Source organism: Notolepis coatsorum, assembly GCF_963971535.1.
Source record: "Notolepis coatsorum genome assembly, chromosome: 3".
Lineage (NCBI taxonomy): Eukaryota > Metazoa > Chordata > Actinopteri > Aulopiformes > Paralepididae > Notolepis > Notolepis coatsorum.
In genome coordinates, this window is record NC_140167.1 from 107366872 (window position 1) to 107438960 (window position 72089).

At 45.5% G+C, this 72089-nt stretch overlaps 2 protein-coding genes across 2 annotated transcripts; both read left to right on the top strand.

The window, feature by feature from the left end:
* Positions 1-8817: 8817 nt before the first annotated feature.
* LOC311225944 (E3 ubiquitin-protein ligase arih1-like) lies at positions 8818-46795 on the top strand (the record flags this gene model as incomplete). The annotated part of the gene is made up of 3 exons (XM_084311332.1): positions 8818-8834; positions 17034-17073; positions 45386-46795. The coding sequence occupies 3 exons, from the start codon at positions 8818-8820 to the stop codon at positions 46793-46795; spliced, it is 1467 nt and encodes a 488-aa protein (XP_084167458.1).
* A 6415-nt stretch (positions 46796-53210) lies between these two features.
* LOC311225945 (E3 ubiquitin-protein ligase arih1-like) lies at positions 53211-55039 on the top strand (the record flags this gene model as incomplete). The annotated part of the gene is given in 3 exon segments (XM_084311333.1): positions 53211-54425; positions 54428-54499; positions 54875-55039. Coding segments are annotated over 3 exon segments (1452 nt in total).
* Positions 55040-72089: the final 17050 nt, after the last annotated feature.

The following is a 72089-nucleotide window of genomic DNA, read 5'->3' on the forward strand; positions in this document are numbered from 1 at the left end:
AGAATCTAATCTAATCATCTAAACTAATCTAATCATGACATTTAAGACATACATGACATACAGTACATATATACCGTGATTCCTCTAATAGTAACCGGTATTCAATTAAAAACCGGGTCTCTATTAATTACCGGGTGCGCTGTTGAGCTAAGCAATTATAAGCCGGCCTCATAATACAAGCCGGGTTTCATGTATATTAGAGGAATTACGGTATTTCCCTCAACGGATTTACCATAGGCAATATATTTTGTTATTGTTTATATGCTGGCCTGGCTGTGCAGTAAATACCATAATGGTATGGTGTTAATGTTTACCAAGAGAGTAAGCCTACCTCAGAATTGTATAAAACGAAGTTATTATTATTATTATACCAGTATTGTGATTGCACTATTTTACTTTATTTTACTTTTTTTGACCACCTGTAATTGCACTGTTTACTACCGTATTTCATACAGTACTTTGTTTCAATAAATGAACCCAGTACATTTTACTGGGTTCAAACTGACACAAAATGTTGATTTATTCATTATGATCGGTTTGAAAATTAGAAATATAGGCCTCTCTCTTATACATGCCTCCTCCTAATACAAGCCTGGTATCCGCTACAGTTGAAACAAATACAAGCCGGGGTTACTATTAGAGGAATTACGGTATATATATATCTGAGCACCTGAAGACTGCTATTAAACCAGGAAGTGCAGCACTGTTGATAAGACTCCACTACTGTAGTGCCCTGCGCTGCAACACAACTAACACAAGAGTGAACAAAAAACGCTCATGGACGCGCAGTCTGTCGTTGACTGCTTGCTTGTGTTGTTTGTTGGATTAGTTTTGGATTATTTGGGCTCGCCAAACAAACTATCAAAACGTACACGGAACCGCGGTCTGTCGTTGACTGAGTCGCTTGTGTTGTCGCTGTGTGTCAGACTCTGGATTATTTCGAACACCCGTCCACCTCTACCTCTGATTGGCTTACCATGACATTTTACTCAACCTCAGCCAATCGCGCACTACCCACCAACCAAGGAAATAAAGTATTGATTCTCGGTGCAGAGATCTGTCTGATGAAAAAAACAGCTTCAATCATAGTAACGCGCCGCATTTTTTGGCCGTAACGGTAACGTTGTTATTAAGATTGGAGATTACTTGTTACTGAAAAAACTAACGCCGTTAGTAACGCTGTTATTTAAAACTCCGTTATTCCATCACTGGATGTTGCAGTATGATGTCATAATCAAACATTCTAGAACATTTGTGACGTCACAATAGCACATTCTAGAACATTTGTGATGTCACAGTATGATGTCATAATAGAATATTCTAGAACATTTGTGTACAGTATATTCAACAATTCTCTCAGAATATCTCAGATCTCAGAAGACAAGTCAAGATCTCACTTGTAGTTTCCGGCTATTTGTCTGTAAGCTTGAATATATTCTGTAGATACAATTTAAAATCCCTACATGGAAAAGAAAACAATGTCCTGTACAATCCTTAATGAGCTGCGTCTGGAGGGAAGGTTCTGTGATGTGGTTATTAAAGTCAACAGCACTGAGTTGAATGCCCACAAGGCCCTCCTGTGTGACTGCAGTGACTATTTCAGGTAAGTTTAGCTTGGTTCAGGTTAGCTTGGTTCAGGTTAGCTTGGTTCAGCTTAGCTTGGTTCAGGTTAGTTTGGTTCAGGTTAGCTTGGTTAGTAAACAGATACCATACTGTACTTTTACTGTAAACAGATACTATACTGTACTTCTACTGTAAACAGATACTATACTGTACTTCTACTGTAAAAAGATACTATACTGTACTTCTACTGTAAAAATATACTATACTGCACTTCTACTGTAAACAGATACTATACTTCTACTGTGCTAAGACCCTATACTTCTACAGTGAAAATATATTACTACACAGGACAGAATGTTGCTTACTGTTTACTCATCAGATATCTCTATACTCTGCATCCCACAGAGCCCTCTTCACTCGCTGGAGCGACTCAGAGAAGGCAGTCTACAGTATCCCTGGGGTGTCCCCGGGTATGATGCAGCTCATCATAGAGTACGCCTACACACGCTTTGTGCTGGTGACAGCAGAGAACGTGGAAGAGCTTCTGGTGGCGGCAGGCCAGTTTCTCGTCACTGGCATAGTAGAAGCGTGCTCTGATTTCCTAGAAGGCCAGCTGTCTCTGGAAAACTGTGTCGGCATCTGGAGGTTGGCGGACATCTACTGCTGCCCTGACCTGAGGCGCAAGGCCCATCTCTTCATCGTGTGCCACTTTGAGGAGATGTTGCACATCTCACAGGAGTTTGTGGAGCTGTCCCTGCAGCAACTGGTGGACATCATTGAGAGGGATGATCTGAACGTGAAGAGCGAGGAGACGGTGTTCGAGGCCGTCCTCCGTTGGATCGACCACTCCCGTGAGGAGCGTAAAACACACATCCCTTTGCTGCTGCCCAAGGTAACTAATTGTATTACTGTGCATTACATTAAAACAACACTAGGTTCCCTAGTACAGTGGCTCTCAAACATTTGGGTCCAAACTGTTCCCTAGCAACAGAAACCGTCTACAACCGATGTCTAAGTTGTACCCGCTGTCTGCTTGTCTCTTCCCAGGTTCGCATGGGCTTGATGAGGCCTGACTACTTGCTGAACAACGTCCAGAACAACCCTGTGGTGAGGGACAGCCACGACTGCAGGCCCCTCATCCTCAGCGTCCTGAACCCCCCTGGCTCCGACAGGCTCCCAAACCCCCTGATGCGTCCACGCCTGCCCCAGGAGGTCCTATTGGCCATCGGAGGCTGGGGTGCCGGAATCCTGTCCATGGAGGCTTACGATATCCGAGCCGGTGGATGGATGGACGTGAGCGTTGAGGCGGAGAGTCCCCGGGCCTGCCCCCACGGCACCGCTTATCTCCACGGTCTGGTCTACTGTGTCGGTGGCTGGGAAGGCAGAAAGACTCTCAACAGTGTGTGGAGGTTCAACCCCGTCACTCGCAGCTGGCTGCAGGCGGCTCCCATGCACTCACGCCGCAGTAAACTCAGCGTGGTCGCGTTGGGCGGCTGTATCTACGCCATGGGAGGGAGCGATGTACACGTGGTACTGAACACCGCCGAGCGCTACGAGCCTGAAACCAACCAGTGGACAGTGATCTCACCCATGCTGGAGCACAGGGGCCTAGCAGGGGCAGCAGCCCTCCAGGGCAAGGTGGGTGGAACTGAGGGACACAGGGTGGTAGATGAACCCAAGGAACGTTAGATCAGAAATCATAAATGTCTTTATTGCCAAGTAAGCTTGCACATACAAAAGATGTGTCTGGATCCTTTGGTGCATCAACATTAACAGACAATTAAACTAGAATGAAATCAAATGGAATATATAAACTAAATTAGAATATTCTTTCTTATTACAGGTTTACATCTGTGGTGGCTGGAACAGGAGGACGGAGTGTCTGCTCACAGCTGAGTGCTACAGCCCAGACACCAACCAGTGGACTCTGATCGCCCCCATGAGCAGCAGGCGTTGTGCAGTGGGAGTCGCTGCGTACGGAGGACAAGTCTATGCGGTAGGTGCACACAGAGACAAATGCTTTATACTAGATATTTCTATAGATATGTATTGTAATGTTTTGGTTATGGATTATTATTGTTATTATTATTATTATTATTATTATTATTATTATTATTATTATTATTATTATTATTATTATTATTATTATTATTATTATTATTATTATTATTATTATTATTATATCAAATAGAAGGATATGATTTATGTGAATGTTATTTATCTGTGTAGCCAAAAGGGGAATGCTTGCCCAGTGCTGACCTATTCTAGGGAAAATGTAATGAACTCAGTTGAACTGTGGGTGGTTCACCTGTCAGGCGGACCAGCCACGGCGCAGCTGAGGGCATAAATTAGTGATGGGAATCAGCTGGGGGGTGTAGAACGGGGAACGGCACACAGTTTTCTGACCGCTTATAGGAACGCTTCTGATAGTTTTGGATCGCTTTGAACCACGATTAGGATCGCTTTGGTCCCATCTTCCATGTAAAATACTTTTCTAAATAAATCGGATATCCACTTGATATCTGACAACGGAACTGAAAGTGTGGAGACTATTATTGATGAGAACGCGCGTATGGAATACCTCCCCGACTGCCACTGGAAGCGAATGAATGAATGAATGAATGAATGAATGAATGAATGAATGAATGAATGAATGAATGAAAACTTTATTTAACAGATTGCAGAATGGGTACAATACAGTACGGCTCAATACATACAATTGTTAAGGGGATGCAGACCTGAGAAAGACATTAGTCTTGTTTCCATCAGGGTCCCCCATTTTCAATTCATATAGTTATTCATATAGCGGACCCAGGAAGAGGCCGCTACATGTATCATTTGACTTGCAATGCTGCTGTGATGCCCTCATTTCCCTAAATGGATTAATACAGTGTCTGCCTGCCTTAACCAGACACTAAAACATTCCTCTCATGTGTCCTGTCCTCAGGTGGGAGGGTGGGAGGGTGTAAACGACCTGCGTAGCGCGGAGGCCTACAGCCCCTTGACTGACTCCTGGAGCGCCCGGCCCGCCATGCTCACCCCCCGCAGCTACTTTGGCATCGCGGTGCTGGACGACCTGCTCTTCGTGGTCGGAGGCACCAGTGACTCATACACCATCTCCAACGTGGAGCGCTACGACCAGAGCAGTGACAAGTGGACTGTAGCAGAGGACATGAAGACCTGGCGCAGTGGCCTAAGCTGCTGCATAATGCATGGCCTGCCTAACATGAGCCAGTACGCTGCTCCCCGTGGAGGAGGAGCAGACGGAGGAGGAGGAGCAGGAGGAGGAGGAGGAGGAGGAGCAGGAGGAGGAGGAGGAGGAGCAGGAGGAGGAGGAGGAGGAGCAGGAGGAGGAAGTGGAGGAGGAGGAGCAGGAGGAGGAAGAGGAGGAGGAGGAGGCAGCAGGGGATCCATCTAAGAACCTTAAACATTTATTAGACCAAAAGAAATCCTAAGACATTTATAAATTACTATCAGCCAAATGTGGTGCATTTCTTTCTTCTAGTAATTCAGACAATATCGGTTTTTAGTTTGTGTAATGTAATGTAATATCTGTTTTTAGTTTGTGTAATGTAATGTAATATCTGTTTTTAGTTTGTGTAATGTAATGTAATATCTGTTTTTAGTTTGTGTAATGCACATAATATGGGAACTTTTATCTATATGCTAGCCCGGCATAGTTCTGACAGCTGTCACTTGTGCTACTGCAAAATAAATGACACACGGCTTTGTGATGTCAACTGATAGAAATTGTGCGTTTCTCTATTCCGATGATTACTACAATATAATATATATATATATAAATAACTGTCTTTTACTAGTACCTTACTACTATGTACTATGTTACTATCCGTATACTACTACCTACCATGCTAATATGTCTATTATACTATGCAGGGACGTGCACAGGACTTTAGAGGGGCAGGTGCTCAAAGGCTGAAAAGGGCACTACACTTGTGTGTATATATTAACCGAGCGTGCATAGCGCGATTTTTAAGGGCCCTTTTTGGGCGGGGGGCCCCCTTTTTATGCTTTTTGGGGGGTTTTGTTGATAAAATATTGAATATTGAACTATAATAAGCAGTGCAGGAGCTCACTTATCCTTGAAAGACACTTTTATCACTGACTTAAAAGGCCCATACATCTCCATAAATGTTCAGGGGGGAGGGAATAAGTGCTTACCCTACAGACCCCAAGAAGTGCTGTATATTCTGTATTGTTTAATATAAATGCATTTTTTATTCCAATCCCGATTTGTATTTGAGATTCCCAAATCCCATCGGACTTGACTTCTTCGTGTCCCTCAATGAGTGTAATACCAGCATTCAACTCTATGCGCCACAGCGGTTTCTATCATCATCATCATCACCACCCACGCTATGCATAAAATATATAGGTCCGCGGAGAGGCACGGTGAGGAGGCCGTGCAAACTGCAATGGAATATGGGGCATCTCTCTCTCTTTACCTAATATTTTGATTCTATCCTGACATTTTTCAGTTGGAAGGGCAGTCTATATGCGTAACGATACAAAAATATATATATATATATTTTTTTTGTTTTTTAATTTTTTTCAAAAAGGGCACTTTTTTGATGAGGCTCAAAAAGGCAGGTGCTCAAGCACCCCTTGGCCTCTATGTGTGCACATGCCTGCCTTCAGGTAACTAGAAGCAGCATTTCGCCAGTCCAAGTTAAAATCACCCAGCACTAGCATCTCTGAATTAGAATATAATGACAGTATATCCATAATTTTATCAGTAGCACTAGCCTCAGCTTTGGGAGGCCTATAGACACCAATCAAAACTAAAGAGTTACAAGGCCCCAAATCAACCTTCAGCACAAGTAATTCGAAACACTTTGGAACTGTGATGGTATTCAATACTGAAACAGACAAACAGGATTTTACATACATTGCAACACCACCCCCTCTGCCAGCTCTGTCGCTTCTATATAAATTATAGTGCTGTAAAGCTGCAGATGAGTCATTGTCAGATTTTTTTAACCAGGTTTCCGATAAAACCAGAACATCAGGATCAGCCTGAGATACTAAAATGTTCAGGTGGTCTAACTTATGTTGTTGAAGGAGGCTTCGTATGTTTAAATGGATTAGGCCAAGCCCTTTCCTATCCTTGAAGGCAGATGGGCTGTTCAGACTAACTGTGGCAGAGACTGTATCATTAGGTACAGAGGTTATGGGAACAGAAACCTGAGACAAGGGGTGTACATATCTCTCATTTTTAAGATCCACCAGGTTACTCCTGACCACACCCCTCTCTTCTACATAACTGCGCCTACCACGCGACAAACCATCACATACAACATAGATATTTTTAGGAGTAGGTCCATCAATAGGGCTTTGATCCGCCTGATCCCTGGGAGTGGCTTTAAAAACATGGACACAAGGAACTATGAGATGGATCGGACTCACCCCATTTCAGGCCACATCCACTGTTCTATGTTTTCGGACCAGTTCCCTACTCCCACTCACTGCGGATCTCAGAGCCATGTCCATACCCATGGAGAGCAGCCGGGCTCCATTCCAGTTGGGATGAAGGCCATCCCTAGCAAAGAGCTCCGGACGTCTCCAGAAAACATAGAAATTATCTATATAGGGAATCATCATTAGGCAACAGTAACCCTTCAGCCAGATATGAAGTTCACGGATCCTGCTGTACTTGCCATCCCCATACCTAGGGGAGGGAAAGGGACCAGAGATAATGCAGGATTTATTAGATGACTGGACTGTGGAGATCAGGGCCCTAAAGTCCTCCCTCAATAACTCAGACTGTTGATACCTAATGTCATTAGACCCGGAGTGGATGATGATGGAAGATGCCTGAGGATGGTCCTTAATGAATGAAGGGAGTGCTGCCTTGATGTCCGAGACCCTGGTTCCTGGGAGGCAGTAGGTTCTGGCCCTCGGGACAGCCACATGACGCACCATTGAAGTCCCAATGACAAGCACAGAGGGAGGGGGGGGGGGGGGAGCGGTGCAGGGCTCACCATGCCTTGTGGGTCTCTGTAGAGGTTTACCATTCCGAGTGGGAGGGGGGCGCGGCTGGCGAGGGGGATCCTTCAGAGAGTGAGGCAGGGGACCCATCCACGCCTCCTGCGTGTCGGCTACAGGCGTGGTACCAGGAGCAGCAGTGAAGGACATTCCTGCATGATCAGTCTGCTGCAACACCTGCTCCCACGCCCCGGGAGAGGAGGTCGGTTTCGGTCTGGGGGTGAAGACCGGGAAACCAGGGCGCCTAGAAATGCTAGGAGTAGCTGGCAGATCCTCCTCCCGCTCCTGTGGTGGGGGGCCCAGACAGCTCCTAGCCGTAGGAGTGGGTGAGCCTGACCCCGGACGTTGCCTCTTGGCCCCTGGTGTCCGGTGGTCAAGCTCCACACTCTCCAGGATGTTGAATCTGTTGGAGAGTGAGAGAGACTCATGGGTTGGAGGGCTAAGACGAGAGTCCCAGGTTCGCCTCTTACGCCTCGACCGCACTTTAGACCAGGCCTGGGGAGGGGGGTGAGTAGGAGGGGAGCTGTAGAGCTTGGGCTTGGCTCCCTGCTTCCTGTATAGGCTCTCCCTAGAAGATCTAGCCGAACGGGGGGCGCGCGGGGGGGGGGGTGCTTCTCTCAGGTCAGCCGACAGGATGGTCTCCCGATGTCTCTGCTCATCCAGATGGATGGTGGTGAGGAGGGAGACCCGCTCCAGCAAATCCTCCAACTGCTTGGCGATCTGGCAACAGCCAGTAGTGGAACACTCCAGTGGGGGACCGGCGCCCGATGTCATCCTGGAGCTGTAGGCTCAGGCAGAGCAGGCTGGAGGCCTAGTGGAGCTGGAGGTCCTCAGGTGGAGATGGAGGCCCAGTAGAGCTGGAGGCTAAGTGGAGCTGGAGGCCCGGTAGAGCTGGAGGCCCGGTAGAGCTGGAGGTCCAGGTAGAGCAGGCTGGAGGCCCAGTAGAGCAGGCTGGAGGCCCAGTAGAGCTGGAGGCCCAGTAGAGCTGGAGGCCCGGTAGAGCTGGAGGCCCAGTAGAGCTGGAGGCCCAGGTAGAGCAGGCTGGAGGCCCAGTAGAGATGGAGGCCCAGTATAGCTGGAGGCCCAGTATAGCTGGAGGCCCAGGTGCAGCTAGTGGCCCAGTAGAGCTGGAGGCCCAGGTGTAGCAGGCTGGAGGCCCAAGTCAGGCCAAAGTAAAAAATATATCTCTGAGGCAATAAGCCTCTGCTGCAGATCTAGGCTATAGACGAGCCACACTGCAGCAGTAAGATGGTTGTGATGGGCAGGTAAACAGGAGATTATTCTTCCAACTCTGGACTGGATTGATAGCAGGACTAGCAGAGCCAGCTAAGCTACTGCAGGTCTTCCAGCTCTTGGCTAATTGCTAACAGAGCCAGCTAGGCTAGGCTACTGCTAACAAGCAAGAGCACAATTTTTGAAAAATTCCCAAAAACAGTATAAGTAGTCCACTGTTTTTTTAAAGCAGATTAAATAAAACAGACCTTTTCAACTGGCAGTACAATTCCATGTTAAAAATCCATTAAAATTCAATAAAATCCAACAAACTTTTCAGGAGCTGTCATTTCACACAGCTATCACGGCAGCCATTTATCAAACAATAATCTTAATGAATCTTTTCAATCTGGCTTTAGAGCCTTACACTCCACCGAAACGGCGGTTACCAAAGTCACAAATTCCTTACTGCTCTCTCTTGACTCAAACCTCACTTCTGTGCTCTTATTGCTTGATCTCAGTGCAGCCTTTGACACTATCGATCACTCGATTCTTCTAGGTCGGCTTGAGAATCATGTTGGCATTTGGGGTCTCACACTAGCTTGGTTTAAATCCTATTTAACTGATAGAACACACTGTGTGGTCTATAATGATTTAACATCTGAGACCCTCCCAGTGCAATGTGGTGTCCCACAAGGCTCTGTCCTGGGCCCTTTGCTATTTTCGATTTACATGCTACCCCTCGGCAATATCATACGCAAATTTGGCATAAACTTTCATTTTTACGCTGATGACACCCAATTATATATACCTATTAAGCCAAATGATTCCTCCCAATTACAAAACCTTGAGGCCTGCTTGCTTGCCGTCAAAAAGTGGATGTCGCAAAACTTTCTACTCCTTAATGCAGATAAAACTGAGATGTTAATTGTTGGCCCCCCAAACCACAGAGGCCTGTTTCAGGACATCTCCCTCAACTTTGATACTTGTCATGTATCCCAGAGCTCCACCATAAAAAAACCTCTGAGTCATTTTTGATTCCTCCCTCTCATGTAATGCACATATAAAAAATGTCACCAAAATTGCATTCTTCCATCTTCGTAATATCGCAAAAATTCGCCCCATTTTAACTCTGGCTGATGCTGAAACCCTGATTCATGCTTTTGTCTCATCACGTTTGGACTACTGTAATGCACTTTTTTCAGGCCTACCTAATTCAAGCATCAAAAATGTTCAACTCGTGCAAAATGCGGCTGCACGGATACTAACTAGAACTAGAAAATTTGATCACATCACACCAGTTTTGTCCGCCCTACACTGGCTTCCTATTCAAGCCCGATCTGACTTTAAAGTGCTACTCCTCACCTAAAATTTTTTGAATGGGCTTGCACCGCTCTATCTATCCGATCTCATCTCCCGATACTCGCCTGCTCGTGCTCTACGCTCACAAAATGCGGGGCTTCTATCGATTCCTAGGGTTAAAAAGAAATCCGCCGGCCACAGAGCCTTTGTCTACCGCGCTCCCTACCTGTGGAACAAATTACCTGCCGTCATCAGGGGCGCCTGCTCTGTCGAAGCTTTTAAATCCCTGCTTAAGACTCATCTTTTCTCTCTCTCCTTCAACCTACCCTGATCTCACCTGGTCGGGGACTGACCTTTAGATTAATCTGTCTAGTTTAGTTAGGATGTCTATTTTCCCCCATGTCTGCTTTTTTGCAGCACTACAAACATGGGAACTCTCTAAACCCCGCCCCCCCCCCCCCCCCCCCCCTCCCTCCCCCATCTCTCTGAGTGCCTGTCTCCTAGTGCTGACTAAGGTGATGGATGCCTCGGGGTCTTGGCCAAGATTGCAGTGACTGCTCTACATGCACCACCGAGGCCATGGATCAGCTACTTACCGTCGTCTGTCCGTGGTCTGTCAACTGGTCTGTCAACGCGGTTTCATTGCTGGGTTAAAGGGGAACTCCAACATTTTGGGAAATTAGCTTATTTAACATCTTCCCTGGAGTTAGACAAGAAGATACATACCTTTTTTGTCTCTGTGCGTGCATTTTAGCTTTGGGAATAGATGCTCCGTTAGCATAGCTTAGCTTCATCACTGGAAGTGGGGGAGGGTTAGAGCCTTACAGTGCCTTACAGTGTATTGCAAGGTCTGACATTGACCAAACTTGATATGCATGACCTTGGTGGGCTCTAGGTCAACTCCTGAAAAGGGGGTCAATGTCAGACTTTGCAATCAAAAGTTAGGGGGCTAATAACCCTTGCCATAATTTCAGTGCGCCCCTAACTTTTGATTGCAAGGTCTGACATTGACCCCCTTTTCAGGAGTTGACCTAGAGCCCACCAAGGTCATGCATATCAAGTTTGGTCAATGTCAGACCTTGCAATACACTGTAAGGCACTGTAAGGCTCTAACCCTCCCCCACTTCCAGTGATGAAGCTAAGCTATTACATTTACATTTTACATTTAGTCATTTAGCTGACGCTTTTATCCAAAGCGACTTACAAGTTCTGTACGACAAGACAGCAAGAAGGGTACAACTCTATCAGCTGAGTAACAATGTTCATCAAGTGTTGCATGTTACAGTGTAGGTTAGTTTATTAGGACAAGTGCATGACAGTAAGGTTAGTCAGGGTTAGATTATTTTATTTATTTTTTTTGCTAACGGAGCGTCTATTCCCAAAGCTAAAATGCACGCACAGAGACAAAAAAGGTATGTATCTTCTTGTCTAACTCCAGGGAAGATGTTAAATAAGCTAATTTCCCAAAATGTTGGAGTTCCCCTTTAAGTACTTCTATTCTATTCACATAATATGCTTACTTCATATATCTACTATATTCACATATATGCTTACCACTTGTATCTATTGCTATGTCCGCCCACTACAATCACACGAGCTGTCTAACGCCTGTCCCGTCTCCCTGTCTCCCTGTGAGTTGCTGTCCTGGAGTGCTGACCGGAGTGTCGGACGTCCTGTGATGAAGGCCGGGAGGATGCGACCCTCTCTGCATGCCCTCCTGTCTCCCTGTCTCCGGCGGTCTCGTAGTGGTGACCGGAGTGCTGGACGTCCCGAGATGCTGTCGGGGAGGTTGCGACCCTCTCTGCGCCGCCCCCTATCTCCCTGTCTCTGACTGTCTCGGAGCAATGACCGGAGTGTTGAATGTCCCGTGATTAAGACGGGGAGGACGCGACCCTCTTTGCGCCGCCCCTGTGCCTCAAATAGATTCGCTATCAGCTCTATCTTTAATCTTTCAAAATGTTCAGTTGCTATCGCTATCAGCTCTATCTTTAATCTTTCAAAATGTTCAGTTGCTATTGCATGCACTCATCTGTGTTTCACTACACACATGAGTGCATGCTTACCAACTGTTAGTCTGCAACACTACTATCACTGACATCTAAGAAGGGAGATCCCCCCTTGAATGGCCCTTCTAAGGTTTTTCCCCTCCACACTGCCTGTGGAGCATTTTTCCCTATTGTTAGGTTTTAGTGAGTTTTTCCTTACCTTCGTTTCAAGTTTCTTTAATAGTTGTCATACAGAAGTACAGAATACTTTCATACAAAATGCTTCTTACTGTTACGCTCCAGAGACTGTGCTAGACAAGATAGTATCAAATAACATAGTATAGCATGTAATTTAGAAGAAGAAAATGAGGTCACAGTGTTCGGTATAGACATATGTACAATGTTCTGAGTTACCATATAATATACAATACTATGCAGTGTACTAATGTACAGTACTATATAGTGCAAAGCAGAAATGGGATGAGGTACAATTTAGGTACAATTTACAGTAAGGTGTACGAGTTGTAGTGCAATCCTTCATCAATAAATATAAAGTGTGGGGAGTGGGTGCTACAGTGTGTTTGTTTAAAGTGGGTGTGTGCTATAAAGTGTGTGGAGTGGGTGCTACAGTGTGTTTGTTTAAAGTGAGTGTGTGCGTGTGGATGTGTGTGCTATGTGCGTTTGGTGGTTGTTGTTGTGTAGTGTTCATTGTTCGTTTAGCAGCCTGATGGCCTGGGGATAGAAGCTTCTTCTGAGTCTTTCTGTGCTCGCCTTGAGACTCCGGTATCACTTGCCTGACCGCAGCAGTTCAAAGAGGCAGTTGTTCGGGTGACTGGAGTCTTTAATGATTCTCTTAGCCTTGCCCTTGCAACGCTTGTTGTACATGTTCTGGAGGGTGGGGAGCCCCCCTCCAATTGTGCGTTCGGCTGAACGTGTCACTCTTTGTAGTCTGCTTCGGTCTTGTGCAGTGCTATTCCCAAACCAGGAGGTGATGTTGCCGGTCAAGATGCTCTCTATTGTACATGAGTAGAAGTTCTTAAGGATCTACTGACTGACTTGGAACTTCCTTAGGCGCCTGAGGAAGTAGAGGCGTTGTCGTGCCTTCTTCACAACACTGTCAATGTGTGTGGTCCATGTCAAGTCCTCGGATATGTAGGCTCCGAGGTACTTAAAGCTGTTGACTCTCTCAACCGGTGCCCCGTCGATGCTGAGAGGGCTGTAGTCCTTGACCCCCGACCTCCTGAAGTCCACAATCATCTCCTTTGTTCGCGTGGGGTATGTCTGGGAGTGCTTGCATTCTTTCATTTATTTGCATTTATTTTAAATTTGTTGGACCTTATGGTGTTCTTGTTCTGTTCTTGACTTATTGTTATGTTTCTTCTTGACTTGTTTAAAGAAGACGTGTACGGCCCATGGGGACATTAACGTGTGTTGTCGGGCCTTACAAATAAATTTGATTTGATTTTATTTAGATGCAATTGTAGGCTTTCCAATAACCTATACTGAGAGTAGGCTACTGCTGTGAGAGTAGGCTTTCCAACAAGCTAAACTGAGAGTATAGATTTCTAACAAGCTAAACTGAGAGTATTGTTTTGCAACAAGCTAAATTGAGAGTATTGTTTTGCAACAAGCTAAACTGAGAGTATTGTTTTGCAACAAGCTAAGCAATCTGTTTCAATGCAGATTCCACAGGGGCAAAGATTGAGGGGACTGAACAGCATGGAATGTGATGCTGCATGGGTAAGACAGGAAGGGTGCCTTTTTTTGGGCCTGATGTGACGAGTAGGGGCATCTCATCTGTCTGTAAACACGCGTGCATGCAATTTGGTTTTGGAAGTCTCCAGGGACAGTCTGGGTGAAACAACGCGATGTCCGACAACCTGTCCATGCAAGCGGTTTCATCCAGAACATTCCTGGAGTCGCTGCATAAAAGGTGTTTGGTTTGGGAAGCAGAGTTTTGCCTACAAGATGGTATTGACAAAAGAAAATGGTCTATAGTCACGTGATAAATTACAATCAGCTATGAGATTGGTTTCACTGTAACGTCATAAGAGAACTAATGCATGTAACCAGGCAGCACAAAGCTTAGGTGGACATTGGACAAACAAGTAAAAAGCTTTGTTGTGCAAATAATTGGTCAAACCCATTTGGGTCGGGAACAAAGGAGTGTTCTGTTCATTTCTTTTAATCCTTTTTGATCATTAATTTTAAGACAATCAGCTCAGTCTGACCCACTTAAATAGGAATTCCACCACAATGCAACATTAAACCTATTTACCAGATTGAGGTATAACTGGCCAAAGTGATCTCTGCTCAGAAACAACAGCCATGGAAATAACATATTGAAATTCTTAATTTGGGTGGTGTTCCGCTTTCAAAGTTCCAACAGAAAAAGTGTACACCTTCCACAATGCTTCAGTCTTAAAAAATAATCAATTGAATTGCTTAATTTTCTTTCTTTTTTTTTTATCTTTTCCTGGAATGTCGTCAGTCTTGATGTGCCACAAGGCGTTTAGAAAGCATTGAGAAAGCAGTCACAAGTCAGCTCCTGACTTAAGACTCATGTTGATTGATGCCATAACAGAGAAGCCATATGACTTGGTGGCGCCGCTACAGATATGACCATATGACTATGTAAGGTCATTGTCGCAAAATAATTGACCGACACAGAGTTTAGAACACAGAGGCGCCTCGCCGAGGTGTTTTAAACGTCAGTGAAGGTCAATTATTTTGCGGCAATGACCGAGTATAGCTATACATTATCCCGCTTATTACATGGCTAACTTACTAACAATATACCTAATTCATTTTACACCATCGACAAGACGAGATCAAATGCAGATGCAGTTGTTCTGTGGCTCTGTCAGCCCAAATAAAGTGATTATTATTATCGCCGGCAGCCGGCAGGTGTGTCTGAGTGATTGCACTGATCCAGTGTGTGTCAGTGGGCTTGATTGCTCCAGCTGCGAAAAACAATAATCACCGGTGGTTATCGAAAAATTATTCACCGCTGTCAGGGGCTATTGACCAATCACAATCAAGAATTTCGGCGAATGTTAAAAACGCCATGTAATAAAACACTATAGTCATCCAGGCTAGAAGAAAAACACATTTCAGCGGCTGGGTGGCGCACCGGACATTGCGCTCGTCACGAACGCAAGAGGCACCGGGTTTGAATCCGGCTGTCTGCGTTGCCTCAGGCTTGGGCCGGCCATCATACTGGCTCAATTGGCAGAGTCAGCGGGTGGAAGTCGATGGGTGGTAATCTGGACGTTGTGGACAGCGACTCCTACAGATCGGTTGGGGGACGCCTGCACAGCAGAGACAGGAAATGGCGGGGCTAGTGTGAGCCTCCCACACGTTACACCTCGCCATTGAGAGTCCACGCTGGCAGGTGAAAAGATGTGACAGGCTGCCTCCTCGTGTACTCCCTACAACCAACCAGTGGGGGGCATATGCGAGCAACGTTCAAGACAGGGGAGGGGAGAATTGGAAACAGCGAAAATTGGGATGGGAGAAAAATAGAAAATAAGGAGAAAAAGTGGATAAAAAAAAAACATTTCATTGATTGATTGATTGATTGAAAATGTTATTAACAGATTGCAGAATGGGTACAATACAGTACAGCTCAATACACACAATTATGCAGACCAGAGAAAGACTTTCGTCTTGTTTACATCAGGGTCCGCCATTTTCAATTCATCATAACATATATGACATACATGACATATAGATAGACAGTACTGTTACATCTAGACATTTATGAGATACCAGATCTACAAATATACAGTAGTGTTTATGAGTACAAAAAGAGTCTAAAAAGAGAGTATATACATTTGAGGGGGAAGAAACTGTACATTGGAGGTGGTTGGGTAGGTGGGGGGGGCGGTTGGATAGGTGGGGTGGGGGGGGGGGAACTGTTCATTGGAGGTGGTTGGGTGGGTGGGGGGGGGGTTGGGTAGGCGGGGTGGGGGGGGGACTGTACATTGGAGGGGGTTGGGTTTAGACATTCACAGGGGCCAGTTTCGAATTGCAGTCTCCCGTAGGTGCTCTTTGAGAGTGGTTTTGAAGGTGGGTAGTGATTCACATTCCTTTACAGCTTTGGGTAGGGCATTCCACATTGATGCGGCATAATTGCGAAACGTGTTTAGTCCCTTGTTTGAGCTGAATCTGGGTTTAACATGATTTGTGGAGCTCCCTCTGGTGTTGTGGTCGTGGTATTCACTAACCTTTGGGAAGTATTTTGACATGTACATGGGTACATTAGTGGTGTAGTGTATCTTGTAGACCAGGCCCATTGCAAGTTGCTGTACTCTGTCGTCTACACTAAGCCATCCTAGGTTGTCAAAGTGGGCAGGGGTGAGGTGGGTTCTAGGAGTAAGGTCAAGCACAGTAGTCTGACCAGTTTGTTTTGTGATGTTTGTAATCTTGTTTTAGCGCCTTTGGTGCTTTGGTACCATGAGGTGCAAGCATAGTTGTAGTACCCTTGAATGAGTGCTCCTGCCAGAGTCTTCAGGGTATTCTTGTTTACCAGATAGGAGATCCGGTACAATAATCTAGTTCGTTGGTTGACTTTTTTTTATTACATTGGATGCCATTTTGTCACAGGAAAGATTTATCTCTAGGATGGAACCCAGGTATGTAATTTCATCTTTCCTTGTGACAATATTGCCATCTACTGTAACTGAGAAGCCGCCAGTCTTGCTGAGTTTGTTATTTGATCCGAAGAGAATGGACTCTGTTTTACCCAGGTCTAATGATAGTTTGTTATCAGCGAGCCAGGTGCAGATTCTGCCCAAGTTCCGAACTGAGGGTTTTTTCAACCTGTAACTTGTTCTTGTCAGAGACCAGCAGGGCTGAGTCATCTGAGAACAGGAACAAGTTGCAGTCACAAGCTGACGACATGTAATTTGCATAATTAGGAACAGAAAGTGTCCTAGTATGCTTCCTTGTGGAACACCACAGCTCACTGGGAGGCGGGGGGGGGGGGGGGGGGGGGGGTAGAGTACCGTTTACCTCCACCATCTGTTCTCTCCCCTCCAGGTAGGATTGCATCCAGCTCACTGATGAACTATCAAAATAGGGATGCTCGATATTGGCTTTTTTACCGATACCGATATACCGATATTGTCCAACTCTTAATTTCCGATACCGATATCAACCGATACCAATATATGCAGGGTCCTCCCCCCCCCCCCCGCAAAAACGGAATAATTTCAGGTAATTAACATTATCTCTTGTTGTGGAATTATGCATACTTTTGACAATAAATAAAATCAGAATTTGTTGCTTGCCCTGGGTAAATAAAGGTTATAGAAATGTAAAAGAAAATTAAACATTTTAAATATTTAAACCGATCCTACTGATATTTTCCGATATCACATTTCAATGCCAATATCGGTAGGCCGATAATATCGGACATCCCTAATCAAAACCAATTGTATTTAGCTTGTCAATCAGAATGGAGTGATTGACAGTGTCGAAGGCCTTTTGTAGGTCCAGCATGACCATGCCGCAGTATTTGCCCGCGTCCACCTCTTGTTTGATGTGGTCGTTCAAATAGAGAATGTGTCAGTGGAGTGGGATGTTCTGAAGCCAGATTGGAATTCGTAGATTCGATTTTTTTTTCACGAGGTACTTTTCGACCTGTTCGTATACAATTTTTTCCATGACTTTCGAGATGGAGGTAAGAATAGAAACAGGGCGGTAGTTGCCTGGGTCCAATTTGCTGCCCTTTTTGTGCAGGGGGGTTACTCTAGCAAATTTTGAAGTATTTTGGTACGTGTCCCTGTTTTATGGAGAGGTTTATTATGTGTGTGATGACTGGGGTGATGGCGGCTGCTGAGTCTCTGAGGAATTTGGAGGGGATATTGTCATGGCCAGTGGCCTTGTGGTTGGAGGGTGCTCAGTTTTTTGTGTACCTCAGCTGTTGTTACCATTTCTAGTTTGAAATCGTCTTTGCGGACCCCTAGGTTATTGTAGTAGGCTAGGATGTGTTCTACCCCAAAATGCCCTGAGTGGGAGGGTAGTTTATTTACCAGTGCTGTGGCTATGTTTGTGAAGAAAATGTTTAAGTAATTGGCCACATCTAGCTTGTCTGTGATGAGCATGTTATCGGTCTTCATGTTTATGTTTGAAAATCTGGTTTAAAGTTTTTTTTACTGCAGCCTAGTTGATTATTGAGTAATTTCCAAAGTTCACCGGGTTTATTTTAGTTTCCCTCAGTTTTGTCATTGATGAAATAATTTTTTGGAGGCCAACTGGTACTTTCCACTAGAAAAATACACACACACATACAGTAGAGTGAATTTTCTTGAAACTTCCTTGGCATAAAAAGCTTGTACTATTCAGTCATGGCCGGATTATGCCACTTTGGGGCCCCAGGGCAAGAAAGTGATATGGGCCCCGTTACGGCCTGATCTATTATCAGTCCTGTTGTTCGCTGCTGTTTCTAGACACTCCACTACAGAGAGGTGGCAGCCTCAGAACATGTTATTGTTATATTGAGTAGGTTTGTCGGGAAGTAGGGTGGGAGTTTTATGGGTCCCAGTTTATGTGGGTGTGGAAGGCAATGAGGCTGTAGATATAGCAGCCAAGGAGGCTTTGACACGGAAGGAGGTAGACATGAGAGTGGCAGTCTTATAAAGGAGGAGATGATGACAAGGAGGTGGCAGAGCGAGTGGGAGATGGAGAAGAGAGGAAGACATTATCATAGAATACAAGGGTGAGTCAGAGGAGGGGACATGTTCACATGGAATGATAGGAGAGAGCAAGTAATTATGACCAGATTAAGACTTGGACACTGAGGACTGGGACCGCTTGTAATGGAGAACATGAGGATGGACTATGTGCAAGCTGTGGAAAGGAAAAGACTGTACGACGTGTTCTTGTGTTTAATGTATTAAAGATGAGAGAAGTGCTCTATTCTCCGAAGTGATGGATGTGGGCATATCTACTGTGTCTATGAAAAACCTACTGGCAGGGCCGTCTCAGGGTGTGTGCGAGCAGTGCGGTCCACAGGGCCTCGCGGGAAGGGGGGCCTGGCACAAAAAATAAATTAAAAAAATTAAAACATTTTTTTTTTCTTTTTTCGAGGCCCCCCTTCCCGCGAGGCCCTTTTTCATCACAGACCTAAAATATAATTTTGCTTATATGCTTATATATTTCACATTAGACACGTTTGTAGAATGTGTCCGACTTGTTCCTGGCTCTGTGGCTCTGCAGATACACTATTGGAGCTCTGGGGCTCTGCAGCAGACATACTATTGGTTTCAACGAAGGGAGGGGTTACATGTGTACAGTCAGCCGGCGTGCGTCAGCTGCGTCTGACTATTTGGGGCGGCGTGGCTCAGGGGTAGAGCGGGTTGTCCAATGATCGAAGGGTTGGTGGTTCGAATCCCGCTCAAGCCCATGTCCATCCCACTGCCGTTGTGTCCTTGGGCAAGACACTTAACCTACTTGCCTCGTATGAATGTGTATGCATGTGAATGAATGTTGGTGGTGGTCGGAGGGGCCGTAGGCGATGATTATTCGCCACGCTTCCGTGAGTCTGCCTCAGGGCAGCTCTGGCTGCAATTGTAGCTTACCACCACCGGTATGACTGTGTATGAACGAATAATGGACTCTGTGAAGCGCTCTGGGTCTCATGAAGAGCGCTATATAAATCCAAGTCATTATTATTATTTATTATTATTTCGCGCGTGCAGCATTGGAGGTTATGCCAGCCAAGACGAAGAGGACGGTCGTTCGGCAGATGGACTGAAGATGAAAGTTGTTGCATGTTAGAAAGTTCAGTCAGGCTAGCCATGTCGGCTTAGCTAAAGGCAGGGACAGCTAGTTAGCTTTAGCTATGTTATAATATCGAGTGCTAACGTGTGGTTCAGTCGGGATAGCCATGTCGGCTAGTAGCTTAGCTAAAGGCTAACTAGCGTTAGCTAACCTAGAGAGAGCGTGTGCAGCATTGTTATGCCAAGATGAAGAGGACGGTCGTTCGGCAGATGAACTTCGTCAACTCCACGCGGTTGTCTCCATCCTCTTGGACGTTGGTGAGTTTTTAATGCACTCTATTCTATTCCCGCCGTGGAGATATCTCTCTCTCTCTCTCTCGGGCCGGCTAGCTATCGTGGCTAACGTTATGTTGGCTAACGTTATGTGGAGCCAGCGGGCCGGCTAGCTATCGTAGCTGACGTTCTGTTGGACCAGCGGGCCGGCTAGCTATCGTAGCTAACCTTATGTTGAGCTAGCGGGCCGGCTAGCTATCGTAGCTAATGTTATGTTGAGCTAGCGGGCCGGCTAACTATCGTAGCCAACGTTATGTTGAGCTAGCGGGCCAGCTAGCTGTCGTAGACGTTATGTTGAGCCAAGCGGGCCGGCTAGCTATCGTAGCTAACGTTATATTGAGCCAAGCGGGCCGGCTAGCTGTCGTAGCTAACGTTATATTGAGCCAAGCGGGCCGGCTAGCTGTCGTAGCTAACGTTATATTGAGCCAAGTGGGCCGGCTAGCTGTCGTAGCTAACATTCTGTCGAGCTAGCGTCAGTACCTGGCCACTCTATTTGCAGTTAGCCTCTTTAGCTGATGTTGGCCGTTGGCTCCTTGCTACTTTGTTTTCTCTGGTATAGACCCTCTTCTCTTTGGATTTTAAGTGTTGATCATATTTGTCCTTTTGGATCTATGTATATTCATGTTGCCTTTGTGAAGTTATCTTTTCCTTCTGTTTTGTTCTTCCATTAAAAGTTGAATATCCTTTAGGGGCTCATCTTAGCTGTCTGGACCTCATCTCTCTCTCTCTCTCTCTCTCTCTCTCTCTCTCTCTCTCTCTCTCTCTCTCTCTCTCTCTCTCTCTCTCTCTCTCTCTCTCTCTCTCTCTCTCTCTCTCTCTCTCTCTCTCTCTCTCTCTCTCTCTCTCGTCAATTGTGTCGGTCAGTTCATTGCAATTTTTCCTTCAGTCACATTTAGTTTTATCCTGCACCTGGCCTAAAACAGATTGGATGTGCACACAGCTGCTCTACTGTGTATGTAGCAGAGCAACCATACCTGGGCCCTATTCCCCGTACCTGGTTCAACTAAGTCGATCAAGAGTCCCATTATCCAGATTCAATTAACCCGATGTTTGAATCCGGGATTTTCCTGTCCCTTGAAGGTGGATTCAGTCTCGTTCATTTGAACCAGACTTGAGACTCAGGATAATTGCGCGCGCCCGCCTCAGCTGAAAAGACAGCAAGTGTCGATAGCAGAAATCCTGATCTTCTAACGGCATTGATTGATTGATTGATTTAAAACTTTATTAACAGATTGCAGAATGGGCGTGCCTGCTGGCAGTATAGGCTTATGGAATGAATAATAAAATGAGATCTTGCTAGCGAAAATAATTAGTTCAGCTCTTTCAGAATAACAATAAAAACAAGCCCAAATAGTATATCGAATTGATACGAATTATATCATGAGGATATCTGTATGTGCTTAGGTATTATGTACTATATAAATACATGGTTTCCAAAGAGAGGCTTGGAGGGAGGCTTGCAGTTACACTATTAATCAGGTTTTAATCTGTTTCGGACCTAATCCATACATGCATTGAATTGATTACCATTTGGTTTATACCAGTGACACCTCATGTTCATCATCAGATAACAGTGCTTGAAAAGATAAATTCATTTTCTCAAATTCATTCATCAAAAACGTCAAAGGCTCATTCAATTTATCAAGTCACGTCACGTCATCAAATCCATCAAACAGCGCATCTCCTCATATATTTTAATCCCAGTTACAATATCACAATAACGTGTGACACTGTCACAGTGATACAATTAAATACTCCACAGATTCAGATTCCTCATAATTCATATCCACAATCCGCGCATAGACGCTTCAGCTTGAATGAAACGCATCCGGGTGCTCCGTTAAGCAAATACACAGCGAAGAATATTAAACTAATCAGAGCCAAACACCCGATAGGTTTCATTCATTAAAAATATCCCAGCGGGATTCACATTTGCAATGATCCGTTTAGTCCGTTATTAAAATAACTGTGTGTGTCGCGACTCGCGAGCGCCGTATCCGTATAAATATGACGTGCATTATATAGGACAAAGTAAATTCATAGGCTGAATATGATTTATTATCAGCGTTACTGCAGACATATTATTTTACATTTCAAACGAAGCACAAAAACATAATTCAGAATGGCATAATGGGATCTAGACTGTGAGAAATATTTCAGGAAGGGAGCTGGGATTTCTTTGCGGGGGTGTGGCCATAGTTCATCCAGCTAACTGAACTTAACCCTGCCCTCGACCAGGTTCAAACTTTCTGATCTGTTACCATAGTGATTTAGAAAATCGAGCGTCGGGGAATGGAAAGGTCTGGCTTAAGTCAAGCTATGCTGAAAATTATCCGGCTAACTCAGTTAGCCAGGTACGGGGAACGGGGCCCATAAGCCTTGTAAACAAAGACATCAACACTAGAGTGTGTACTTCTATCTACACAGTACAGCCAAAGCATTCCCATTGCTAGGCAAAAACTCCACCTGTTTTCTACACTGCTTCTTCCCTTGCTGGATTTTCTGCATTACTGCCACTTACACGTACATGTGTGTTGTGGAGAAATTTGTACAGTGTTACAAAGCGATAACACTGTATATTGACTATAGAACGGGAGCTCTCTCTCGCTCTTTCTCTCTCTCTTGCTATATGTTGACTGTATCATGCCCAGCCTCGGGCAGCGCTATTATTTAAGAATATGTTGACTGTATGACATTTTTTTTCTTCTTTTTTTTTTACCTTTAGGGGGGGGTGGGGGGGGGGGGCTCGCGTTCAAATCTCACACAGGGCCTCGCATTTCTCCCAGGCGGCCCTGCCTACTGGGACCCGTGGAACATCAATATGAAGTGGTGAAAGCAGTGATTCAATTTATCTTCACTACTGACCTGCACCTGACCTGGTAGCCTAAATATTAAAGGCAACCAACTTGTGTCTAACCACGCCCAACTTGCGTCTAGCCACGCCCCCGCGGCGACGCGGCAGCAGCAGAGCGGAGCTCCGTTGCGGCAGCATTATATGCCAGTAACCACCCCTTAATCAGTATCCAGAAATAGCTCAATTGGCAACACTGCATGGCTGTGGATCCTACGGCTTGTTGCTGGCTAGTTTGATTCCCTTCAATTTTTTTTTTTTTTTTTTTTTTACGTGCATTCGCATTCTTTCGCCGTTAAGTTTAGGCATAACTTTAAGCATTGTTTTGGAGTTGGTTAAGGTTAGGCATTGTTTCGGAGTTGCTTAAGGTTAGAAGGGTTAAGTTTAGGCGCTGTTAAGGAGCTGGTTAAGGTTAGAGTTTGACTTAGAGAATGGCAATATTTTTTAACGTGCATTCATTTCGCCGGTTAAGTTTAGGCATTGTTTCGGAGTTGGTTAAGGTTAGGCATTGTTTCGGAGTTGCTTAAGGTTAGAAGGGTTAAAGTGGAAATGAAGCAGTGAGCAATGTGATCCTAGTTTGTTTGTTGTGTACCTTGTGTAAGACAGGGTTCTATAATCAAATGTGAAATCTATCTTATTTGTCTGAAAAATATAATATAATATCCCTGTTTTCAACATGGGCGCCGCCATTTTGTTGCTGACGTCATGGCTGACGTCATACCGTGGCTTGGGTGTATACACTCTGGTTAGCTGCCTATATTGAATGGGTCGGTCAGCAAATAAAATGTTGCCTACAAAACAACGGGACCGCGGTGGTTCTGTTTGTATTGCTCCTGGCTGTTCAAACTAATTTTACCATGTGAGAGAGAGGAAAGTTGGTTAATTTCCACAAACTACCAGTGAAAAAAACAGTGTTGTTGACATGTTGGCTCGGGCTGCCTGCACCCAGACGGCGCGACCAGCCTGTTGTACAGGGAAGGAGGATCTGCAGCGAACACTTCATTGCCTCGGATTATGTTGTTGGGGTGGGATGTTTGTCCAGAAGACCACTAATCAGCTGAAGCCGGACGCGGTTCCCTCGGTCTTCGATAGACAGACCGGCGTTAGCTCTCGGGAGCTAGTTGGCACCAGCCGGGGCCAGGCGTTAGCTCTCGCTAGCTAGCGTTAGCAACCGGAGCGTCGCGGAGCATTCAGCCTGCTGGCTACCTAGACCCACTTCAACCAGCGTCGCGGAGCATTCAGCCTGCTGGCTACCTAGACCCACTTCAACCAGCGTCGCGGAGCATTCAGCCTGCTGGCTACACAAGCTGTGTAGCCAGCAGGCTGAATGCTCCGCGACGCTCCGGTTGCTAACGAGAGCTAACGCCTGGCCCCGGCTGGTGCCAACTAGCTCCCGAGAGCTAACGCCGGTCTGTCTGTCGAAGACCGAGGGAACCGCGTCCGGCTTCAGCTGATTAGTGGTCTTCTGGACAAACATCCCACCCCAACAACATAATCCGAGGCAATGAAGTGTTCGCTGCAGATCCTCCTTCCCTGTACAACAGGCTGGTCGCGCCGTCTGGGTGCAGGCAGCCCGAGCCAACATGTCAACAACACTGTTTTTTTCACTGGTAGTTTGTGGAAATTAACCAACTTTCCTCTCTCTCACATGGTAAAATTAGTTTGAACAGCCAGGAGCAATACAAACAGAACCACCGCGGTCCCGTTGTTTTGTAGGCAACATTTTATTTGCTGATCGACCCATTCAATATAGGCAGCTAACCAGAGTGTATACACCCAAGCCACGGTATGACGTCAGCAACAAAATGGCCGCGCCCATAATGCTAAATGCTTCAGAAATGTACACAACAAATCGTTTTTTCTTAGAAACTGCTTATTTTTATAACGTGACTTCTTCTGTGGCTTATCTAAATACTAATGTGATGCTATGAATATGTATTTATGCTCACTGCTTCATTTCCACTTTAAGTTTAGGCGCTGTTAAGGAGCTGGTTAAGGTTAGAGTTTGACTTAGATAATGGCAATAGACAGCCTATTTCCGCGCTGCAGCGCGAGGCAATAGACAGCCTATTTCCGCGCTGCCGCTCTCTCGCGCTGCCGTGGTCACATGGGCGTATTGGCCAATCAGAGAAACGCTAAACACAAGTTGGTTGCCTAAAATATTCACGCGACCTGGTATGAGGCCTGAGCTAAAATACTGTGTAGTAATTGAGCCCAAACAGTGAGAGGCAGCAATACGCTAAAGGTCGTCTAGTCTGCCGGAAAGTAAAAGAAGAAGAAAAGAGAGCAGTGGCTGTCTAATGGGCAGCACCTGTTTTCCCTGGTCATGGACAGAGCTGTTTAGTTCCCTGGTCATGGACAGAGCAGTTTAGTTCTCTGGGTTATGTTTTGTTTTCCCTTATCATGGACAGAGCTGTTTAGTTCTCATGGTTATGTTTTGTTTTCCCTGGCCATGGTCAGGGAATCAAGTAGAGATTGAACACATGTCTCCATTCTTATTTTTGATTGCGATCCCAATTGTTTTCAGTAGATCACTGATTGGGTCTTTAAATGTTTCCCAAGGTATTTATAAGGCCTGCAGCCCACCCACCTGTAAGCCGGTCCAAGCCCCATTTCATGGCTGCATGAGGAAGCATTGATTTCAGGAAGATTCAATAATCAGGCGAAAAATGACAACGTGATTGGATTTCACTAAAGGGCTAAATATCGCGTCTTTTCCTGTGATTGCTAAGAATCACCCAAACTATACTCATATTCAAAACGGTATAAAATGGAAATGTCTACTGATGAAAAAACTATATGTTTTTTGCATGTTGACCAGAAGCAACTCACTGACAATCGACGGTGTTATTAGATCCATAGCTATAATATTTCATATATTTTAAGCACTCGCAAGTTTCGCAGTCTCCCCATTGACTTACAGCGATGGCGTTCTACCCAGAAGGTAAACAGCGACCCCTGGCGCTGAATGAGTTAAAACAAGAAAAAAAGACAATAACAACAACAACAAACAGCATACCTGTCTCCAGGGCCCCGTTCCCCGTACCTGGCTAACTGAGTTAGCCGGATAATTTTCAGCATAGCTTGACTTAAGCCAGACCTTTCCATTCCCTGACGCTCGATTGTCTAAATCACTATGGTAACAGATCAGAAAGTTTGAACCTGGTCGAGGGCAGGGTTAAGTTCAGTTAGCTGGATGAACTATGGCCACACCCCCGCAAAGAAATCCCTGAAATATTTCTCACAGTCTAGATCCCATTATGCCATTCTGAATTATGTTTTTGTGCTTCGTTTGAAATGTAAAATAATAGGTATGCAGTAACGCTGATAATAAATCATATTCAGCCTATGAATTTACTTTGTCCTATATAATGCACGTCATATTTATACGGATACGGCGCTCGCGAGTCGCGACACACACAGTTATTTTAATAACGGACTAAACGGATCAATGCAAATGTGAATCCCGCTGGGATATTTTTAATGAATGAAACCTATCGGGTGTTTGGCTCTGATTAGTTTAATATTCTTCGCTGTGTATTTGCTTAACGGAGCACCCGGATGCGTTTCATTCAAGCTGAAGCATCTATGCGCGGATTGTGGATATGAATTATGAGGAATCTGAATCTGTGGAGTATTTAATTGTATCACTGTGACAGTGTCACACGTTATTGTGATATTGTAACTGGGATTAAAATAGATGCGCTGTTTGATGGATTTGATGACGTGACGTGACTTGATAAATTGGATGAGCCTTTGACGTTTTTGATGAATGAATTTGAGAAAATGCATTTATCTTTTCAAGCACTGTTATCTGATGATGAACATGAGGTGTCACTGGTATAAACCAAATGGTAATCAATTCAATGCATGTATGGATTAGGTCCGAAACAGATTAAAACCTGATTAATAGTGTAACTGCAAGCCTCCCTCCAAGCCTCTCTTTGGAAACCATGTATTTATATAGTACATAATACCTAAACACATACAGATATCCTCATGATATAATTCGTATCAATTCGATATACTATTTGGGCTTGTTTTTATCGTTATTCTGAAAGAGCTGAACTAATTATTTTCGCTAGCAAGATCTCATTTGATTATTCATTCCATAAGCCTATACTGCCAGCAGGTACGTTTAAAGAAATATAATCTGATTAATGAGGGATTTAAAATTAGCCTATAGATTATGCATTTAACTTGTCGGCAAGGCTATTGAGCCGTACTGCATTAATTTGTACCCATTCTGCAATCTGTTAATAAAGTTTTAAATCAATCAATCAATCAATGCCGTTAGAAAATCAGGATTTCGGCTATCGACACTTGCTGTCTTTTCAGCTGAGGCGGGCGCGCGCAATTATCCGGGTCTCAAGTCTGGTTCAAATGAACGAGACTGAATCCACCTTCGAGGAACAGGAAAATCCCGGATTCAAACATCGGGTTAATTGAATCTGGATAATGGGACTCTTGATCGACTTAGTTGAACCAGGTACGGGGAATAGGGCCCTGAGCAGTAAAACCACCTCCTCCACTTAGGCCACAGGAAAACAAACAAACAAACTAATAAGCATCCTATGGCGCATTGCCCTTGTCACCATCACACCTCTGACTCTTCTCCACACTTCCAATCAGTTTACACAGCAGTTGACTGCCATGACACAGTCCATTAGTCTATTGGAAATACAGGATACAAAACTACAGAACTGAGGAAAATACTTGACAGCTTGCATGGCTAACTAATCTTTTTTAAATAAAACATAAAACAGGCAATAATGCAATAAAAATATATTAAAAAAAATATTATGACACCACAAGGACAGAACAGAAAAACAGCATTGAAATACACAGAGGGTAACGACAAACAAGTCACACCTGGCACCTGGCTGATTACAAATGGGACACCTGGGAGGGAAACAGACTAACAAAGAACTACAGGAAACTGAAACAAGGAACTACAACTATACTGGAAAATAAAATGTTTTTTTTCACAGGGAATTCACTGTATTATTTTTCAGATTAGTTTTGTTTGTCTACTTTAAGTGTAAATGCCATAGAAATACAGTAAATTACATTTTTATCAAAATATTAACCATTAAATAAAGGTTGTAAATTAAATGTATTTGATTTTACTGTAATTTGACAGTAAGTATTTGGCAACCGTTGCTGCCAGACATTTACCATTTTTTTTTACAGTTTTCTTTTTTACAGTGTATGAATAACAAGACAGGAAACAAAATACAAGACACTGGGGCAAAACAAGAATGCTAAGACAAATAATAAACAGAGAACACAATACAAGAAGACTAGACCAAGAAAGAGAGCAGAGGAGATAGGGAGAACAGACAGAGAACATAAATAACACAGAGAGGCCGAATAAGTGTCCATGGCAAGCTGTGTGTGATTGATTGATTGATTGATTGATTGATTGAAAACTGTATTAACAGATTGCAGAATGGGTACAATACAGTACGGCTCAATCCACACAATTGTTAAGGGGATGCAGACCAGAGAAAGACATTCGTCTTGTTTACATCAGGGTCCCCCATTTCCAATTCATCATAACATGTATGACATACACGACATACAGATAAACAGTACTGTTACATCCAGACATTTATGACATACAACATATACAAATATACAGTACCTCTTAACATGCAAGCGCCCACATGTGGGCCCTCTTGAGGACGATTTTCCCACCGGCACTTTGGCAACCTCTAGCGGCTCGGGTGTGCATATTTTTTAATACAATATATATGTCGAATTAAAGCCCTATTTGTTGCCTGACGATAGCCGTTCAGCGGTTCTCGAGTTACATGCCGATATGTGAGGCGTGTGCCGGTATTGCACAAATACCACTCCCGACTCCCGGGGCTCTAGCTCCGTCAATCATTTGGCGATCTCGAGAATGATTGGATAGGGTTGTAGCCAATGAGTGTGCCTTTCCAATAATACCCCAGGTGGGATGTACGCATCAGGGATCTAGGTGAAAAGTCACAAGCCAAAACAGGAAGAGAAAAAACTGTGAATTAATTGAAGTCTATGAGGAAAAGGAAACCAGGAACGCTACACAGTTTACCAAAATCGGTCCTAATCACTCATTTCTGAACGGATTTATGAAAATTGGACATGTACTACACAAGACTTCAGGCTATGGACCCAGGGTGTCTTTTCAGCCAAACCAATTTTTGGGGAAATACTACTTCTGGACTACTAACTACTACAGAAAAACGTGAGTAACAAGTTTTTCTACAACTCAAGTTCATAATATGTTATTCTATTTCAATAGCACTAAAAGTGAATTTTCTTGTATCATAATTTCTTGTATCAGAAACTCCAGAATGTCATCTTTCAAAAGAGACCGGGCTCATGCATGTGCTATAAGTATAAAATATAGTATTTTGGTTTGCAAAAAAAGTATGCAGTCCTCAAAAACTAAAATGACCACTTTTGGGGGCAATTGTTAAGAGGTTAAGAGACAGATAGTCAGGTTCATTATAAAGTGATTTAAACATTCGTTGGACTTTTTTGGGGATTTGCAAAACTATACATTTTTGGAAAGGGCATTGTATAAAGAATCAGAAAATCCATGTTTCCATTTGCCCAGATGTCTATAAATCCAAGAAAATCCAACGAAAGTATATAGTGAATCTGACTAAGAGTTTCTAAAAGAGAGTATATACATTTGAGGGGGAAGAAACTGTAAGGGGGTTGGGTGGGGGGGGGGGGGGGGGGGGGGGGGGGGTTCGGACATTTACAGGGGCCAGTTTCTAATTGCAGCCCGTAGGTGTTCTTTGAGAGTGGTTTTGAAGGTAGGTAGGTGTAACTGAGGGGTACAATTCCCTGACTGTATTGATAAGTATGGTATCATTAAACCACTACCGCTTTATGTACTTTAATTACTGGCCATACAGTACACGATATATGAATATGATGAACACTTCCCACAATGAAATCGGTTCCAGTCAAAGGTATTAATCAAGTATTTAATGGAGCAAAAGGTACATAGGATACTTTACATTATTCTTTGAATGCACTTGTAAGGCAAAGGAGTATGCGTAGGCAAATCAATAACGAATGTCCATTCTCTGGTTACGCAGGAGGTAATTATACAACCTGAATCTCAGGGAATTATATCTATGGTACACTAGTAATAGCGGGAGATACTGGAAAGGGGTTCCCACTGGTTGTAAGCCAGCAAGGGGGTAGAAGATCTGTCGGTAGTAGGACGTCTGGTCAACGATGACTAGGGAGACTTCAGGTACAGAAGCCGGTGCAGTAGTCTCTTGATCCACAGACGAATACAGCTTGGTTCTCTTGTAGACTGTAGCTCTACAGTGAAGAAAGCTAGGCGGCCTCAGGCTCTCTGAGCGCCGACTCGACTTGACTCCTCTCGGGGTAAATCCAACACGTGCAGGCGTCTGCGATTATCCGCTCCATAAATCATAGGACCAAAGCAAATATATTCCAGCCGCAAAGGGCTATGTAGTCGTCGGGTAGATTAATCCAGTGTACATGTCCATACGGTTCTCGCCTAGGTCTCCTCGGGTGAAAGCGCCATGCGGTCGGCCCAGCCTGGATAAGAACTCTAGCTAATACGAGAAAGCGTTGGAGATGCTGGTCACTGTAGGATTCTAACCGCACGATACACTATACACAAATAGACTATTAAAGACTCAATAGAAATATGTCGCACTCGACGGTATAGCGCCAAACTCTGACAATTCAGTTACTAATTTGCACGCGGTCTCGATGCTCTATTCTGAGGCCAAACAGGCCATACTTCACCGCACCTTGTATCGTGGGTGAGGCTTCAACTTATCGGTAACATACTAAATGCACGAAGGGTACGGAGGTAAGGGGGCTAAGGGTCTTCTACATTCACCTGCGCCGTATTTATACGCACGGTGAACAAATAGTGCCACTCTCATTTCTGTCGCCGTATCCCTGGGCAGGGCCGGGCAAGTACAGACATGTTGTGTCGGTGACTTTGAACTTGGCTCCGGGGGCCGGTCCCTGGCGCCGGTGGACCACTGTCCAATAGGAGAATGAAATATTATGGGCTGGACTAAAGGGATATTCCGTGTATATGTACAAGGAATATACAAGGGATATCAAACGATATACAAATACTATGCAATATATATCAATAAATAAATATATATATTCGGTTTAATCTGATCCTTTGTAACAGCCGCCCCCTAATTAGTCCCACCTAATTAGCTAAGCAGAGACAGATTAACCGCACTGTCCACTACTCAATGTCTGCTGTGAGGGTCAGTCATGTTCACAAAGTCATGGGGTCATGGTCGTCATCGATAGTATCGGGGAGCCTTGGCAGTTCTATTAGCCTCGCCACGGGTCGGGTGTAGGTCCGCCCTTGGACGAGCACTTCAGCTGCGAGGACCTTTCCGTCGGCACCGGTGATCACTTTGCTTACGCGGCCAGCCGGCCACATAGCTCGGGGTAGTGACTGGTCGATAATCATGACGACTGTTCCTTCTGTCAAATTGTCTCTCTCTTTCACCCATTTCTGGCGGGTCTGTAGAGACGGTAGGTAGTGGAGTAGGAAGCTGTTCCAAAACTTGTCAGCCAGTACTTGACTGTACCTCCACATTCTTCGGCCGTTCGCTTCTTCAGGCCTGTACATTGTCTGTGGTAGCGCGGGGTCCAGCCGCCCCATCAAGAGTGTGTTGGGGGTGACTGGGTCGACATCTGCTACATCACTTGAGACGTAACCGAGGGGCTTTGAGTTCAATACTCCCTCGATCTCCGTGAGGACTGTCATTAGGACTTCTTCCGCCACGGTCTGGGCCCCAAGCACGGCGTACAGGGCTGTCTTTATTGAACGTACTTCTCGTTCCCAAGTTCCACCGAAGTGAGGTGCGTTCGGGGGGTTAAACTGTAAGTCAATCTGGGATGGAGCGAGGTGGGTCTTAAGTTCTGGGCCCATAGCTTGGAAGCTCTCTCTCAGCTCTCTTTCTCCGCCTTTGAAGTTTGTCCCGTGATCAGACAACAATATAGACGGTTTGCCTTTCCGCGATGTGAATCTTCGGAAGGCCATAAGGAATGAGTCTGTGCTCATGGTTGGAAGGAGTTCTATATGTATCGCTCGGGTGGTCATGCATTTGAATACAATACCCCACCGCTTCTCGGTTCCTCTTCCTTTCTTTATATACAGCGGGCCGAAACAGTCCATACCGGTGGAGTGAAAAGGCTTGTCGCCGAGTCGGAGGCGACAGGGAGGTAGGTCAGCCATCCGGGGTATACTGGGCTGCGCTCGCCACTTACGACAGTCTAGACAGGTTCGCTGGAAGCGCCGCACTGCTTTTCTCCCTTGCAGTATCCAATAACGACGTCTGATCTCCGCGAAGACTCTCTCTGCCCCTGCGTGGTGCACATCCTCGTCGTATTTCTTTATGATCAGCTCTGTGACCTTGTGTCGGCTGTTCAAGACTATCGGGTACTTGACGTCATCCGGTAAGTCTGGGGCTCTCCGCAGACGACCACCCACTCTGATGAGACTATGGGCGTCGCTCTCGGGTGCTAGGTGGAGCAGTCTGCTGTCTGATGGGACTGGCTTTGCTCCCTGTAGACAGTCTAGCTCATCGGGGAACGAGTCTCTCTGGGCTCGTTGTAGTAGAAGAAGTTCTGCTTCTTCGTAGTCAGCTGCTGAAATGTCAGTAGTGGGCTGAACCTCTGGGTGGTGCCACAGAAATGTCTTTAGCTGCGCACTCTCTAGGGTGAGGCAATCGTCTATGTCGGGGTCTGTGGAGACGAGTGTGTTCAATCCACAGAACACAGATTTCTTGTTTTCGGCCTCCTCTTTACTCGCCTCCCGTGGGGTGGGTGTAGGCCACTCTTCTTCCGGGAGCTTGAGAAACTCTGGTCCGTCACTGTATGGGTTGTGACGGGTGAGGTCATCCAGGGACATTCCCCGGGTGATGACGTCAGCTGGGTTGTGTTTTGTGTCCACATACCTCCAGCTTGCTACTTCTGTTAAATCTTGAATCTCTGTGACTCTGACCCCCACGAAGACCTTGTATCTGCACGAATCAGACTGGATCCATGTGAGTACTGTCGTGGAGTCTGACCACAAGATTGTTCTTTGCACCGGAATGGTGAGTTCACGTTGGATTAACGTGGCGAGGTGCGCTCCTGCTAGGGCTGCGCAGAGCTCTAGACGCGGGATAGATTGTTGCTTTCGTGGGGCTATTCTTGAGCGAGCCAGGATGAAAGCAGTATGTATTTCTCCTCCCTCCTCTCGGGCACGCAAGTAGGCCACCGAGCCGTAGGCTACTTCGGAGGCGTCGCTGAAGACGTGCAGGTCCATCTGGCACGTCTCCGGCCTCACTGTGGGTGGGAAGTAGCTGCGGCGTATGTTAACACCTGGGAGTGAGCTGAGTTCCGTCTCCCACTCTCTCCATGTGGATGCAAGGTGTTCGGGTATGGGGTCGTCCCAGCCCTGGTCCTTGTCCCATAACGCTCTTACAATCATCTTTGCCCTGGTGGTGTAAGGTAGAATACATCCCAACGGGTCATATTGTCTGGCGAGTGTTCTGTATACACTCCGTCTGGTGGTCGGTAGTGCAGTCGACCTTCCCTGCTCCTTGGTCAGGGGTGTGTGTCTATAATGGAGCGAGTCTGTTTTGAAGCGCCAGACTAGTCATAATGTCATTTCTTGGGCTTCTCCTGGGATGGTCGCCATCCAGGTCTCGCTGCTTGCTGCCTTGTCCTCGGGGGAGAGGCTGCGCAATACTTGCGGGTCGCTGCTGGCCCACTGCCTGAGATCAAAGCCGCCTTTGATCAGGGAGGCGCGGAGCTTGAGTAGAAGGGCCTCGGCTTCTTCTGGCGTCGAGACGCTTTGCAGACAGTTGTCCACGTAGAAACTATTTTCTACACTTTTTCGGACCTCTTCATCAGCTGCTGGGTCCTCTGCGACGTGTTTTTGCAGTGCAAACGTAGCACAGCATGGGCTGCATGTGGTTCCGAAAGGGAGGACTTCCCATTGATAGATGGCTGGTTGCTCATCCCCGATCCTCTCTCTCCATAGGAACCGCAGCAGGGGCTTGTCCTCCTCCACTAGTCTCACCTGCAGGAACATCCCTTTGATGTCGCCGCTGATGGCCACCTTGTCCTGGCGGAAACGTAGTAACACGCCTAGTAGGGAGGGGCCGAGTGTTGGGCCGGGCAAGAGCTCTTTATTCAGATTTTGTGATCCGATCTGGTAGCTGCAGTTGAACACAATACGATCCTTGCCGTTGTGGTGGACTTTGTGGTGCGGCACGTACCATGATTCGGTCGTCTGATCGGCCTCTTTAATGTCAATTTTCTTTATGTGTCCCGCTGTGATTAGCTTGTTAATCTCAGCGCGGTACACAGTCTCTTGAGCGGGGTCTCTGGCTAGGCGCCGCTCTGTGTTCAATAGATACCGCTCCGTCGCTTCTTTTGGGGCGTGGAAGGTGGGCATACCCTCTCGCCTCAAGAGTGGAGTTGCGTACCTCATCACTCCGTTGACTTTGACTCTCTTTGTCCCTTGCTCGAGGAGTGCTATGGCGTAAATGTCTTCCTTGGAACGAATGTCTTTCTTTTTGTTCTTAAAGGGCATTGTCTCTAGTGTCCATAGCCTCTCGACATGCTGTAGGAGGGTGGTGTCTTCTTCTGTCACTCTGGAGTGGAGGCAGCTAGTGGCTGCTGTTCGGTTAAGAGACTTAGCGAGGGGGCCTTGTAATGTCCATCCTAGGCGGGTCTCGACTGCTGCAGGACAGCCTCTGGGCCCTGTGTGGACCCGGTCTATCGGGACTATGAGGTCTGCATGGTCGGAGCCTATCAGCAGGGTCGGGGTGGCACCGTCTATGAGCGGGATAGGTAGTTGACGCAGGTGCACATATTTATCCATCAGCTTGGCGATGGGGTAGGTGTACTGCGACAGGCCTATTTCTTGGCTGGTGAAAGCATTAGTAATCCTATACCGTCTCTCTGGCTGCCCGCTTGCTGCGATAGTGAAGGAGACATTCTCGCCCTTTATCGTCTTTAGATCTCTTCTTATTGTCCGAATCGTCATCTGGTTTTCGCTCCCCCGCAGCCCCAGCTGGGCCGCAGCGGATGCGAGGAGAAGGGTCTTCTCTGACCCGTCGTCAAGGACGGCGTAAGTGTCCATGACCTTGTCTTGGTAACTCAGTGTTACGCGGACCACCTTTAAGAGCACTCGGGCGCCCCCGCTGCTGGCGGGGTCAATGTACATAATACTTGCCTTTGTGCTGCTTGAGGGTGCGGGCTTTCTTCTGTTACTGTCGTGTAGGACATCTAGGTGGGCTCCGTCACACCGACTACACCTCTTCTTTAAGCGGCACTCGGCTGCCATGTGACTGCGCGCACATCGGTAACAGCGTCGGTTGGACTTTATCCATTGACCCACTTCGTCGGCGGTCATCTTCTTGAATGTGTCACATTGTGACAACCAGTGTTCTTTCTCGCAGTACGGGCACACCATCTTCCACTTCTCTTTCATCGAGGGGGTACTGTGGTTCTTGCTGCTCGGTACTGGTTCTAATTGGTGCATGACAGTCACCAATCTTCGGCCATCGTTTGCTCTCCTAGGTCCCTCTCTGGAGCTTGGTGTGCTCCGCACGAACGTATCCAATCGCAGGCTGCTGACTTCTCTCGCCAGGAAGTCGGCTAGGTCTAGGAGGGATGGCTCGGGACCGTTAGGATCACGGTGGTCTCTTTGCCGCCTGAAGCGCTCTTGTCGGGCGGGCGGAAGCTTCTCTAAAATCCTCTCGACATTAGAGTTTGCGTATAGTTCGTGCATACCCTTTTCTCGTTGCGCCCCCAGCATCCCTACCAGGGATTGTACCTTGATAGACAGGTCGTCTAGTGAGCGATTGTCTGTTGCTGGGGGTAGGCGGTCAATATGCCTTATCTCTTGTATTACGTAGTCCCATATGCGTCCATATCTTTGGTCGAGTGCTGCTAGAGCCGCTGTGTATGGGGTAGTAGAGGTGGCATAGGCCAGCGCTATATTGTGCGATCGGGGCACCTTGAGGTGCTTCAATAGGATAGCATACTTGTGGCGTTCATCAGCTACATCAGCCATCATTGTCTCTAAGCACATCCGTAGCTCCGTGTACTGTGCTCTGTTCTCATGGGTGAAGTCTGGAAACGTCGGTGTGCCAATGTATGATGCCGTAGATGGCTGGCACATCGGTGAGCGTTGGAAGAGAGGCCTCCTAGGCGAGTCTCCTCTTACGCCTCTCGGTGGGCTGGTACCGGCAGGGTACCATGGCCCGCGTATCCAGGTGCTATTCCTCGGGACTGGTCGTGCGTCAATCTCACCCGTGAATTGAGTCGGGGGTCTGTAGCGCAGAGCCGCGGGGGTAGAGCCTGGGCTGTACTGGACCTCCTGGTCCTGTGGAGTACTGTGCTGCTGTCGGGCTTGACTCTCCTCCTCTCCCTCTTCTTCTTCCTCTGTCAGATCCTCTAGATCCTGTAGTCGTCTATTTAGCCTCTCCGCGGTGTATACCGTTCCTTCCTTGTAGCTGGGTCTCACTGGGGCCGGTCGGGGAAGGAGTTCGGAGGGGGGTATAGGCTCTCTCTGGTGGTCGGGCTCAGGGTCGCTTGATCGGTTAGGGGAGGGTGCCCTTGACCCGTGTCTTGACGAGGCCCTGGAACCCCGTGCGGAGGGAGGGGGTGTTGCCCTGGCGATCAGCTGCTCCATTAGCTGCGCTTGTAATCGGTCGCGCTCGGCTTCGCGCTTGGTGAGAGCGATGTCGCGCTCTGCTTCTCTTTGGGCACCGGCAGCGGCGCGCTGGGCTTCGGCGGCGGCGGCGCGCTGGGCTTCGGCGTGGTCTCTTACCATATTCTCTTCCGTCTGAAGGCGTCTAATCTCTAGACGTATACGATCTTCGTCGCTCCGTTGCTGCGCTTGGAGGCGTTCTCTTTCCATGGAAGAATGTTCGCGCTCACTAAGCGTCTGTGCTTGGAGTCGATCGCGCTCTGTTGAGGCTGCTAGGCTGGCGAGGAACGCCTGTGCCAGCATCTTGTCTGCCTCGCTGGGGGAAGACGCTGGTTGGGGTGATCCGCTCCTGGCAGTACTCGTTGGAGATGCGTTCTCCTGCGGGGAGTCCTGGAGCTCCATCTCCTGGGCGCTCTCCTCTTCTTGTACCGGGCAGAGTTCCATCTCTGGAGGGTTGTCTTTCTCCCGGAGCTCTCCGGGGACTACTTCTTCGGTCTTGGCGGGGGGTAAAGTCGTGTCAGTTCCCTCCTGGTCCCTACCGTGAGCTTGGTCAGTTACATTAGAACCCACTAGGGCCTCTGTTGGCGGGGTAGCCTGGTTGATAGGGTCGGACATAATTTAACTTTCTACTTTTTCCGCGTTTACCGTCTGTAGAAGGCTAGGTAGTATACTGGCAACGTAATCCTCTAAGTACTGAGGTGGCTGCCGTCTACGCTGCGGGCGATCTACTTTAGGAGGACCGTTTTGTGGAGTGTTCATCATAGGCCATTTCAATATTAATACCACTATATTAATATTACACTAGTTATTCTCCGGCTCGAAGGACCAATTGTAACTGAGGGGTACAATTCCCTGACTGTATTGATAAGTATGGTATCATTAAACCACTACCGCTTTATGTACTTTAATTACTGGCCATACAGTACACGATATATGAATATGATGAACACTTCCCACAATGAAATCGGTTCCAGTCAAAGGTATTAATCAAGTATTTAATGGAGCAAAAGGTACATAGGATACTTTACATTATTCTTTGAATGCACTTGTAAGGCAAAGGAGTATGCGTAGGCAAATCAATAACGAATGTCCATTCTCTGGTTACGCAGGAGGTAATTATACAACCTGAATCTTAGGGAATTATATCTATGGTACACTAGTAATAGCGGGAGATACTGGAAAGGGGTTCCCACTGGTTGTAAGCCAGCAAGGGGGTAGAAGATCTGTCGGTAGTAGGACGTCTGGTCAACGATGACTAGGGAGACTTCAGGTACAGAAGCCGGTGCAGTAGTCTCTTGATCCACAGACAAATACAGCTTGGTTCTCTTGTAGACTGTAGCTCTACAGTGAAGAAAGCTAGGCGGCCTCAGGCTCTCTGAGCGCCAACTCGACTTGACTCCTCTCGGGGTAAATCCAACACGTGCAGGCGTCGGCGATTATCCGCTCCATAAATCATAGGACCAAAGCAAATATATTCCAGCCGCAAAGGGCTATGTAGTCGTCGGGTAGATTAATCCAGTGTACATGTCCATACGGTTCTCGCCTAGGTCTCCTCGGGTGAAAGCGCCATTCGGTCGGCCCAGCCTGGATAAGAACTCTAGCTAATACGAGAAAGCGTTGGAGATGCTGGTCACTGTAGGATTCTAACCGCACGATACACTATACACAAATAGACTATTAAAGACTCAATAGAAATATGTCGCACTCGACGGTATAGCGCCAAACTCTGACAATTCAGTTACTAATTCGCACGCGGTCTCGATGCTCTATTCTGAGGCCAAACAGGCCATACTTCACCGCACGTTGTATCGTGGGTGAGGCTTCAACTTATCGGTAACATACTAAATGCACGAAGGGTACGGAGGTAAGGGGGCTAAGGGTCTTCTACATTCACCTGCGCCGTATTTATACGCACGGTGAACAAATAGTGCCACTCTCATTTCTGTCGCCGTATCCCTGGGCAGGGCCGGGCAAGTACAGACATGTCGTGTCGGTGACTTTGAACTTGGCTCCGGGGGCCGGTCCCTGGCGCCGGTGGACCACTGTCCAATAGGAGAATGAAATATTATGGGCTGGACTAAAGGGATATTCCGTGTATATGTACAAGGAATATACAAGGGATATCAAACGATATACAAATACTATGCAATATATATCAATAAATAAATATATATATTCGGTTTAATCTGATCCTTTGTAACAGTAGGGATTCACATTATTTTATGGCTGTGGGTAGTGCGTGTGAAATAAACACACTTCATGGTGAACCTGTACATACTGTATTTAATTAATGGGAATCAAATATTGGAATTGGAAGTAAGCCTCATTTGTCTAATTGTAATCAGGCCAACTTGGATACAACTAGCATTCGGTCATAATATTTCATATATATATATGTAACGGTTGTCATATCGTCACCTTAAACTTCGATGCCCCGAGGGAGTTTCAAACCTGTGGTCTGCCGCACCACGTGTCGACAGCACAGACCGCTATGCCAAGAGGTGAATTTCAAGATTCAAGAGTTTATTCATCACATATATACCAGGGCATACAGTGAAATGCGGTTGGCCATGCCCGCTACGATTGTGCAATAAAACAATAGTAATAGTAATAATAATAAAAAGATAACTAGAATAGACATGGTAAATAGACATGTTAATGAATCACTTAAAGCCCAACCTCCAGGTTAAACCCTACTGATCAATTATGGGTAGTTTACATCATTGGTATATAATTTCATTATTTATTTTTTTCCATTTGACACCGGAAATGCCACTCTGAAAGAGTTAAAAAGGTCCACGCACGAATAACATGCACGCGCGAATCAAAAAAGCTTATCAAACGCCGACGTCACAACAGGTCAACAGGACAACAGGTGCATATTAATGAGCCGAATCTAAAAGCTTATCAGACGCTAGCACCTAGCACGGCCGTGACGTCACTCCAGGAAACGTATGCCTTATGTCCGTCCGGGTCATAGTACTAGATCAATGGTGGCTCACTCGGTGCATCACAGTTAGCCTATATCTCCGCCGTCCCTGCTACACGCAGTCGGGACCACTACACTCACTGACGTTAGCCTATTAGCCCGCCGTCCCTGCGGGTGGTTCTCTCCTCTTTGTGTGCCCCCGTCCCCGCGGAGGAGCTTGTGGACTCGACGGCGGCGGCGGCCACGGGGCGCCGGAGCCTGCAGCGCTAGTTAGCTCATAGCTATCGTGTAACACTAGCCTTTGCAGGCTCGGGCGCCCTGCGGCTGCCGCCGCCGTCACGTCCATGGGCCCCCCCGGCAGGGCACCCGTGGGGACGGGTCGGGGTGTACAGAGAGGAGAGAACCATTTTGGGTCGGCCGTTCATGCCGGCCAGCGAGCCGGATGTCGGGATATGTTGTTAGCACAATAGCTACCAAGCTAAGCTATGTTATCTACTAACGTTATAAACACAATATGTGTACAACGACACAATGATTTACATTATTACAAATATGGTAACGTGGTTGTGGCTTTTACAAATAGTGGTTAGCTTTAGAGATGGATGGATGGCTATAATCACGGAGCAATAATGAGGTGAAACAGATACATTTCCATTCGGCTAGTAGTAGCAAGCATATATCTATGGTAGCAAGGCTCTCTGCCTGCCACTAGCTGTGTGACTCTCAGCGCCCCCTGGTGAGCCCCCTGTTGTCCTGCACCTGTTGTGACGATTACACACGCACGTTATGAACAATTGATTAAAATATGCACGTGCGTGGTGATTGTGTTGGGCAGACAAAATGTTTGATAACACTAAAACTGGGTCAATTTCAATACTTTTTTTCCCCTTCTTCATGAAAGCCACTGTTGGCCTAGTCCACATTGTTTATTGAACAAAAATACAACGTGGAGGTTGACCTTTAATGCTCTAAAAATAAAAGATCTCCCCAAAGCGCTGGTTCTAGGACCTGGCAATTCAAGCTGCCCACTATTGGAACCTCTAGTGCATAGGTGTCAAACTCACGGCCCGCGGGCCAAATCCGGCCCGCCACGTCATTTGATGTGGCCCCACAAGAGCTCAGGTACATTTTTTTTTTTTTTTTTTTACATTAATATTGGGTTAAAAAATAGCAGTGTTAAAATAATTGTGGGTTAATGCGTTAATAAAGCTTTAACTTTGACAGCCTTAGTTATTACACATTCTTACACATACATGTATGTTGAACATCTGAGGTAACAAAGGAAAAAAGCCAAAAGCACTTACTCCTCAGACATTCTTTGACAATTTTACAGCCCAAAATACAAAAAAGATCCAGGCGGAATAGGTAACAAAGGGTTGAAGAAATATTGTCTGAACTGTCAGATGCAAACTGGCTGTGTGACATAACCGAGCATCTCGCTCAATTGAATAAGAAGCTGTAGGGACGCAAACAAGTCCCACCCAAAACTTGACCAATATAGTTGTGAACTGAGACAACCCTTATTTTGTTATTTTTGAGTACAGTTACAGTTGTGTGTTCATGCAGACACATAATAGCAATTTCATTACGAATTGAAAATGGGGGACCCTGATGTAAACAAGTCGAAAGTCTTTCTCTGGTCTGCATCCCCTTAACAATTGTGTGTATTGAGCTGTACTGTACTGTACCCATTCTGCAATCTGTTAATTAAAGTTAATTAAACTATCTTCCATTAGTTGGATGTATGGCCTCTGCAAGGTTGTGTGCAGCCATTTGTTTTTGTAACATCTGCTACATCTGTCCCACGTGTTCTTTGCAGCTCACAGTTGTTAGTTCTGCCCCTCTTGACTGTGACAAAAAGGTTTTGAACAAACTTAATGTCATAGCTTGTATTTGATGATATTCTTCTTTGTTATTTACTTGAATGGTTTGATCATTGATTGGTGGAGTAATATGGGGTTCTGATAAACTAAAATTATTTGTTAAAATAACATAAGCTAACATATATTTTTACATTTATGCAAATGAATATGCAATATGTATAACTTGAATAAGTAATAAATACAGAAACACCATGTTTAACAATATGTAAATGTGTAGCTACATTTATTTTACATTACATTAACATTTATACGGTCTTTGGCCCTTTGAGGGCAACCATAATGCTGATGTGGCCCTCTGTGAAAATGAGTTTGACACCCCTGCTCTAGTGTAATGCTCGTGCACAGTATTACTAAAAACAATCTGATTATGTATAAAAACAGGAGTTTTACTGCTCATGACCAACTTGAACAGCACAAGTATATTAAAAGACAATCTATTTTCAACGTTAAGCCAAGAGAGGCGGGCATGCATACGGCTCACATTAGACCTTAGTGAGCAGCCCAGTACCAACCGTGCTGCCCTGTTCTGGACCACCTGGAGCTTCCTGAGGTCACCACTGGCAGCAGATGGCCACATCGCAGAGCAATAGTCAAGATGACATAAAACTAAACTTTGCACCATTTACCATCATCATCATCATGGACAACGACACCAGTGCATCTCAAAATATCACCACTGTGTTCTAGGGCTGACCTCGACCAGGCAAATAGTCGACTAATCGATCGAAAGGAGCCGTAGTCGACTGCCAACCTCTTAGTCGAATGCAAAAAATAAAATAAAAAGATTACATTTTCTTTTCTTTTTTATAAATCATTCTTTCCAAAAGCAAAGAGGTCTAGAAGCGTGGCTAACGCTAATGGCGCGCATACCAGCGAGGCTAACTGCCTAAGAAAACGGGCACAGAGGCACTGAAAGAGGATTTTACCCGTCTAATGAACACACTAGACTAGACAAATATCAAGATGTATCCATCAGTTGACCAATTGCATGCTTTTGCAGAGGACAAGAAGCCTTCAGTCAACTCCTTCAGACATTACGCACCCCCCACAGCCCAAATGGAATGATGCCCCCCACAAAAAGAAAATTATATATATATTTCTTTTTTGCACTACCAGTCGACTATCTGCACATTTCGGCCAATCAAAGTCGACTATACAAATCCTTAGTCGGGGACAGGCCTATACTGTGTTCTTTCAAACGATCGCGGCGCTGTCATGATCTGAACTTTTTGGACAGTCCTCTGGCGCCCCCGGGCGGTCTGTTCGCGGTGCTACAGGCCGCCGCCCTTCTGGACCTTTATGTACATATATTGTCAAGTCTGTTGTCTGTCTTGCTCCCTGTGTATCTCCCATTAGTTCAGATGTTCTAGTCTAGCCCTGTTTTCCCAGTGTTGTTATGTTACAATGTTTGTTCCTGCCTGTTAGTTTAGTGTCTAGTCTCCCTTGTATTCTTATCCTCTGTTCCCCAGCTGTTCCTGTTTAGCAATCACTGTTTAGTATATATTCTCCCCGCCCCTGTCTTCCAGGGTTGCGTCATTGTTTGTTGTTTGGTTATCCCGTCAGTACCCTTCCGTGCTGTGTGTTGTCTCCTGTGTCAGTACCTTCCCGTGCTTTTCTGCCTACCTTGTGTTCCCCTCGTGAAAACCCTTGTTATCCTATACTTCCTCGTGAGTCTGTTCCCGTATTTGTAGCTCATGTTTTCCAGCGTTGCTGAGGTTTGATTTCCCGTGTTTTCAAGTACGGTTTTGTTTTCCCCTGTAACGTGTGCCTTGTTGACTATGCTCAGTAAAGCTTATTATTATCGGAACGTCGACTCGTTGCCTCGTCTCTCTCACTCCACATTGTCCTGCAATTGAATCCTACACCTCTCCTAAACTCCGAATCCTCACAGGCGCACGACTGTGAGGGCTGTGGGTGTGGGTCATGAGCAGATAATAGGGAATCTTAAAGTTATACGTAAAACGAATAACCACAAAACTGCTTACGCAGACGTTTTAGGAGAAGGGGGAAAATAAACAACACAAAACAACCTTTACAGGTGAAAGCCTCAAAGTGAGTATTTAAGAAAATAAGTAAAGTCCAAAAAAACAGGACGACACTCATTAAAGGGGTATTGTAGAAAGAATAAATAAGCCACAAAGGCAACTCCTAAAACCAGAGTTTATATTGAAAACATAAAACAATAAACCTCCACCAAGGGAGTTTATGTGCAACGGACAGTTCCAAAAGAACAAAAGAAAACACTACCATAAAGGACTCAGCCTCTATAAAGTAAAGTGTAAACTAAGCCAGTAGCCGAAAACAAGATGGCTACAAAAGAAGGCTAAATGCTGAATAGGGCAGCACTACACTTAAATATAATGAGCCTGACCAAACGTATAGCCAGCACAAGGAAAATGAAAAAGCAGTTGACACTGCGAGCGCCAAACTTAAATAGACTCCACATGGCCATAGGCACAGCTGTACTGCATCAGGTGCAATCAAGCCCACACACCTGCCGACCCATGAGGCAATTAACCACAGGGAACAGGGATTGCCAGCTATCCCTCACAGAGAGGTGAAATAAAGCAAAAATAGACAGCTGTCCCGCACAGAAAGGTGAAATAAGGCAAAAACCATGACAACGACGGCCTTGGCCACGCGCACCACGACGGCGGAGAGAGAGAGAGAAAAACAAACAAGAGATGGATGAGGAAGCTCTCGCTCTCCATTACTGAAGCGCAGGGAGTCAGCAGAAACGTTTGTCTTCATAAACACTGAGGCATTTGATGCATCTGCATGGAGCATTCATCATCCCCCCAGACAAGGCCCGCTCTGTGGCAGGACAACAGACCCGGAGGAGGGGGAGGAGGAGGAATGCCAGCCCGCTAACACGGGCACTTTGACAGGCCTCATGTCACTCTCAGGTTGGGTTCCTTTCTGCTCCCGGTTTCCGATATGGTCCGTCGTGCTGCTGTGCCACTGTTGCAGGACAGTGAACTTTCTAACTTTCTAATATGAAATATATGAAATGGTAAATGGCTGCTTTTTTATATAGCGCTTTTATCCAAAGCGCTTTACAATTTGTTCCTCACATTTTACCCATTCACTCACACATTCACACACCGACGGCGGAGGTGACCATGCAAGGTGCCAACCTGCACATCGGGAGCAATTAGGGGTTACGTGTCTTGCTCAAGGACACATCGACACGCTGCCCGGGAGGAGCGGGAATCGAACCAGGAACCTCCGGTGTAAGAGACAAAGCTATTTAGGTTATTGTATTATATGAATGTTTAATACTGATTGGATTTAGATAAAGTCATTGCACCGTTGTATTTGTCATAATAGAGCATTCTAGAACATAGAAACTTCTAGAACGTTTGTGATGTCGTAATAGACCTTCCTGGAACATAGAACATTCTGGAATGTTTGTGGTGATGTCATAATAGGACTTTCTAGAATATAACCACAGTATGACGTCATGATAGAAAGTTATGGAACCTTCGTGATGTCACCGTATGATCATAACCGAACATTCTAGAACATTTGGGTCTCTATATAAGCAGAAAGGCAGTTTTGCATCTTCGACCGGACTGAACAGGACTGAACGGATGGACTCAACAATGGACTGAAGCTAGGAGCCAGCAAGTGGATTTTTACGGTTTTCACATTACGAAGGAATTTTCATGTGGGGGGCCACGGAAACAACTCTGTAGAGAAACACCTCGTCTCTCGTTTCAGTGCAGCGTCTCGACGAGCGGAGCTTCGAATCATCATCACCGGGTGTCGCCTGTGGCTTTGACGTTTGACTGATCATAATACATTACAATAACAAGCGATGGACTCGGACGAGGGTTACAACTATGAATTCGATGACGGCGGCGGCGGCGGCCCGGGGCAGGAGGAGGAGGACTACCGCTTCGAGGTGCTGACCGCCGAGCAGATCCTCCAGCATATGGTGGAGTGTATCCGGGAGGTCAACGAGGTCATCCAGAACCCTGCTACTATCACGAGAATACTCCTTAGTCACTTCGACTGGGACAAAGAGAAACTGATGGAAAGGTATTTCGATGGGAACCTTGATAAATTGTTCTCTGAATGCCACGTCGTCAATCCGAGCAAGAAAATGAGGACGCGACCGGTGGACACCCGGTCTTCAGCTCAGGACATGCCCTGTCAGATCTGCTATCTGAACTACCCAAACTCGTACTTCACTGGGTTGGAGTGTGGACACAAGTTCTGCATGCAGTGCTGGGGGGACTACCTTACTACCAAAATCATCGAGGAGGGCATGGGACAGACAATATCCTGTCCCGCCCACAACTGTGATATATTGGTGGATGACAACACAGTAATGCGGCTGATAACCGATTCAAAAACGAAGTTGAAGTACCAACACTTGATTACAAATAGTTTCGTAGAGTGCAACCGACTGTTGAAATGGTGTCCCGCACCTGACTGCCATCACGTTGTCAAAGTCCAGTATCCCGATGCCAAGCCTGTGAGATGTAAATGTGGACGCCAGTCCTGCTTCAATTGTGGAGAGAACTGGCATGATCCTGTCAAGTGTAAGTGGCTGAGGAAATGGATCAAGAAATGGGACGACGATAGTGGGACATCCAACTGGATCGCCGCAAATACAAGGGAGTGTCCCAAATGCCATGTACCCATCGAGAAGGATGGAGGCTGCAACCATATGGTGTGTCAGAACCAGAACTGCCGAGCTGAGTTCTGCTGGATCTGCCTGGGGCCCTGGAAGCCACATGGCTCGAACACCTGCAACCGTTACGATGCGGATGATACCAAGGCTGCCAGAGACGCCCAAGAGCGTTCCCGCGCCGCCCTGCACAGGTACCTGTTCTACTGCGACCGCTACACAAACCACATGCAGAGCCTGCGCCTCGAGCACAAGCTGTACGCGCAGGCGAAGCGGAAGATTGAGGAGATGCACCAGCACAACACGTTGTGGATCGAGGTGCAGTTCCTGAAGGAGGCCGTGGACGTGCTCTGCCAGTGCCGCTCCGCCCTCATGTTCACCTACGTCTTCGCCTTCTACCTCAAGAAGAACAACCAGTCCATTATATTTGAGAACAATCAGGCGGACTTGGAGAACGCCACGGAGGTGTTGTCTGGCTATCTGGAGCGTGACATCTCACGGGACTCCCTGCGGGACATCAAGCAGAAAGTACAAGACAAGTACGTGTACTGCGAGAGCCGGCGACGGGCGCTACTGCAACACGTGCACGAGGGCTACGAGAAGGACCTCTGGGAGTACATTGAAGATTAAAAGGACAGCATTTTTATAACTCTCTTACCGCTGATGCAATGCAAATGGGGGCAGCACTGGTTTCAGCCATAGTTATGGAATGTCCCGATTTGGTCCCCCTCCTTCAGTTTTTTTCCCCTCTTTGTTTTCTGGAGATTTTAAATAAATTATATAACAATTTAAAGATAGAACATTTAAAAAAGGAAGAAAAAAAGATAGTTTGTATCATTTTTGAGTGTGAGGATATGATCCTCCTCCTGCCCTCTCAGTTTGTCATTTTTATAACATCTCCCCTTTACTGCCCCCCCATGTTAAATTTTCCAGATAATTTCATTGTTTCTTTTGTTCCAGGTTTCTGTGTTAGCCAGGAGTTTGCAGCACAGTGCACCATCTTCAAGCCACATCTGCTGAGTGTATTGAAATCTTTTCTTTTAGTTTTTTCATGTTGAGTTTCAGATTGTAGAGTTGCAACAGTTCAGTGGGTGTATAAAAAAAATAAAATGGCAGTCTTAACCCTTTCTCCGACGATGACGTGTTAACACGTCATTCTCCGCCATGCGTAATCTGCCAATTACGCCGTAAGGCGTCTTTGAGATGAATATTTCATATTTTCGTCATGGTATTCATATGTCACTCACAGAGTCTTGGGTGATGCTGTCTGGGCCATCACAACTCTGCAACGCTTCAATACCGCCACCTCGTGGCCGATCGACGAGTTGCCAAACCGGAAGTGGCCGGAAGTGCTTGGTCCGTCCCCTATTTTCGTCCGGCCACTCGCTTAGCGTCCCAGGGCTCAATACAGACACTGTCGATATGAATCTTTGCCATAACTCAATAATCAACATGTTTTGGACGTGTATTAGTAATATACAACCCGGAAATGGATCGCATCGATCAACATCCCATAATAGCGATCTTTTTGCTCCAGTGTGATCACCCAACGCTACGAGGAGACTGGGGTGAGTTTCAGCGTTTTTCTTTACCATTTTCGATACAAACTGCTCTGATCAATATATCACTCATGCTACATGAATAATTTTACGTCGGTCATTGAATTATAAACGACCCCCCCCCCCCCCCCCTCCGGTCAACCGCAGATGATAAGTCATAACGTCTAGGACCATGTACAGTTAAAAAAATTTATCTGGCGTCGATCGGTATCAAACTGCATTTGATGATCTAATATATGCATTTATGACTATATCTCACGTTCTATGAAATACAGCAGAAAACGATAAAAACATTTATACTCTAGACGGTATTTTAGTATGAATGTGTGAATGAAAAAGTAAAACGTTCCTACATCCTGAACGATAGATAATTGATGTTGAATGGGCCATAGTAATGTCAATTTAGCAATACAATTTAAAATGTTATAGCCCTGCAAAGATGGTGAACTTCTCCATAGACAAATTGCGCTGGCAGAGAGGCTACAAGGATGGATATAAGCTCCGGCAGATAATGGGTTAATATAAGTAGTATTTTCAAACTCTGAATATGTACCCATATCTAAATCAGAAATTTGACTTTGACTGATTTTAATATGCACACTGGCTTCTGCAATCAGTGTGTGCATTGGTGTGTTGTTTAACTACTATCACCGACATCTAAGAAGGGAGATCCCCTCTTGAACGGCCCTTCTAAGGTTTCTCTCCTCCACACTGCCTGTGGAGCAGTTTCCCCTATTGTTAGGTTTTAGTGAGTTTTTCCTTACCTTCGCGCAGGGTATGTCTGGGAGTGTTTGCATTCTTTCATTGATTTGCATTTATTTTAAATTTGTTGGACCTTATGGTGTTCTTGTTCTGTTCTTGACTTATTGTTATGTTTCTTCTTGACTTGTTTAAAGAAGACGTGTCCGGCCCATGGGGACATTACCGTGTGTTGTCGGGCCTTACAAATAAATTTGATTTATGATTTGATATGATTTGTTGTTTGTTGATTTGATTTGATTTGTTGCAAGGAGGCCGGAAGCCGTCACTGGTGGTGGATTTTGACGTCTCCAGGAATGCATTAATGTCAAACCACGACAGGTTCTCCACGGGCATCAAGGCAGCCTAAAACAGGGTCACACTGCGAATCAGGTATTCAGAATAATGAAGCCAGGAGATAAAAGGTAGTCAGAATAATGAAGCCATGAGATAAAAGGTAGTCAGAATAATGAAGCCAGGAGATAAAAGGTAGTCAGAATACTCACGTTAAATGAACACAGGTTTATTTGAGAAGAAAATATTCAGCACATCCGTACGGAGGGACTTTTAGTCTGAAAATATTCAGTCCATCCGTACGGAGGGACTTTTAGTCTGGCAGAGTGTATATCATTGATCACAGGTCTGTCTGAGTAAAAGTGAAACAAAGCAATAGTGTAATGGGTTATAACACAGTAAAATAGAGACGCCTCATTCGATCGTCTCTGATTGGGTTGGCCTTACATGGTCATCCGGGAGTCGTAAGAGATAGGCTCTTGAGGGGGGGTGCAAAAGGGGGCTCCTCGCAGGGACACTGCGGCCTTGGATGCAAACGTTATCAGCCTGCTCTGAATCTAATGAATGGATACAGTGTTTTAACAGTTTTTTAGAGAGAGATAAGCATGACTTCATGGATTTAACGACCAACCCTGTTGTGGGGCCCCAGAGGATTACGTTTGTGGTGATGTCATAATAGGACTTTCTAGATATAAAACATTCTGGAACGTTTGTGGTGATGTCATAATAGACCTTCTAGAACATAAAACATTCTAGAACCACAGGACGTCATGATAGAAAGTTATGGAACCTTCGTGATGTCACCGTATGATGTCATAACCGAACATTCTAGAACATTTGGGTCTCTATATAAGCAGAAAGGCAGTTTTGCATCTTCGACCGGACTGAACAGGACTGAACAAATGGACTCAACAATGGACTGAAGCCTGGAGCCAGCAAGTGGATTTACGGTAATTTTGGAGACTGGGAAAATACAGTTTTCTTACCTTGTAGTAGTACTTGTATCTTGTAGTAGTACTTGTATCTTGTAGTACATTTACATTTACATTTAGTCATTTAGCTGACGCTTTTATCCAAAGCGACTTACAAGTTCTGTACGACAAGCCATCAGGAAGGGCACAACTCTATCAGCTGAGCAACAATGTTCATCAAAGTGTTGAGTGCTACAGTGTAGGTTAGTTTATTAGGACAAGTGCATGACAGTACGGTTAGTTAGGGTTAGATTTTTTTTTTTTTTTTTTTTATTCAGATAATGGTTGAAGAAGTGCGTCTTTAGTCGACGTCGAAAGATTGGACGTGATTCGGCTGTCCTAACTGGGGTGGGTAGTTCATTCCACCATTGTGGGGCAAGGACTGAGAATAGGCGACTTCTCTTTGATGACCCTCCCGGAGCTTGGATAGGAGTAGGTCTGAGGCGGCCAGAAGATGCAGAGCGTAGGGGTCTTGAGGGTGTGTAGTTAGAGACCATTGACCGGAGGTAGGCGGGAGCGGTTCCCTTTGCCGCACGGTATGCTAGGTCGAGGGCCTTGAAGCGGATTCGTGCAGCAATGGGGAGCCAGTGCAGGTCCCTAAGAAGTGGGGTGACATGGGCCGACTTCGGTAGGTTTGAGATCAGGCGGGCCGCTGCGTTCTGAATGAGTTGAAGAGGCTTAGTGGCAGTGGCCGGGAGGCCAGCGAGCAGTGCATTGCAGTAGTCGAGGCGGGAGATGACTGTTGATTGGACGAGGAGTTGGGTGGCTTCTTTTGTCAGGAAGGGGCGGATCCTTCTGACGTTGCTCAGGAGGAATCGGCAGGTTCTGGTCGTCGCTGCGATGTGAGCAGAGAAGTTCAACTGGTCGTCGAGGACAACACCAAGGTTCTTGGCGGTCGGGGACGCAGTCACAGCTGCATTCTCGACTGTGATTGAAAGGTCGGTTAGGGGGGAGGATTTGGCCGGCAGGTGGAGCAATTCTGTTTTGCTTAGGTTCAGTTTGAGGTGGTTGGACGTCATCCAGGCTGAGATGTCGGACAGACAGGCCGAGATCCGCTCAGAGACGTGGATATCTGAGGGAGGGAAGGAGAGGAAGAGTTGAGTATCGTCGGCATAACAATGGTAGGAGAAGCCATGAGACGTGATAATGTTACCCAGTGATTTAGTGTAGAGGGAGAAGAGAAGGGGTCCTAAAACCGAGCCCTGGGGGACACCCGTCCGCAGGGGGCGGGTGGCCGACAGGGTCCCTCTCCATGACACTTGGTAGGAGCGGTCATTGAGGTATGATGACAGCCATGTCAGCGCAGAGCCAGCCACTCCCATTCCTGCGAGGGCCGCAAGGAGGATCTGGTGGTTGACTGTGTCGAAGGCTGCAGATAGATCTAGGAGAATCAGGACAGAGGAGAGGCCTTTCGCTTTTGCTAAGTGAAGTGCCTCTGTGACCGCAATGAGGGCTGTTTCTGTGGAGTGACCAGTCCTGAAGCCTGACTGATTAGGGTCTAGGAGGTCATTCTGTAAGAGATAAGCAGTAAGTTGGTTGGATACAGCACGTTCAAGTGTTTTAGAAAGGAAGGAGAGAAGAGAGACAGGACGGTAGTTGCCTATGACGGTAGGGTTCAGGGTTGGTTTTTTTATGAGCGGCGTGACTCTGGCTTGTTTTAGGGAGGTGGGGACCACCCCCGAGTTGAGTGAGGAGTTGATGGTTGCAGTTAGGAATGGGAGGATGTCTGGTGCTATGGTCTGGAGGAGTGGGGAGGGTAGCTGGTCCAGCTGGCAAGTAGTCGGACGGTTCGACGTTACCAGTGTCAGGGTCTCTGCTTCTGTAATGGGAGAGAAAGATGACAGAGTGAAGGATGAGGTTCTCGATTCAGCATTTGGAATGGGTGGGGGTTGGGAGAAGGAGCTGTGGATGTTCTCCACTTTTTCCTCAAAGAAGATCGCAAAGTCTTCGGCAGAGAAAGATGAGGGAGGGGGGGGTGGGGGGGGAGTGAGGAGGGAGGACATGGTAGCATGCAGTTTGCGAAGATTCTTGGCAGAGGCCTCGATCCTATGGTGGAAGAAAGAAGCTTTGGCATTAGTGATGGTTTTGGAGAATGTTAACAAGAGGTTGTGATATGTGTCGATGTCAGCAGTGAGGCGTGACTTTCTATACTTCCTTTCAGCTGCTCTCAGGACCTGTCTTTGTTCTCTCACTGGATCTGTCAGCCATGGACTGGGTGGGGAACGGCGGGCAGGTTTCTCAACGAGGGGACAGAGCTTGTTGAAGGAGGTTGCAAGGGCTGAAAGGAGGGTGGAGGTTGCCATCTCTGTGGAGAGAGCAGAGAAGGTGTCACTCAAAGGTAGAGCGGATAGTATGTCAGAGGAGAGGGTGGAGGGGGATAGGGAGGGCAGGTTGCGTCTGAGTGAGACTGTTTGAGTTGGGGTGAAGACCTTTCGGTTAAGCATGAGAGTTAGTGAGAAGGATATGAAGGAATGGTCAGATACATGTAGGGGAGTTACCATGGTGTTAATGATGCTGGAGTTACGGGAAAATATGAGATCCAAGGAGTTGCCTGCTTTGTGGGTGGGAGGCATGGCAGTGGGAGTCAGGTCAAACGATTGTAGGAGGGAGACTACTATGACTGACTGAGATGAGTCAGGCAGGTTGAAGTCGCCCAATAGAAGGAGAGGGGTAGCTAAGAAGCATGTCCAGCTCATCTGTGAAGTGATCGAGTGTACCTGGAGGGCGGTAGAGTGTAACAATGGTGAGATTGAAAGGATTAGAGACAGATACTGCATGATATTCGAGAGAGGAGAGTGACAGTTCTGGGAGTGGTGTTACGTTTGTAGCCCATGAAGGAGATGTCATGAGGCCAGTGCCTCCACCCCGTCTGGAAGGTCGAGGTGTGTGAGTGAAGTTATAGTTTGTAGATAATGCTGCAGGTGTTGATGAGTTATTGGGGGTTATCCAGGTCTCAGTTAGAGCCAGGAGCTGCAGATTTAGACTATGGGCGTAGGCAGTAATGAAGTCAGCTTTCTTGACTGCTGATTGACAATTCCATAAGCCTCCCCGTACTGTGACAGGTGTATTAGTGGCTGTAGGAGGGTAGGAGAGATTAGCCGGGTTGCTAGCAAACTGCCGTGGGTGGGTTAAATCTGTTCTAGAGGAGCAGATTGTGGATATAGGTATGAGACACATTGTCTTGTCAAGAGTGGCAGGGAGGAAGTAGAGAAATAGCAGAGTGGGAGGGTATTTGTAGTAGTGAGGCCAGCAGCACGGATCTCTCCTAGATGACCAAACTAGCAACAAGCTATAGCTACAGCAGCTACCACACTGTGTTATGTTGTGCATGTGCTGGGGGGCCACGGAAACAACTCTGTAGAGAAACATCTCGTCTCTCGTTTCAGTGCAGCGTCTCGACGAGCGGAGCTTCGAATCATCATCACCGGGTGTCGCCTGTGGCTTTGACGTTTGACTGATCATAATACATCGCAATAAAAAGCGATGGACTCGGACGAGGGTTACCACTATGAATTCGACGGCGACGACGACGGCCCGGGGCAGGAGGAGGAGGAGGAGGAGGACTACCGCTTCGAGGTGCTGACCGCCGAGCAGATCCTCCAGCATATGGTGGAGTGTATCCGGGAGGTCAACGAGGTCATCCAGAACCCTGCTACTATCACGAGAATACTCCTTAGTCACTTCGACTGGGCCAAAGAGAAACTGATGGAAAGATTTTTCGATGGGAACCTTGATAAATTGTTCTCTGAATGCCACATCGTCAATCCGAGCAAAAAAATGAGGACGCGACCGGTGGACACCCGGTCTTCAGCTCAGGACATGCCCTGTCAGATCTGCTATCTGAACTACCCAAACTCGTACTTCACTGGGTTGGAGTGTGGACACAAGTTCTGCATGCAGTGCTGGGGGGACTACCTTACTACCAAAATCATCGAGGAGGGCATGGGACAGACAATATCCTGTCCCGCCCACAACTGTGATATATTGGTGGATGACAACACAGTAATGCGGCTGATAACCGATTCAAAAGCGAAGTTGAAGTACCAACACTTGATTACAAATAGTTTCGTAGAGTGCAACCGACTGTTGAAATGGTGTCCCGCACCTGACTGCCATCACGTTGTCAAAGTCCAGTATCCCGATGCCAAGCCTGTGAGATGTAAATGTGGACGCCAGTTCTGCTTCAATTGTGGAGAGAACTGGCATGATCCTGTCAAGTGTAAGTGGCTGAGGAAATGGATCAAGAAATGTGGCGACGATAGTGGGACATCCAACTGGATCGCCGCAAATACAAGGGAGTGTCCCAAATGCCATGTACCCATCGAGAAGGATGGAGGCTGCAACCATATGGTGTGTCAGAACCAGAACTGCCGAGCTGAGTTCTGCTGGGTCTGCCTGGGGAGCTGTGTCCACGGCTGGACCTGCAACCGTTACGATGCGGATGATGCCAAGGCTGCCAGAGGCGCCCAAAAGCTTTCCTGCGCCGCCCTGCACAGGTACCTGTTCTACTGCGACCGCTACACAAACCACATGCAGAGCCTGCGCCTCGAGCACAAGCTGTACGCGCAGGCGAAGCGGAAGATTGAGGAGATGCACCAGCACAACATGTCGTGGATCGAGGTGCAGTATCTGAAGGAGGCCGTGGACGTGCTCTGCCAGTGCCGCTCCGCCCTCATGTTCACCTACGTCTTCGCCTTCTACTGTACCTCAAGAAGAACAACCAGTCCATTATATTTGAGAACAATCAGGTGGACTTGGAGAACGCCACGGAGGTATGTATATATTCTCTCCGCGCCGTATGTATATTTCTCTCCCACCCACCCCCTCCAAATGTACAGTCTCCTCCCCATCATATGTATATACTCTGTCAGGATCTATGGGTAACAGTGCTGTATATTTGAATACCGTTTATGTCACAAATGTATCAGTACTAAATACCTGTATGTCCCTATGCCATAAATGTCATGTATGTTGTGTATGTCATAAATGTCGATATGAATTGAAAATGGGGGACCCTGATGTAAACAAGACAAACGTCTTTCTCTGGTCTGCATCCCCTTAACAATTGTGTGTATTGAGCCGTACTGTATTGTACCCATTCTGCAATCTGTTAAATAAAGTTTTCATTCATTCATTTATTCATTCAGGTGTTGTCTGGCTATCTGGAGCGTGACATCTCACGGGACTCCCTGCAGGACATCAAGCAGAAAGTACAAGACAAGTACGTGTACTGCGAGAGCCGGCGACGGGCGCTACTGCAACACGTGCACGAGGGCTACGAGAAGGACCTCTGGGAGTACATCAAAGATTAAAAGGACAGACTTTTTATGACTCTCTTACCGCTGATGCAATGCAAATGGGGGCAGCACTGGTTTCAGCCATAGTTATGGAATGTCCCGATTTGGCCCCCCTCCTTCGCTTTTTTTCCCCCCTCTTTGTTTTCTGGAGATTTAAAATAAATTATATAAAAATGACAAGATAGAATATTTAAAAAAGGAAGAAAAAAAGATAGTTTGTATCATTTTTGAGTGTGAGGATATGATCCTCCTCCTGCCCTCTCTCAGTTTGTCACTTTTATAACATCTCCCCTTTACTGTTAAATTTTCCAGAGAATTTCCTTGTTTCTTTTGTTCCAGGTTTATGTGTTAGCCAGGAGTTTGCAGCACAGTGCTCCATCTTCAAGCCACATCTTCAAGCCACAAAGTAGTATTTTCAAACTCTGAATATGTACCCATATCTAAATCAGAAATTTGACTTTTTAATATGCACACTGGCTTCTGCAATCAGTGTGTGCATTGGTGTGTTGTTTAACTACTATCACCGACATCTAAGAAGGGAGATCCCCTCTTGAACGGCTCTTCTAAGGTTTCTCTCCTCCTGTGGAGCATTTTCCCCTATTGTTAGGTTTTAGTGAGTTTTTCCTTACCTTCGCGAGGGGGAAGTCTGGGAGTGTTTGCATTCTTTCATTTATTTGCATTTTTTTTAATTAATTTATTATTTCTGCTGCTGCCGCGTCGCCGCGGGGGCGTGGCTAGACGCAAGTTGGGCGTGGTTAGACACAAGTTGGTTGCCTTTAATATTTAGGCTACCAGGTCAGGTGCAGGTCAGTAGTGAAGATAAATTGAATCACTGCTTTCACCACTTCATATTGATGTTCCACGGGTCCCAGTAGGCAGGGCCGCCTGGGAGAAATGCGAGGCCCTGTGTGAGATTTAAACGCGAGCCCCCCCCCCCCCCCCCCCCCTAAAGGTAAAAAAAAAAGAAGAAAAAAAATGTCATACAGTCAACATATTCTTAAATAATAGCGCTGCCCGAGGCTGGGCATGATACAGTCAACATATAGCAAGAGAGAGAGAAAGAGCGAGAGAGAGCTCCCGTTCTATAGTCAATATACAGTGTTATCGCTTTGTAACACTGTACAAATTTCTCCACAACACACATGTACAAGTGGCAGTAATGCAGAAAATCCAGCAAGGGAAGAAGCAGTGTAGAAAACAGGTGGAGTTTTTGCCTAGCAATGGGAATGCTTTGGCTGTACTGTGTAGATAGAAGTACACACTCTAGTGTTGATGTCTTTGTTTACAAGGCTTATGGGCCCCGTTCCCCGTACCTGGCTAACTGAGTTAACCGGATAATTTTCAGCATAGCTTGACTTAAGCCAGACCTTTCCATTCCCCGACGCTCGATTGTCTAAATCACTATGGTAACAGATCAGAAAGTTTGAACCTGGTCGAGGGCAGGGTTAAGTTCAGTTAGCTGGATGAACTATGGCCACACCCCCGTAAAGAAATCCCAGCTCCCTTCCTGAAATATTTCTCACAGTCTAGATCCCATTATGCCATTCTGAATTATGTTTTTGTGCTTCGTTTGAAATGTAAAATAATAGGTATGCAGTAACGCTGATAATAAATCATATTCAGCCTATGAATTTACTTTGTCCTATATAATGCACGTCATATTTATACAGATACGGCGCTCGCGAGTCGCGACACACACAGTTATTTTAATAACGGACTAAACGGATCAATGCAAATGTGAATCCCGCTGGGATATTTTTAATGAATGAAACCTATCGGGTGTTTGGCTCTGATTAGTTTAATATTCTTCGCTGTGTATTTGCTTAACGGAGCACCCGGATGCGTTTCATTCAAGCTGAAGCATCTATGCGCGGATTGTGGATATGAATTATGAGGAATCTGAATCTGTGGAGTATTTAATTGTATCACTGTGACAGTGTCACACGTTATTGTGATATTGTAACTGGGATTAAAATATATGAGGAGATGCGCTGTTTGATGGATTTGATGACGTGACGTGACTTGATAAATTGAATGAGCCTTTGACGTTTTTGATGAATGAATTTGAGAAAATGCATTTATCTTTTCAAGCACTGTTATCTGATGATGAACATGAGGTGTCACTGGTATAAACCAAATGGTAATCAATTCAATGCATGTATGGATTAGGTCCGAAACAGATTAAAACCTGATTAATAGTGTAACTGCAAGCCTCCCTCCAAGCCTCTCTTTGGAAACCATGTATTTATATAGTACATAATACCTAAGCACATACAGATATCCTCATGATATAATTCGTATCAATTCGATATACTATTTGGGCTTGTTTTTATCGTTATTCTGAAAGAGCTGAACTAATTATTTTCGCTAGCAAGATCTCATTTGATTATTCATTCCATAAGCCTATACTGCCAGCAGGTACGTTTAAAGAAATATAATCTGATTAATGAGGGATTTAAAATTTGCCTATAGATTATGCATTTAACTTGTCGGCGAGGCTATTGAGCCGTACTGCATTAATTTGTACCCATTCTGCAATCTGTTAATAAAGTTTTAAATCAATCAATCAATCAATGCCGTTAGAAAATCAGGATTTCGGCTATCGACACTTGCTGTCTTTTCAGCTGAGGCGGGCGCGCGCAATTATCCGGGTCTCAAGTCTGGTTCAAATGAACGAGACTGAATCCACCTTCGAGGAACAGGAAAATCCCGGATTCAAACATCGGGTTAATTGAATCTGGATAATGGGACTCTTGATCGACTTAGTTGAACCAGGTACGGGGAATAGGGCCCTGAGCAGTAAAACCACCTCCTCCACTTAGGCCACAGGAAAACAAACAAACAAACTAATAAGCATCCTATGGCGCATTGCCCTTGTCACCATCACACCTCTGACTCTTCTCCACACTTCCAATCAGTTTACACAGCAGTTCACTGCCATGACACAGTCCATTAGTCTATTGGAAATACAGGATACAAAACTACAGAACTGAGGAAAATACTTGACAGCTTGCATGGCTAACTAATCTTTTTTAAATAAAACATAAAACAGGCAATAATGCAATAAAAATATATTAAAAAAAATATTATGACACCACAAGGACAGAACAGAAAAACAGCATTGAAATACACAGAGGGTAACGACAAACAAGTCACACCTGGCACCTGGCTGATTACAAATGGGACACCTGGGAGGGAAACAGACTAACAAAGAACTACAGGAAACTGAAACAAGGAACTACAACTATACTGGAAAATAAAATGTTTTTTTTCACAGGGAATTCACTGTATTATTTTTCAGATTAGATTTGTTTGTCTACTTTAAGTGTAAATGCCATAGAAATACAGTAAATTACATTTTTATCAAAATATTAACCATTAAATAAAGGTTGTAAATTAAATGTATTTGATTTTACTGTAATTTGACAGTAAGTATTTGGCAACCGTTGCTGCCAGACATTTACCATTTTTTTTGACAGTTTTCTTTTTTACAGTGTATGAATAACAAGACAGGAAACAAAATACAAGACACTGGGGCAAAACAAGAATGCTAAGACAAATAATAAACAGAGAACACAATACAAGAAGACTAGACCAAGAAAGAGAGCAGAGGAGATAGGGAGAACAGACAGAGAACATAAATAACACAGAGAGGCCGAATAAGTGTCCATGGCAAGCTGTGTGTGATTGATTGATTGATTGATTGATTGATTGATTGATTGATTGAAAACTGTATTAACAGATTGCAGAATGGGTACAATACAGTACGGCTCAATCCACACAATTGTTAAGGGGATGCAGACCAGAGAAAGACATTCGTCTTGTTTACATCAGGGTCCCCCATTTCCAATTCATCATAACATGTATGACATGACATACACGACATACAGATAAACAGTACTGTTACATCCAGACATTTATGACATACAACATATACAAATATACAGTACCTCTTAACATGCAAGCGCCCACATGTGGGCCCTCTTGAGGACGATTTTCCCACCGGCACTTTGGCAACCTCTAGCGGCTCGGGTGTGCATATTTTTTAATACAATATATATGTCGAATTAAAGCCCTATTTGTTGCCTGTCGATAGCCGTTCAGCGGTTCTCGAGTTACATGCCGATATGTGAGGCGTGTGCCGGTATTGCGCAAATACCACTCCCGACTCCCGGGGCTCTAGCTCCGTCAATCATTTGGCGATCTCGAGAATGATTGGATAGGGTTGTAGCCAATGAGTGTGCCTTTCCAATAATACCCCAGGTGGGATGTACGCATCAGGGATCTAGGTGAAAAGTCACAAGCCAAAACAGGAAGAGAAAAAACTGTGAATTAATTGAAGTCTATGAGGAAAAGGAAACCAGGAACGCTACACAGTTTACCAAAATCGGTCCTAATCACTCATTTCTGAACGGATTTATGAAAATTGGACATGTACTACACAAGACTTCAGGCTATGGACCCAGGGTGTCTTTTCAGCCAAACCAATTTTTGGGGAAATACTACTTCTGGACTACAGAAAAACGTGAGTAATACGTTTTTCTACAACTCAAGTTCATAATATGTTATTCTATTTCAATAGCACTAAAAGTGAATTTTCTTGTATCATAATTTCTTGTATCAGAAACTCCAGAATGTCATCTTTCAAAAGAGACCGGGCTCATGCATGTGCTATAAGTATAAAATATAGTATTTTGGTTTGCAAAAAAAGTATGCAGTCCTCAAAAACTAAAACTAAAATGACCACTTTTGGGGGCAATTGTTAAGAGGTTAAGAGACAGATAGTCAGGTTCATTATAAAGTGATTTAAACATTCGTTGGACTTTTTGGGGGATTTGCAAAACTATACATTTTTGGAAAGGGCATTGTATAAAGAATCAGAAAATCCATGTTTCCATTTGCCCAGATGTCTATAAATCCAAGAAAATCCAACGAAAGTATATAGTGAATCTGACTAAGAGTTTCTAAAAGAGAGTATATACATTTGAGGGGGAAGAAACTGTAAGGGGGTTGGGTGGGGGGGGGGGGGGGGGGGATTCGGACATTTACAGGGGCCAGTTTCTAATTGCAGCCCGTAGGTGTTCTTTGAGAGTGGTTTTGAAGGTAGGTAGGGATTCACATTATTTTATGGCTGTGGGTAGTGCGTGTGAAATAAACACACTTCATGGTGAACCTGTACATACTGTATTTAATTAATGGGAATCAAATATTGGAATTGGAAGTAAGCCTCATTTGTCTAATTGTAATCAGGCCAACTTGGATACAACTAGCATTCGGTCATAATATTTCATATATATATGTAACGGTTGTCATATCGTCACCTTAAACTTCGATGCCCCGAGGGAGTTTCAAACCTGTGGTCTGCCGCACCACGTGTCGACAGCACAGACCGCTATGCCAAGAGGTGAATTTCAAGATTCAAGAGTTTATTCATCACATATATACCAGGGCATACAGTGAAATGCGGTTGGCCATGCCCGCTACGATTGTGCAATAAAACAATAGTAATAGTAATAATAATAAAAAGATAACTAGAATAGACATGGTAAATAGACATGTTAATGAATCACTTAAAGCCCAACCTCCAGGTTAAACCCTACTGATCAATTATGGGTAGTTTACATCATTGGTATATAATTTCATTATTTATTTTTTTCCATTTGACACCGGAAATGCCACTCTGAAAGAGTTAAAAAGGTCCACGCACGAATAACATGCACGCGCGAATCAAAAAAGCTTATCAAACGCCGACGTCACAACAGGTCAACAGGACAACAGGTGCATATTAATGAGCCGAATCTAAAAGCTTATCAGACGCTAGCACCTAGCACGGCCGTGACGTCACTTCAGGAAACGTATGCCTTATGTCCGTCCGGGTCATAGTACTAGATCAATGGTGGCTCACTCGGTGCATCACAGTTAGCCTATATCTCCGCCGTCCCTGCTACACGCAGTCGGGACCACTACACTCACTGACGTTAGCCTATAGCCCGCCGTCCCTGCGGGTGGTTCTCTCCTCTTTGTGTGCCCCCGTCCCCGCGGAGGAGCTTGTGGACTCGACGGCGGCGGCGGCTTAAAGTGTCCTTTTCCTTCCTTTAAAGTGTCCTTTTCTTGTGTGTTTAAAGTTACCTGTGGTGTGTTTGTGTGTGTGCGAGTGCAGAATGTTGTGTTGTGTGTGTGTGTGTGTGTGTGTGTATGTGTGTGTTCATGTGTGCTTGTGTGTGGAGAGATCAGTGTTCATTAAGGCCCTCCCATAGTCGAGCAGACTGTACACAGAGCAGACTCCGCGGAGGTCCGCGCGGACTCTTTGAGCTTTGATCTCAGCGGACAGCAGACCCACAGCAGAGTCCAAGTGCGAAGCTCCTATTTTCTGACGCGCGGACGTCCGCGCCGCTGACTTGGTGTCACACAAAACGCTGCTCGGCGTTTTGGTTGACAACAAACTGCATTTAATGTGACGCCGATCTGCATTTTACTCTGACCACTTGCTCCGTGCCAAGAGAGATTTTGAATGGCTTTTCTAAATGAAGTGTGTAAAATTGCCAGTTTTATTTCGAAATATTGGAAACGGAGATAACATAGAATGTTATCTCCGTTTCCAATATTTTGAAATAAAACTGGTGCTTTTATTTCATGCAATGCGTGTTTGTCATTTCAGCACCACGCGCTGTCCACCTCAAGCCTATATACCTGTTATTTAAGTGCGTAAAACTGCCCGTTTTATTATCGAAATATTGGAAACGGAGATAACATACTCTTTATTTTGACATCGGATGACGACGACATGACAGAAGTTGAACAGCGTGGGGACAATTGTGTAAACTGGCGCGTGACATGTAGGAAATTGGTCCGTGGAGGTACGCTCGACTATGAAAGCTCAAAGAGTCCAGTGGACCTCCGCGGAGTGTGCTCTGTGTACAGTCTGCTCGACTATGGGAGGGCCTTTAGGGGTGTAACGGTACACAAAAACCACGGTTCGGTACGTACCTCGGTTTTGAAGTCACGGTTCGGTACGGGTTTTCGGTACAGTGGATTTGCACCTCCTATTGTATAAGTCCTGCAGGGATGGTAGTGCAATAGCCTACCCATAGTCTCTGCTGAGCGCACCACTCTCTGTAGGGCCTTCCTATCCTGGGCCGTGCTGTTTCCAAACCAGGCAGTGATGTTCCCAGTCAGAATGCTCTCTACAGCCCCGGAATAGAAGGAGTGGAGTATCTTCCCTGATACTCTGAACTTCTTTAATTGTCTCAGGTGGTAGAGGCGCTGTTTCGCCTTTTTTACCACAGTGTCTATGTGTGTTGTCCATGTCAGGTCCTCTGTGATGTGGACTCCCAGGTACCTAAAACTGCTCACCCTGTCTACGATAGCCCCATTTATCCACAGTGGCTTGTGTGTCCCCTGCTGTATTCTCCTAAAATCCACGATCAGCTCCTTGGTTTTACCAATGTTCAGGAGTAGGCTGTTATCCCGGCACCAACGTGCCAGTACATCAACCTCCTCCCAGTAGACCTTCTCGTCATTGTTAGAGATCAGCCCCACCACCACGTGTCGTCCGCAAACTTCACTATGGAGTTGGAGCTGAACCTGGCCACACGACTGTTGTGACATCCTCGGGCACGACGCAAAACATAAGTTGATTTCTTGAACTGATTTTAATGAAGAAGCATCCAAAACTTCATCCAAACCGTAAAATCTTATTGGCTGCGTGCCGGTACATGAGAACATCGATGCTTTACTGTAGTGTGTCTTCTGTCAGTTTCTTGGAATATTGTCTTGATACGTTGGCTTGATGGCTTGTTCTTTACTTATTAGAACGGCAGGTAATTTCATTACCACTCAAGTTCATAGTTCCAACGCAAGAGAGAAGGCGGAAACACGTCACCGGATACCAGGGGTGTCAACTCTCGTGAGATGTGGTAATTGCACAAATAAAATAGAAAAAACAGTGCGCCACTAATATGTATCTTATATAAAAACAAATAAGAAATACATTGAAAGGCAATTGAGTGTATCATTACTATTATACAAAATAAGCATATAAATTGTAAACATAAATAACTATATTAACCAACTGTTAACCATAGCTGCAGTTACACTCCCACCAATTACACATACCAATAAATGTGGAATGTCTTATTGCACATACTTATAGAATGTGACATTTCTTATTGTGGATACTTCAAAGAATATGTCTTTAGGACCAATTGGATTCAACCAGATAAGTATCTCCCCTTAATGCAAAACAAAAAACAAAAAACAAAAACTCCTATTTTTAGAGTAAATGCAAGCAGAAAATGGGTAAGTGCCAAAACAACTTAATGTTAAATGACTCACTAGTGCTCTAGTCTGCTTCTATTAATGTAATGATCTTGTGTATTGGTCTCTCTAAATACACCGTACTGGTTGTAGTTTTCCCCTTTGCTATCATATGTGGTGTGGCTTACTGTCTAGCAGCTTCAACTTTCTGACTCTACCATCTTGTCCTGGGTAGACTTCAGTGACTCTTGCTAGTCGCCATTCGTTGCGTGGTGTCAATTCATCTTGGAGAAGGACGATGTCATCGACTTTGGAGTTCCTTCTGGTTTTACACCACTTCTGTCTCTGTTGTAAGTTGAGAAGATATTCTTTCCTCCATCTTGTCCAAAACTCGTTGGCCAAATACTGAACTCGGCGCCACCTCTTTTGTAGGTACAAATCTTCTTTGATGAATTGTCCAGGTGGGGGCAGAATGATTGTAGATTTCATCGTTAGAATGTGATTCGGGGTCAAAGGGTCAGGTCCGGATGGGTCATTCAGAAACTCAGCGGAGAGCGGCCTGCTATTTATTATGGACATGACCTCGTACAGGTACGTCCGGAGAGAGGTGCTGTCAAGCCTTTGTGAGGACTGGTCCAGTATGGTAGTCAATATGCTTCTTATCGTTCTTATTTGCCTCTCCCATACACCGCCCATGTGGCTTGCCGCTGGAGGATTCATGAGAAACTCACATCCCAAAGCCTTCAGTCTTTCTTCACTCATTCCCTTCATGAGTTCTGTAAATTCTCTTCTTGCGCCAACAAAATTGGTTCCTTGATCGCATCTGAGTTGGCAAACGTTTCTTCTGATCGCAATGAATGATCTGAGTGCATTGATGAATGAATCTGTAGTCATATCGTCAATCACTTCTATGTGAACGGATCTTGAGCATAGACAGGTGAGTATGAGTCCATATCTTTTTAGATCTTTTCTTCCTTCTTTTACGCAGATTGGGTTGTCTATACATTCAGCACTTGACACATCTGTAGAGGTGCGACGAGACAGCGCTGCTGCATCCCATAATCCACCATCCATTAGCTCTGAGTGCGTTTGTGGTCATTCCACGCCCTTGGTACTGGATCTTTTCGTGGTAGTGTTTGATGATTAGGGATGAGATGTGGCTTTTCTGTGGAAGTATCGCCGGATGTTTTATGTGTGGGTGTAGCTCCGCTTGGCCTAAACGCCCTCCCACCCTGAGGATCCCGTTTTCGTCCAGGAAGGGGCTTAGCCTTTGTAGCTTACTTCCCTTTGTCTTGACAAGTTCCTGCTTTTGCTTGAGTTCTTTTATCTCAGCCAGGAAGACCTCTTCTTGAGCAAGCTTAATGATAGCAAGCTCAGCTTCTTTTCTTTCTTCGATACTCGTATTTTCGTTGGTGCGTTCTTCAGACCTTTATGTTCTTTGGCCATTCGCTTCAATCTTGCCACTGCCTTTACAGCTCTTGTCCAGTCAGAGAACTTCTTCAGGTTGTCAAGTAAAGATCTCCCTTCCTTTGTCTCAGTGTTACACATGAGAGCCTTCTAGTTCTGGGTCATCTTCGTTGACCTCTCCCTTCTTGCATTCTCTGAGGAGTGGACCCTCTTGCCAAAGAAACTTTGGTCTGGTGAACCAGTTTGAGGCCTTAAGTTGATTGCAGTCAAACCTCGAGAAGCGTGATCCGCGGGGTTGTCCTCAGAAGCAACATAGAACCACTGTTCAGGTTTTGTACTTGACTTAATTCTTTCGATGCGGTTGGCTACGAAGGTTTGAAATCGTCTAACATCGTTGTTTATGTAGCCAAGAACAACTTGGGAATCCGTCCAGAAGGATTCTTGTAGATCTTGGATTTCGAGCTCATTCCGGAGCATGTCGCTGGTTCGAACGGCAACAACTGCTGCAGCGAGTTCGAGTCTTGGTATTGTTGTAACTTTCGTTGGAGTGACTCTTGCCTTTCCCATTACTAGACAGCAATGGACTTCATCCGACTCGTTGATTGTTCGAAGGTAGGAACATCCGCCGTATCCTGTAACGCTTGCATCTGCAAAGTGGTGAAGTTCGTAGCCTTTGACATCGCCGAAATCTGAAGGTATGTAGCATCTTTGTACGTGTGTCTCGGACAAGTTGGGGAGGTCTCTGAGCCATGACTCACACTGAGGTCTTAGGGCTTCAGGTAGTTCATCGTCCCAGTCAACTTTGTCTCTGCACATCTGCTGGAGAACTTGCTTCCCGAGGAGGACGAAGGGTGCCACGAACCCCAAGGGGTCATATATGGAGGCTACGGTAGAGAGCACGCCTCGTCTTGTCAGTGGATGGGGCTTTACTTGGACTCTGAACTGGAAGGTGTCGGATGTAACACACCACTCTACTCCAAGAGCTCTTTCCACATGTAGTTCTCCTAAGTCTATGTCTTGTTCCTTGACTACAGCACATTCTTCTTCTGGGATGCTTGCCATGACGTTTTTGTTGTTAGAGACAAACTTGTGCAGTTTCAACCTCCCAGTGCTGCAGAGTTCTCTTGACTCTTGGACAAGTCTTATAGCCTTGTCTTCACGTTCCACGCTTGCCAGACCATCGTCCACGTAGAAATCCCTTTAGATGAAGCGTCTGGTTTCCTTGTTGAACTGGCCTTTTCCATGCTCTGCCAGATGTTTTAGGCCGAAGTTGGCACAGCCTGGGGACGAGGCTGCCCCAAACAGGTGGACCTTCATTCTGTAGACTGATGGTGCTGTATCCATTTTGCCATTCTCCCACCATAAGAAGCGTAGATAATCTTGATCCTCTTTTCTTACTTGAAACTGGTGGAACATTTTCTCGATGTCGCACATGACTGCGACAGAGCCCTTTCGGAAGCGGCACAAGACACCAACCAGTGCATTTGTTAGGTCGGGACCAGTGAGCAGATGGTCGTTGAGGGAAGTCTCTCGGAAGCGAGCAGAACAGTCAAATACGACGCGTATTTTTCCTGGTTTCTGCGGATGATACACCCCGTGATGAGGTATGTACCAGGCCGGGCTGTTGTCTATCTCTTCCTCAGGGACTCTTTATGCGTCACCACGGGAGATGATATTCTCCATAAAGGTACAGTAGTCCTTGTAATAGTTTTCATCTTTGTTCAGTCTTCTTTCGAGACCTTTCAGTCGGTGGATAGCGCTGATCTTGTTGTTAGGTAACTCTGGTTGTTCCTTTTTGAACGGCAAGGGCATCTCAAAGTGACCGTTTTCCTTCTGTGTAATGTTCTCTTTCAGTTTTGATAAGAACTTCAGGTCATCTTGTGAGATGGGATTATCTTCTTTGAACCTTTCTGAGAAGTCGGACTCTATGGCCTTTAGTATTTCTGTAGGAGTCACTTCTTTCACTTTGAGCCGATTTACATAGTGTACTTCTGTTCGAAGGTTGATTGAAGACTCAACATCCGGTGTCACTTGTTTTACTTCTATATGATGACTCGTTCCGATGGCATCTCCGAAATCAACACAGGGACTTCCACATCCCACGATGCTCCATCCTAGGTCCGTCCGTTGTGCGTAGGGCTGGTTCGATTTGCCGGATACCACTTCCCTTGGTAGAAGCGCTTGGGAGCAGTTATACCCGATGAGCAGGCCTACTTCGCAGTCCAACAGAGGTGCTATGTCTTTCTGAAGGTGCTCCAGGTGGGACCAGGACTTTGCTTTTCCTCTCGTTGGAATGTGAGCTCTGTTGAATGGGATGAACTCTCTTGTATAGGCTGGTGGCAGGGATATCGTCTTGCCTGTATTGTAGCCACGTACTTGTAGATCACTCACTTTTAGAGAGTTTACTGTAGAGGTTGCAGTCATCGTGGTGAGTCGTAACTTGATCTGGTCTTAGTTGGCTTTCAACGTGTCGGCGACTTCCCTTAGAATGAAGGTCGAGTCGCTCTGGGAGTCCAGCAGCGCGTACACAAGGACTTCTTCTGCTGGGCAGGTCGTTGATGATAGCCAGACTGGGATGATTGCAGAGGTGATCGCGCCAACATTACCAACGATGGCTCTGTGAGTCGTAGCCACTGTAATGGGTATTTCAGGAGGCGTCGATTTAGTTTCCTCTTTATCTTGGTACTCCCTTTCTCTGACGTGTGTAGGTTTCCTGTATTCCTTGGCTCTGTCCGAGTGCAGTGACGTAGGGTGCCGCTTGTGGCACACGTCGCATTCACTCTTTTTGTTACAATCCTTTGAGAGATGGCCAGGTTTAAGGCAACCGAAACACAGCCTGTTCTCTTTAATGAAAGAAGTTTTTTCTTGTTCTCCTTCTTTCATGAACCTTCTGCATTTGAGCAAGGTGTGTCCATCCCTCTTGCAGAAGATACATGTCATGACCGTCTTCTCGTTGGAGCTTGTAGCCAGTACCTTTGCTCCGACGGTCCTATTTCTTCTGTCCTTTGGGTGCTCTGCTTCGCCTTGTTTGATTGAATGCATGGAGGTAATTGGGTGACAGGCGATCCTTACTTCGTAATTTAGGAACGCGATGAACTGGCTGAAAGTTGGAAAATGGCCATTCCGATCTTCCATTTCAACAGACTTTCTACTCCACCTTGCCATCAACCAGTCTGGAAGCTTGGAGATAATCTTCCTATTCTCATTACAGTCGTTCAGGATTTCCAGGGCCTTTATGTGAATCATAACTCACAACTGCAAGAAAATCAACAAATCTTCTGAGCTCGAGGCTGTCTTTGTGTCCGATCTTGGGCCACTCGTTGAGCTTCTCTCTATAGGACTGTGCGATAGTGAATGGGTTTCCATATCTCTCGTTCAAAAGCTTCCACGCTGCAACATAAGCATTCTCTGTGCCGAGTAGGAAATAGCCATCGATCGCCTTTCTTGCATCTCCGTTTACATACTTGCGGAGATAGTAGATATTTTCATTTACCTTGATGTTCTTCTGATCTATCAGAGTTTGAAATGATAGTTTCCAGTCATTGTATAGTAATGGATCCCCTTTGAATACTACAGGTTCGGGAATGGGGATTCTGTTTGAACTCACTGCGTCAGCTAGGATCCTGACGAGCTCTGAAGTATTTTCACCCAGGAGGGGGGCTACAGTTCTTGGTGCAGAGAGCACATACGGGGAAGGAGGAGTTGTAGGAGCAGGTATTTGGTTGATTGCTCTCCTCTCGCTATCCACTTCGATGCTTAGCTTCTCTTCTTCTTCTTCTTCTTCTTCTTCTTCTTCTTCTTCTGTAGTCTCCACTTGGTCGTACACTTGGATTCTTGCTTGGGCTGCATTTAGACTTTTCATATCCTCCAGGTGCTGTACCCTTAGTTTCCTTTCATCCATGGTTCTTTGGAGGGTTGTATGCTGCGATACCAGTTGAGCTTTGATTGTAGCTTCCTCTTCCTCCAGCTGCATTCTTCTTTTTAACTCATCTTCCTCTTGCTGCCTTCTTCTTTTTAACTCATCTTTCTTTCTCTCCAAGCGACGCTGGACAGCTGCTGCTTCTTGTTCAGCTATATGTACTTTAGCTTCGTCTTCCAGCCGCTGTATTTCTCTATGTTCTTGGTGTTGCTCTTTTGTTAGCTTGAGAACAGCTTGGCCTGCAGCGACGTCTGCAGCAGCATCTTGGCGTCTTGCTGTGGACCCTCTCGAACTTGCGGAGGTCTTCTTTGAGTTAGAGAAGTAAGAGTTGTTGCTTCCTGTGAATAGAGTACTGTCTTCAGGATAGTCATCTTCATCTTCAGGTGTTCCATACAGTCGGCTTGAGGCTCTTTTGAAGATGATCTGAAATGTTTGTGAGCACAGATCGACTCTCCTACGGGTTTCCTGATCTGGCGTGTCAACTTGTCGTAGTTCTTCATATGCGCGCTGGACGTCAGCGGAGAAACCACGGATTTCAGTGATGACTGTTTCAAGTTCCTCAGTTCCTGTCTCTTGCAATAGTATCTCCTTGGCATTTCTCACATTTAATTTCCATGTCTTGTATATGACTTGGAACTTTCGATGGAGTCCTATCATTTTCTTCTCTTGCATCCCTCTGCCCTTCTCTGTCAGAGTTATGATTCTTCCACTTTTTCTTGTATTCCTTTCAGCAGTGTCGCCGTCTTTACACCTTTCGGGCTGCTCTTGGGAATCTTCTGTGTTTCTAGGTTCCTTTTCAACCTGTTCGATGATCTGTTCCTTTGGAGCTATTGTTTCATCTTCTTGTTCTAGCTCAGTAATCTCTCCTTCACGTGACATGTTGAAGACTATGTGTAAACGTCAAGTTAATATGCAAGACTAATAAGTGTATAAGCCTTGTTATTATTACTTGAAGTGTGATTACTTAATTGATTGCTTAGTTATAAATGTAGACTTAATTAACCAAGCTAGTTTACTTATTTAACTAGGCTGGTTGACTTATTTTATACCAGGCTAGTTGACTTTACTTAACTAGACTGGTTGACTTATTTTATACCAGGCTAGTTTACTTTACTTAACTAGGCTGGTTGACTTGTTTTATACCAGGCTAGTTTACTTTACTTAACTAGGCTGGTTGACTTATTTTATACCAGGCTAGTTTACTTTACTAATGTAGGCTGAATTCCCCTTTACTCTATATGTATCAAATAAGGTTGAACAATGAAGTTGCACGTTTAACCTCAAGGCTCTTATTTTCGATACATGCATTAATGGGGATCTAAACTACAGAAGAATACGGTGTTTCAAAACGTTACAAATCAAACACATGGAAAAGAGGCGACACCTTGTAGCTGTGACTCACTCCTATCACCCTTCTAATACATTTACAAAATTACCCTTTGTTGAATCACTTTTTCTTGAGTGTCCAACCTTATGGCTTTTGCAACTATATAACTCTGTGCAACTGTTTGCCTTGTTAGTACATCTACAATATTACCCTTTGTGGATCACTTCTTCTTGAGTGTCCAACCTTTTGGCTTTTCTTGCAAATATAACTCTTGATGCAACGTTGCCTTTTAGTGGTGATGAAAGCGAGTTGAAACTTTACACGGATGCCGTCATTCCTTGGTGCTGTTGTTGATAAACGTTGTCTTGAACACCGGCGCCATCTTGTTGTTTACACCATGGTCCATCCCACGCGCTGCTTCATTACGAGCGATGAGACGAACACCGGCGGCACCATCTTGCTTCCAACTTGACTTAACGTGCAGTTAAGATTTTACTGTGACATCCTCGGGCACGACGCAAAACACAAGTTGATTTCTTGAACTGATTTTAATGAAGAAGCATCCAAAACTTCATCCAAACCGTAAAATCTTATTGGCTGCGTGCCGGTACATGAGAACATCGATGCTTTACTGTAGTGTGTCTTCTGTCAGTTTCTTGGAATATTGTCTTGATACGTTGGCTTGATGGCTTGTTCTTTAGTTATTAGAACGGCAGGTAATTTCATTACCACTCAAGTTCATAGTTCCAACGCAAGAGAGAAGGCGGAAACACGTCACCGGATACCAGGGGTGTCAACTCTCGTGAGATGTGGTAATTGCACAAATAAAATAGAAAAAACAGTGCGCCACTAATATGTATCTTATATAAAAACAAATAAGAAATACATTGAAAGGCAATTGAGTGTATCATTACTATTATACAAAATAAGCATATAAATTGTAAACATAAATAACTATATTAACCAACTGTTAACCATAGCTGCAGTTACATAGATTGCAGAAATACGGGAACGTTTTGATTATATTTAAAAGGCTTTGCCATTGTTAAACGAAACAAGTGGAATTTCGAAGCTGTAAGCAGAATACAAATCATATGAACACCCACGATATAGTGTTCTTCCCCCTTCCTACTGTATAAGAAAGAATTAAAAACGCATTGCAACGAGAACAGAGGTTATTTGTTGAGTTCATGTGTATACAAAACCCTTGCAATAAATGTGTCTTAAATGAATGAAAAGCATACATGCTCTGGATACAGGTAGCATATATTGTGTGGGTGATATGACTTGTATTCTGCTTGCAGCTTCGAAATTCCACTTATTTCGTTTTGTGTCAAAGCCTTTTAAATATAAATCAAAACGTTCCCGTATTTCTGCAATCCATGCGCAAAATAATAACAAGTTGAGTTCTAACAAAGAACGTATTACATGCTGGGTAGGCTGATAGAGTAAACTGTAAATGAAATAGCCTATAACATTTTTTTTTTTTTTTTTTTTTTATCTTTTTCCCCCTCCATTTTCCTCCGATTTTCTCCCATCCCAATGTTAGTCGTATGCCAATTCCCAGTCCCTTCCTGGTCGCTGCGCACTTACCCCCCACAGTCAGATCATCTGGGAGAGTGGAGGCTACCACGTGCTTCCTCCGACACACGTCCAGCCAATCACCGCTTCTTTTCACCTGGCAGCGCGGATTCTCATCGAGAGGGCGTAGCGTGTGGGAGGATCACACTATCCCCCTCAAGTCCTATCCGCGCTTAGCAGGCGCCCCGACCGAACTGTAGGAGTCGCTGTTTACAACGACCCAGACCCACCCCGCCAGCTTCTCCCACCCTCTAATACAGCCAATTGTATTAGTGCAGACGGCCAGCCAAGGCGAATCCAGCTCACAGCTCCGGGGTTGGTGACGAACGCAATCTCCGCTCGGCCACCTAACCGCCGCAGCCTATAACATTATAAATACAATATAATTTCAGACTCTGGTCTCCGGGGAGACAAATATATATCATTGCAAAAAGATCAATCTGGAATATTCTGGGTTTATCGCTCGAATGCCCTGGGTCTCTTAGATCATTCTGGAACATAACAACAGTCTATTGGCACTAGTATATTCCACATCCTTCTAGAATATAATGCACCATGACAACGAAGGCCTACAA